Source organism: Schistocerca cancellata, chromosome 3, assembly GCF_023864275.1.
Source record: "Schistocerca cancellata isolate TAMUIC-IGC-003103 chromosome 3, iqSchCanc2.1, whole genome shotgun sequence".
Lineage (NCBI taxonomy): Eukaryota > Metazoa > Arthropoda > Insecta > Orthoptera > Acrididae > Schistocerca > Schistocerca cancellata.
The window spans coordinates 449,411,194-449,483,282 of NC_064628.1; positions in this window are offsets into that span (position 1 = coordinate 449,411,194).

Consider the following 72,089-nt stretch of genomic DNA (forward strand, 5'->3'; position numbering starts at 1 on the left):
GCAACGGAAGAGAGAGGGACCCAGTATCGGAAAATCTAATCAAGGCGTAAACTAATACACACAAACAATACCTTGTTGGAAGAGGTTTGAACGGTAGTCTACTTGATGGTCTCCTTCGAAATACTGAAAAAAAGAACCAAAAACTGGGTCTCCGTCGTAGTTCATCAGAAGAGGGAATACCTTTCAATTAATTGAATCAGGTTGATTAATTCGGCTTCTCTCTCTCTCTCTCTCTCTCTCTCTCTCTCTCTCTCTTTCCCCCTACCTACGTACCTAATTCTTTCTACCTCTTTCGTTTGAATATGTATGCGTGTCTTCTTTATGGAACAGGTAAAATTCTCGTACCGGGGTCGTAAATGCCGGTCCTATCCAAAAGCGGTGTTCCACGAGCCACATAAAATAGTTACGGTCTTGGCGGACGCGGACACTGCGCCAGATCTCCGCTGCAAAAATAAAAGCCCCTCCCACAGCCACACCCAGACATACACACCTTTCTCTCAGTCGGAGCGCCATTGGGAACCGCGTCTGCTACGAGCGCGCAGTTAAACTGAACACCTGCAACGGAGTCAAAGAGTGCTTGGCACGTTTACGATACTTTTTAATAAGTTTGCCCGCGCGCTACGAGTCCGGATTTTAAATCGGCGTTTCCGCCAGACTGCCGCCATCCCACTGCGACTGTTTGTTGCGCAGCGGTATGGTGGCTTCGGGTCGTAACTCAGGACCGTGCCTCGGGCCATCTGCCCCAATTCACTGCCGTAGAGCACCGATTCCAGCTCCGATGACTCTCATCTCATCCTCAATTCTACGTGTGACAGTAAAGTCTGCGGGATAAACGCAGAGCGCTCCGAGTTTGTGTTCAGATAGCGACCAGTCCTGCTGCACAAATGAAGCGAAAAAGTTACGAGGTCCTATTCAGCCTTTGTTGGCCATGTTTCTGCCAATTCTGCACCAAGCTGGAGTTGTGCATCATTGATCAAGCTTCTCTACAAAATAAAAGGAAGCTCCCACTTCGTATTTGTGGCAGATGCAGTTCTGACAAACATCAAAGTGGAAATTCCAAGAGAATTCACTTTGTGACCTATACTTATAAATTGGTTTCCGTCTGTAATTAGCAGTAAGCGATGTTGGCCTCTGTCGACAGAGTTTAGAATGCATGCCTAGGCTGCGGTGGCATTCAGGCACGTTGAGTCGAGTGGTTTGATACCTCTAATGCCTGTAACGCCACCTGAGTTTCCTGAAGTCCCAGTGTCAGTGTCTTCCGATTCGCCCGTTCTGGCCTGTCGAAACACCCGTGACTAAACAGCTAACAGCCGCATAGTCTACAAGGCAGAGGGAAAGTCTGTACAGGTGCGAAATTCTGCGCGGTACTGGCTGCATGGCTGTTAGCTTACGAATTAAAAAACTGGTTTAAGATATTGCCAACCTTTGAACGTACATGTGAGCCAGTATGGAACGCCCGTCTGTTTGGACTGATGCCGATCCTCCTGAAAGGCCCGAACAAGTGCAAAGGGTGGGAAATGTGGAATCGTGTTTAACGGCACTGGGAGTAGCCGACTGCAAAACGTGGTTCGTGTATACACTATGTATACCAAGTGTTACAGTACTGGCGCTTTTAGCAGCGTCCTGAGAATCAACGTCCTCTGGTTTGAAGCTAAGAGGAAAGATGAAACCTCGGGCTCAGGCGATTTTGTGATGATCTTGTATGAGGATTTCTTAACCTTGACTACTGCAGAGCAGGCAACCCCTTCGACAGCAATCAGATTTCACATGTCCGCTTCCAGACACAAGGACACAAGCATAGTGTCTTTCAACTGAAGGGTGTCGAGGGGTTGTCTGTTCGCAGGCACTTATGAATTGGTCAAAGGTACATGGTTGGCAATGAGGGTATTGCCGAACTGGGGGATCTGAGGACACTCTTTTCCGTTTCAGTTACACACTTTTAAATGGTGCACCCCCGCCCCCAACTCCCTCCCTCCCCTTCCTGATTTCAACGTTGTCGTAGTTCTTACCTCCAAAATAGAAGCGTCGAGAGAAGAGGTGTGATGTGGGTGGGTGGGATGTGACGACATTCCCATCGTGTCACATATCCACTATGCCATTGGACAGAATTGTAGGAAAATGTAGTGTCAAATTGACATCATTAACCTCCCTTTAACCTCACGTGGACGTCGTATCGCTGCCCATTTCGTCCCCTGGGACAAGATCTTGCTGTTGAAGCATCGTTGAGCCCGAGGGTGAATCCGCAGGGCTCCACGCTTTTGTACAGATACAGAGGCAAGTCGTACGTACTTTTGAGACAATTTCACAATTCGTCGTTGCAGTGGGAAAAGTGGCGGAGTTTCAAAAATATGTCCCTTTTAATTCTTTCTTTCAGCGTAATTTCTGTTCTATTTGCCCAATTTTATTTTTAAGTACTCCGACTACGTTTTTATAACTTATACTTTTCTATTAAAACTTCTCAGTTTCCTGCCAACCTCGCCAATTTACTGATGAAACTGATTTCCTGATCCCAGATTTTTTCATCAAATTTGTTATGTAGCTTGACCGTTTCATTGTTCAAATTTGTATGTGTGTTGCCTATTGCTGCATTTATCCGCACCATCATTCAGCAGAACATTTCACTGAATGCATCATCTTCACTCTCTAGTTCTGACCTACATGCGTTGCACAGACCTTTCCCTGGCCTCTGAATCATTGTCACTTGGTGATCACTTCATATAATGATCCATTGCGACTGATAAAGTAACTACAGTTACAAGTGGAAACATACCCTGCTGTGTTCACTTAAAGCTGATACGTCATGCTCAGCAAGCTATCTTTACCTCATCTGCCGCATGGAGCAACAGTTGTAGCCGTTCAAATGTGGCGAGTAAAATTGCAAGTGGACTTCGCAGCTCCACGTTTTTTACTGCTGCAGTTCTGCTCCTGCTGAACACGCATTGCAATTCTGTTCTCATGGACATCATACTCCTACTTCTCCGATGTACCTGCAATGTTGCAACGATCCAAGATGCCTCAGAACATGTCCTACAGACCGGTCCCTTCTTCTTGTTAAGTTGTGCCACAAACTCATCTTCTCCCCAATTCTATTCAATACCTTCTCGTTAGTTATGTGATCTACCCATCTTATCTTCAGCATTCTTCTGTAGCAGCACATTTCTAAAGCTTATATTCTCTTCTTGTCCAAACTATTTATCGTCCATGTTTCACTTCCATACATGGCTATACTCCATACAAATACTTTCAGAACCGACTTCCTGACAATTAAATCTATACTCGATGTTTCCTTCAGAAACGCTTTCCTTGCCATTGCCAGTCTACTTTTTATTTCCTGTCTACTTCGACCATCATCAGTTATTTTGCTTCCCAAATAGCAAAACTCCTTCACTACTTTAAGCGTCTCATTTCCTAATCTAATTCCCTCAGCATCACCCGACATAATTTGACCACATTCCATGATCCTCGTTTTACTTTTGTTAATGTTCATCTTATATCCTCCTTTCAAGGCACTGTCCATTCCGTTCAACTGCTCTTCCAAGTCCTTTGCTGTCTGTGACAGAATTACAATGTCATCGGTGAACCTCAAAGTTTTTATTTTTTCTCCATGGACTTTAATACCCACTCCGAATTTTTCTTTCATTTCCTCTACTGCTTGCTCAATATACACCGGGGACAGGCTACAACCCTGTCTCACTCCCTTCCCAACCACTGCTTCCCTTTCATGCCCCTCGACTCTTATAACTGCCATCTGGTATCTGTACAAATTGTAAATAGCCTTTCCCTCCCTGTATTTTACGCCTACCACCTTCAGAATTTGAAAGAGAGTATTCCAGTCAATATTGTCAAAAGCTTTCTCTAAGTCTACAAATGCTAGAAATGTAGGTTTGCCTTTCCTTAATCTAGCTTCTAAGATAAGTCGTAGGGTCAGCATTGCCTCACGTGTTCCAACATATCTGCGGAATCCAAACTGATCTTCGCCGAGGTCGGCTTCTACCAGTTTTTCCATTCGTCTGTAAAGAATACGCGTTAGTATTTTGCAGCTGTGGCTTATTAAACTGATAGTTCGGTAATTTTCACATATGTCAACACCTGCTTTCTTTGGGATTGGAATTATTATATTCTTCTTGAAGTCTGAGGGTATTTCGCCTGTCTCATACATCTTGCTCACCAGATGGTAGAGTTTTGTCAGGACTGGCTCTCTCAAGGCTGTCAGTAGTTCTAATGGAATGTTGTCTACTCCCGGAGCTTTGTTGCGACTCAGGTCTTTCAGTGCTCTGTCAAACTCTTCACGCAGTATCAAATCTCACATTTCATCTTCATCTACATCCTCTTCCATTTCCATAATATTGTCATCAAGTACATCGCCCTTGTGTAGACCCTCTATATACTCTTTCCACCTTTCTGCTTTCCCTTCTTTGCTTAGAACTGGGTTTCCATCAGAGCTCTTGATATTCATACAAGTGGTTCTCTTTTCTCCAAAGGTCTCTTTAATTTTCCTGTAGGCAGTATCTATCTTACCCCTAGTGAGATAAGCCTCTACATCCTTACATTTGTCCTCTAGCCATCCATGCTTAGCCATTTTGCACTTCCTGTCGATATCATTTTTGAGACGTTTGTATTCCTTTTTGCCTGCTTCATTTACTGCATTTTTATATTTTCTCCTTTCATCAATTAAATTCAATATTTCTTCTGTTACCCAAGGATTTTTACTAGCCCTCGTCTTTTTACGTACTTGATCATCTGCTGTCTTGACTACTTCATCCCTCAGAGCTACCCATTCTTCTTCTACTGTATTTCTTTCCCCCATTCCTGTCAATTGTTCCCTTATGCTCTTCCTGAAACTCTGTACAACCTCTGGTTTAGTCGGTTTCTCCAAGTCCCATCTCTTTAAATTCCCACCTTTTTGCAGTTTCTTCAGTTTCAATCTACAGTTCATAACCAATAGATTGTGGTCAGAGTCCACATCTGCACCTGGAAATGTCTTACAATTTAAAACCTGGTTCCTAAATCTCTGTCTTACCATTATATAATCTATCTGGTACCTTCTAGTATCTCCAGGATTCTTTCACGTATACAAACTTCTTTTATGATTCTTGAACCAAGTGTTAGCTATAATTAAGTTATGCTCTGTGCAAAATTCTACCAGACGGCTTCCTCTTTCATTTCCCTCCCCCAATCAATATTCACCCACTGAGTTTCCTTCTCTCCATTTTCCTACTCTCGAATTCCAGTCACCCATGACTATTAAATTTTCGTCTCCCTTGACTACCTGAATAATTTATTTTATCTCATCATACATTTCATCAATTTCTTCATCATCTGCAGAACTAGTTGGCATATAAATTTGTCCTACTGTATTAGGCATGGGCTTCGTGTCTATCTTGGCCACAATAATGCGTTCACTATGCTGTTGGTAGTAGCTTACCCGCACTCCAATTTTTATATTCATTATTAAACCTACTCCTGCATTACCCGTATTAGATTTTGTATTTATAACCCTGTATTCACCTGACCAAAAGGCTTGTTCCTCCTGCCACCGAACTTCACTAATTCCCACTATATCTAACTTCAACCTATCCATTTCCCTTTTTAAATTTTCTAACCTACCTGCCCGATTAAGGGATCTGACATTCCACGCTCCGATCCGTAGAACGCCAGTTTTCTTTCTCCTGATAACGACGTCCTCTTGAGTAGTCCGCGCCCGGAGATCCGAGTGGGGGTCTATTTTACCTCCGGAATATTTTACCCAAGAGGACGCCATCATCATTTCACCATACAGTAAAGGTGCATGCCCTAGGGAAAAATTATGGCTGTAGTATCCCCTTGCTTTCAGCCGTTCGCAGTACCAGCACAGCAAGGCCGTTTTGGTTGGTGTTGCAAGGCCAGATCAGTCAATCATCCAGACTGTTGCCCTTGCAACTACTGAAAAGGCTGCTGCCCCTCTTCACGAACCACACGTTTGTGTGGCCTCACAACCGATACCCCTCCGTTGTGGTTGCACCTACGGTACGGACATCTGTATCGCTGAGGCACGCAAGCCTTCCCACCAACGGCAAGGTCCATGGTTCATGGTTTTAGCTGGTTACATAATGCCCACCTCCTACGTACAAGTATTTGATCAGCCCCTTCCTCTCTTTGCAAGAAAAATATTTCACTCTTTTTCCATCGAAAAATCTTTGTACATCTCATGTTATATACCTTCACTAGTAAATAAATGCCTCCAAATTACGATGTTTCTGGTTCGCTTCTTTTCTGTTAATATTTTAAGGAATGAATGATTCTTGAAAGATACTTACCTCTGGGCAATCGGATTTCTTGTAGCATCTGCTAACCTCACAATAAAAAGCCATGCACGATGACAAGAAGCGTGATACCCCCCCCCCCCCCCCAGGTAGTGCGATAGTCTGTACGAATTGCCTATCGCCCTTACCGTTGCAGGAAGACAAGAGATTTTCCATCCACAGACTAAGTGAATGTCTGTAGTACTAGGTTGTACGTAATCACCGTTAGCATACCTCAAGAAAACCGTCTCAATCACAACTCCACGAAGTCACACAAGCCTTAAAGCTCTTCTTTTGCTAATTTTATTTTCTCCATGAGAATATCCCTTTGCACACACACCACACAGTTGCAAAATTTTTTATCGTCTGGGACAATTATTAGGGGCTGTCTTCTCTGTGTCTACGTATTAATTTTTCTTACACGCATAGCCACAAGTAACGTCTTTCTAATCTATTTTTACAACTAGCAATGCGTATTTCTTCGTTTCTGTGAGCTACAATCTCTCTCACTAACGGCGTCTGTCCCATGTCCATCAAACATGATCCATTTTATATCAAGAGCAGTTAATTTTCAGTTTGAATACAAATTCATTTTTTAGGTAATACGTCGGAACTCGGAAAGATTCTTCTAAAGGTACTGTTTGTAAATGTGGGAGAGGATGGAGCATATCCGAATATAGTCAGACGTCTAGAGGCTTAAGGTGCACACATGTTTAGAACGTCGATGGGTCTTAAGAGCAATATTGAGATGGACGCACAAATGGTACAAGTGGCGCTTGTAATCGGGATGTTTGGACCATACTTTGAGGAGCTGTACTATTGTTGGAAAAGAGACCATCTGTGTCCAATACACACTTGCTGCATTCGTTACTTAAACAGTCTGCTTGAAGAAGACAGGGCTACATGATTACGGACGTTCATAAGCTTTTTGTCATCAATCGTCTGACTGGTTTGATGCAGCGCATCACGAGCTACACACTGTACCAACTTCTTCATCTCGTAGTAGAACTTGCAACCTATACACTCAACTATTTGTTGTATGTAACCCATTCTAAGTCTTTCTGTACAGTTTTTATCCTCTGCAGGTCCCTCTAGTACCATAGACGTTATTCTTATCCCATGACGTCTTAACACAAGTCCTATCATACGGTCCTTTCCTCATTTTAGTACTTCCGACGAGCTCCTTTCCTCGCCAATTACGCGAACCTCCTCGTACCTTACCCAATCAGTACACACAATTTTCAACGTATACCTCAGATACTCGATTCTCTTCTGTTCAGATTTTCCCACAGTCCATGATTAATTACTACACAGTGCTCTGCACCAAATGTAGATTCACAGAATCTTAAACAGACTAATAGACAGTGATGAGGCTCCCAGAACAGCTGGCTAGGTACGAAATACAGTGAAATACAGACTAGAAGAAGGGATGATACAAGTCATAAAAGATTGGTGAATTGCTCAATACTGTTAGGGTAAGTTATAGAGGGTAATACGTGTAGGGAAACTCAGAGATTGAAATACACAGAAATAATTGAGGACGTAGGGAGCAAGTGCTACACTGAGATAAAGAGGTTGGCATGAGAGAAATTCGTAACTGGTCACATTAAATCAGTGAGAAAAATGATGACAAATTAAACCACACTGTCGACAGATTTTAATGCAGTTTTTCAGTACCATCCGTTTCCAACGTTACTGACAATAAAAATTTGTATGTTTCCAGCTTTAAGTAGAATGTGTCATGCAGGCTAACGCCTTCTATGGTTGTGGAAACCAAAGGAATAGAGAGTGGACACCAGTGCTGGCATGTAGCCTGCATTTAATGAAGAGTTAGGACTTTCGGTCGATAGAGATACCGATACAGATACAGATGATGTAATTCCGAAGACCAGAATGACAGTTGTATCTTTGAGTGTAGGTGCTGCTCGACAGAGAAATAAACGATAGAACACGATCCTCAGTATGGATAAAAAAATAGGACTGGTAACTGAATGGTTAATTTTACTTTTTTATTTCCTGGCGTTCTCGCGCTTCTGTTCATTAAAGAGACAAAGCTGCACTTGCAGCACACATACAGAGCGGTCAGAAATAGTCTATAAAGCTTGTAACGGTGTTTCTGGGTATGTTGCGTCGAGAAATAATTATTAAGGAAAAAATCCTATATATTACGTCGCTTCCGAGTTAATTAGCGTTTAAATCAGCCAATCATACCGCTGCGTTCGCAAATTCAAGCGGTCCGTCAGAGGCGGTGTAGCCAAACGTGCTCTTCGTTTCCTAATACTGAACAATAGCGTATACAAAAATTGAACTTGCGGTGATAGTAAGAATCGAACCCACGCCAAAGGTTGAGGAATCTCGTGGGATATCATTTACGCCAAAAGAAGAACTAATAAAACTTGTATCTGTAGTGCTGCTTGAACTTTGCGCGTGCAACGGGGTGATTGGCTAACTTCAATGCTAATTAACACGGAAAAGGCGCAACATATCGAATTTTTTTCTTAACAGTTATTTCTCAGCACGATCTACCTTGCAACACCCTTACAAGCTTTTCAAGTTGTTTCTGACCAACCTGTACAAACATTCAAATACGCATCAACACCTGCGAAGTATTACTAAATTATTACTAAATACTATAGTTTCACCTAATTAAAATTGTTTGCCTAGTTATTGCTTCCAGTGCATTTCATGATTTAACAAAGCGCTAGCTGTAGGGTACCGTGGCACTTATTAACTCAGATTGTTTCTATGTAAACACCTGTTGCCTAGGAAAGCCAAATTATACCAACATATTTTATTCCTGCATAAGAGAAGACAGCCTGTAAACTGTATTTAGGTTCTCGCTAAGTGGATGTGACACTGTTTATTGCGATGACTTTGCTGTCAATGTTTTTCGGCGCCAAAAGATACATTCAACAGGTTTCTCTTACATTTTGTTTGTGTGTGTGTGTGTGTGTGAGTGTGTGTGTGTGTGTATGTATGCCTAAGGGACCAAACTACTGAGGTCATCGGTCCCTAGACACTAACACACATACACACACACACACACACACACACACACACACACACACACACACATGCCGAGGGAGGACTCGAACCTCCGGGGGGAGGGGCCGCGGAGTCCGTGATATGGCGCTTCAAACCGCACGGCCACTCCGCGCGGCTCTCCTACATCTTGACGTACGAAGACGACGAGTAATGCTGCAGTTGCTGCCTTCGGAGATTTTACTGTGATAGTGTGCCGTCTTTCTAGATTTTACGCGTGTATAGACTAAAATGACTGATGATATAAATAGGCTTTTGTGAAAGTTACAAATAAATTGCGGTAAGCATACAGAGGAATAGTTCTGCGGAGGTCTAGCAGGTGTCGGCACGGTAACATCTCGATCATGGGCCTGGCAAACCTCTATAACGGAAAAAATGAGTAAAGTTTTCACCGATGGAATTTGAGAGGTGCCATGCGACATACGTCTGCTGACGAAAAAAATGAGGAAAAGACAGATAAGTAAAACGAAGAAGAAGAATGTTACAGTACTTGATTCCGGTCCTGGGTTCAATCTCTGGCGGAGGCGGGGATTTTCCGTCCTCTCATTACGTTCAAAACGGACTCAGTTCCACTCATCCTGCGGTCAAAATGAATACCGGGGAGTTTTCCGGGGTAAAGGGCTACCAGGACGACGGATTTGTCACCCATCCCATTTTCTAGGCTCACGGCAGCACTCTAACCGCACACAGGCCTATAGTCCAGCCGGTCATGATCTTGCCCCACAAACTTTACTTTTAAACTAAATGAGGGATTACCCTGGTGGGATTAATATATTCAATTTATTGTCGACGATTTTCAGTATTAATGCTCGACATACGAGGGGCGTTCAATAAGTAATGCAACACATTTTTTTTCTGGAAGCAGATAATTTTATTCTGTTATCCAACAGACCATATTATTCCCCACTCTTCTGGCTACAAAATCTTTTTTTCCAGCGTAACTTTCTTTCAATGCGACTGCCTTACGCTATTTTACAGGGAGGGACTGACTGTACGCCTGCAGGGTACCACTCTACTGGTCCACTTCGGGGAAACTTGTTGCTGCACCGATAACCTCCCCATCATCCACGCAGTGCTTCCCGCTGAGTGCACCCTTCATTGAGCCACATAGTCGGATGTCGGAACGTATGAGATCCTGGCTGCACGGAGGATGAGGAAGAGCAGCACAATGAGGTTCTGTGAACTCCTCTCGGGTCCTCAGACTTGTGTGAGATCGTGCATTGTCATGGCGAAGTAGAAGTTAATTTCCATTTTTGTGGCGATGAACACTCTGAAGCAGTTTCTTCAATTTCCTGAGGTTGGTACAACACACCACTGAACAGATCGTTGCGCCATGAGTGAGGACATCAAAGAAAATAACCGCTTCAGGGTCGCAGCTGGGGATGCAGCTTTGAAGTTTTTCTTCATAGAAGAGGTGGTTTGATCCTGCTCCATGAATCGCCGTTTTGTTTCATGTTCGAAGTGCTGAACCCACGTTTCAATGCTTGAGTCGAAATTGTCACGATTAGCCTCATAACACGTAAGGAGTTCCTCACAGATGGTCTTAGCAGGTCTTCTTTTAGGCAGCCAGGAACCTAGCGGGTACACACCTTTGCGCACCCCAACTGGCAGACGTTTGTGTCAGTAAAACCAACAGAGACGTCCAGTTATGCAGCGAGGTGTTTGATTGTGATCTGTTCATTACCAAAAGTTTTTCCGCACGTTACAACATGCCAGGAATCACAGTTGTGTGCGCCCAGCCGACACGCTGGAGGTCGTACAGGTCCGCGTGACCTTACCGGGCTTTTGTTGGCGGCCAGTTCTCCATAGGCATTTGACAAGCGCCTAAGAATATCTAGGATGCTCTTGTTTCCCGCCGAAAGAAACTGAATGACAGTCCACTGTTACTTACGCACCTCGGTTACAGATGACATTCTCAAGGCTTAGCATAGCGCCGCCACATATAAGGACTGCATAGGTCCTGAAGCGGGAATATTCCACCATGTCCCACAAAGAATCTTACACTGTTTCAAACATATTAAACGCCCCTCATGTAACTGTAGGGGCGAGTTCGTTAGGGGCGAGTTCGTTTAAAAAGTAATGACATGTGCTATGCCTTCACAAAATTATTATGAAATAACCAATCATTCCTCAACCTAAGTCAGTAAACAGCCATATTATTCCGTCATTTGCAGCTCAAATATCAGTTCCTCTATGCTTATAAATAGCTTGCAGAATTTCAACAAATTTAATCATTTGTATTACACGTTCTTGACCCGTCTTTATACACCTTCTCCAGTGAGTGCTAGTCCTTGAGTCGTTCAACGCACTTCTTCATACTTATCACGTTCAGAAACACTCATGCCAACCTCATTTTTTTTCCTTCCTTTTACCTTGTTTCAACTACCCGTATCTCTAATTTTATATTAAAAAAACAAAATTAACGTAATTTCTAAAACGTGTATAATTTAATATCCGCAGTTAATAACCTGTCTTAGCCACTAAGTGGCACGCCGTGTGTGAATGACGGAAAATAAAATAAGATAAATATTTTCAGCAGAATGAAGTGGATTATCGGTTATATAGAACGTCTGCTATGTTACGAAGCAGCATCAAGATCTCCGCTACTCCGGTGAACAAAACTGTGTTACTCACCTTGAAATAACCTGGTGGCGTAAAAGCAAAACGCGCGCGCATGAGGCGGTTGCTGCATAAATATGCAAATGTTCCAGGGAACGCCACCGGTTCATACAGGCAGCATCCCGTTCGTGGGTCAACGTGGGTAGGTGTACTCTGTTTGCAGATGATAAAGCTCCTGCATTATTTATAAGGCTTCAGGCTGAGTGCAGTGAGTAACAGGCAGTGCGAGTCGTACACTAGGGACCTCGTTTGTCCTAGACATTCCTCTCAAATGCCGTCACAGTGGCCGAGGCGTAACCGTAAATGATAAACTGACTGCACTTTCAGTTTCATATCGCTGCTTCTATTTTCCTTCCAGGCTAACAATGATACCTCAGTTCTGCTTAATGTTTTTTAGTTTCGTGTAACTTTATATTAATGTTTTCCATCTTCCCTCACAGTTACGTCATCCCACTGACAAGCCGTTGCCGTGCGATTCGGTATCTCCCTGTACTGTCGCAGATAGACATTTACTGGGGCTAGAGAGATCGTGTATCCCCACTAGGTAAGTGATATATAGTATACACACATAAATTGTTTAGATTCGTGAATGAGCGGAATTATAAGGCCACAGTCAGTCGATAGAAAGGTTTCTTTGGTGGGGTGTCGCGTATATGTCAAAATAACTGAATCTGAAACCGCAGTTTCCTCTCAATGTCAATTACTTTATAACATGATATGTGTACTATACCGATTCAGTACTGTTTATACAATGAATTATGCCTGGAACGGATATTTGTCTTTGGTCTGGCGAAAGCTGCAGTGAGGGTATATTCACTTTACTAACATATCACTTTTTGCTTAGCTATTTGTCAGGGATTTGGCGTCGTTGTCCTCTTATAGAGGTGTGATAATTCTTGAAGTTCTATTAGTACGAAGAACATCTACTGAAGTTTGGATTCTCAAAGAATGTCCTGTCGGTAACTAAGAAATAAAATAAACAATAGTAATTGTGAATATTCGTATTTTATCATCCGAAGAACAAAATGCATAATTCATTTACTTCCTATAGATATGAGTTCCTACTACGGATTGTGCTGTTTGCCTCACCACAAACAAGATTGCCTCTATTACTGCAGACATTCCACCAAGTATGTAAAGAAAAATGAGAAAGATAACATTTGAAGAAAAAATTTTCGCGTCATTGTCAAGAACTTTAACAGAGAAAAATTTTCAAAACTTAGTGCATCTAAATTTACAGATTATATTAAAACTAGAAAATTCTTTCTGGACTTTCAAGTTACACATAAAAGGTTATGCATAAAATAATAAATTTTGTGTGTATAGTTCAATACAAACGTAGGAACTGAAGCAACTGACACTCGTCGGTATCGAAGAATATGTTTCAGCCTTAATTACATCATGCACCACACCGACCCCAAAAAATTATGATGTGAATTTAAATTACTTATCAAAGAGATCATGGAAGGACATTAGTCCAGCCCACATGTTATATAACTGTTAAGCAAGAAAGAAAAGAAAAGAAAAGAAAAGAAAAGGTATTGAAGTTCCCAAAGAAGAAAGAAAAGCTATTTAAGTTCGTCTGATGATATAGCAGTTTTCTCAGAAACTGCAAAGGACTTAATGTTAGGTTGATCGGAATGAACAGTATTTAGAAAGGAGTAGCAAGAAGGAATTAAACATCAGTATAACCAGGGTACTGGAGTTTAGTCGAATTAAATCACGTTATTGCGAGGACATTAGATTAAGAAACGAGAAGCCGGAATTGGTAGATGAGTCTTCGTGTTGGGTAGGAAAATTACTGACAATAGTCGTCTTATACAGAGGAAGATCGTGGACGGTCAATAATAGAGACAAGAAGGGAAAATGAAGCTTTGAAATGTGGTGATGAATTCTGGAGATTAGATAGGTAGAGCGGATAGCTAATGAGAGTATGTTGCAAGAAATCGCGAAGAAAATAAATTTACGGCATACCTTAACCGAAAGAAGCGATATATTAGTAGGAAGTATCCCGAAACCAAAAAAGTGGTAGGGTTTTACACATCACTAGGTATTAGGGATGACTACTTCGTAATAGTTGTACGATTGAGAATGTGTTTGGCTTTAGAAAAGTTAAAAACATCAGAGAGGCAATTCTGACATTGAGGTTAATGATCAAGCAAGACTAAAGAATAATCAAGACACGTTCATAGGATCTGACGACCTGGAAAAATCATTCGACGATGTAAAATGGTGCAAGCTGTTCGAAAGTCTGAGGAAAGTAGGGGTAAGCTATAGGGAGAGACGGATAATACACACAATATACAAGAGCCAAGAGAGATAATAAGAGTGGACGACCAATAACGAAGTGCTCGGATTAAAAAGAATGTAAGACAGGGACGTAGTCTTTCACCCCTTCTGTTCAGTCTGTACATCGAGGAAGCAATGATCGAAATAAAGCAAAGGTATACGAGTGGAATTAAAATTCAAGGTGAGAGGATATCAATGATACGATTCCCTGATGACATTGCTGTTCTGAGTGAAAGTGAAGAAGAACTGCATGATGTTCTAAATGGGAAAACTATATACTGAGAGCAGAAAATGAATTGAGAGTTAATCGAAGAAAGACGAAACTAATGAGAAGTAGCACAAATGAGAACAGTGAGAAACGTAATATCAAAATTTATCATCTCGAAGTAGATGAAGTTAACGAATTCTACTTCCTAGACAACGAAACAACCAATGACGGACGGAGCTAGGATGACATCAAAGGCAGACTAGAACTAGCAGAAAGAGCATAATTGGCCAAGAGGAATCTACTAGTATGAGGAAGAAATTTCTGTGCAAGAAAACCGGGACAGAAGAGAATCGAACCATTTGAGATATGATGCTACAGACGAATGTGGAAAAGTAGGTGCACTGATAAGGAAAGGAATGAGGAGGTTTTGCGCAGAATCAGAGCGGGAAGTAAAATGTGGAAAACATTGATAACAAGAAGGGACAGGATGATAGGACATCTATTAAGACGTCGGGCAATGACCTCGATGGTACTAAAGGGAGCTGCAGAGGGCAAAAGCTGTAGAGAAAGACAGGGATAGGAATACATACAGCAAATAACCGAGGACGTAGGTTGCAAGTGGTACTCCGAGATGAAGAGGTTGGCAAAGAAATGGAATTCGTGGCGGGCCACGTCACACCAGTCAGAATAGTGATGATTAAAAGAAAAAGTATGATAGCAGGGGAGAGGGAAAACTCTATTAGGGTACCAATGCTTACATAAAGAACGTTCAAGTGTATCTTGGCGACAATAGTTACGCAAAGACGAAGGAAGAGTTATATGAAAACAGACCACAAAGCATCGACATTTTAGAAAATTGCTTTTCGTCTTCTTTGCCTTGATTGTTCCGTTGTCTAGAGAACGCTTATTGTAGGGCCCCTTATTTCATTGTGTGACGACTATTCATTTGATTCTTTGTGCACAGATGTCCTTTTAGCCGCTATTTTGATCTGCTTATGACTCACACTTATTTTCTCCGTATATTATCTTGTTTTAAACGACTTTGTATCGTATTTGAGGTGGAGATAAGGAATCATCCTTTGATTGACATTATACAGGGTGATTAAACCATTTAAAAACGCTGGTCATGTCTCTCAGTATTGCGCTCGATTACGTGACAGGAAGCTGTACCATATCTGGAAAGAAAGTTCATAGGGAATTAACGAGCCTTGATGTGGTGCACTGGCCAAAATTACAGGGTTCCGGTTTCTCGTAGCCGGCTACGTTCAAATGAGATGGTACTATAGCGGTCTCTATAGTTGTTGGTGAATTGTGTTGGCAGAGGCCAGGGCACGGTATCAGTGGAGCGGAGAGTGGATACCTTCTTGTCACCCCATGTGTTGTGAATAAGGGATCGTTTTTAAAACATTCACTTACTGCTCAGAGAATTCCAAGAATCGTGACGAAGAAGAAACCAAGGCTTCCCAAGACAAATCTGTAGGCGGACAGCGGAAAGTTGCTGCCATCTGCACCGGCAGTCATTAACGCAGCGACTCTGCAGGGAGGCTGACCGCAGTAGCAGGAGGCGGTCAAAAATGCATACGAGAAGCAGCCTGGCTGCCCTTAAAATGGCTTAAGAGGCTCGCAGAATCACGACTTGGACCGAGTGAGACGAACAGTAAGCAGTTTTCCAGCATTCGCGATGGCGGGTGAGTGGCTGCACAGGGCCGGGCTCGAACCGTAGGTACTAGAGCAGGAGGCTGGCAGCAGCTGAGGGAGGCCCGTAGTTGGCATACTGGTTTGCAGGCATTAATTCGGTAGCATTCGACTCGCGAGAAGAATACGACAGGTGCCGTCACCAGATTTCCTAGAAACTTGTTTTGCCAAAGTACTTCACTCTATCCCTTAAGTCACAACAGAGCCTCGACTGAGATGTGAAGCAATCAGATCAAGCGCGCCACAAAGAAACCGCCTTTCTGCTGCGTCATTGCTATTACACATCTGACCCACATCTGACCCCGCTTGGCTTAGCATGTGGTAACCTCATCGATAGCTCTTACTATATCAGCAGGTAGTCCCACACCAGCGTGAACCGACCTGCTTCCACGGCCTTTCGCATTAGTCGTAGATGGTGTTAGAATTTGTCCCAGTCATCTCAAATCAAATAGCTACGACGCAACCGTACTGTGATGTGGGTGCCGTCGCTGCGGACAAAATCTGAGCGTAATGTTGTTGTGCCATGTTCCTCCGCGTTTAATGAACCGGACAAATCTTAATAACCGATCTCACGTTTACTGCTGTGTAACCTTTTGAACGTACAACTACGATTGCCAAAGAAACAAATTCGAGACAGAGTCAAGCTTAGAGTAAAGAGTAAGGTAAGTATTACTGTTGTCGACAGCAAGTGCCCTGACCGAATCGAATAATTTTGTTTCCAAACAAGGCACACAGCACGCTGAAAAAATCTGAAGTGTTGTGAAGATGTTTGGTGTAATACAGATACAAATATAAAGGGGGGTAAGGTATTAATTTAAGAGCATTTAATCTGTCACGAACTACCAAAGACCACGTGTGCCGTATACCAAATTACTAAGGAAATTTCTCTGAACAATCTTCAAAATGCTTTGCGTGAATTAACGCTACTATAATCACAAGGATGCTATCTTCCTTTTAAATTTTTATCCACCAAGCAAATGTAGCATCAACGAAGTTTTAAGAGGTAAGACATTGTTGGGAACACATAACCAATAAATGAGTGAATCTTATCAAATCAGAGGAATGAGAACCGCCGACTTGGCACTATTTGTACGATAAACAGGAACGGTTCTAGCCGTTAGGGAAGATTTGAAAGAATGGAAAAAAATAAAACTATGTCAAAAAATATTGATACTAAGAGAACAAGTAACACTGTTGTTGTTGTTGTTGTGGTTGTCATCAGTTCGGAGACTGGTTTGATGCAGCTCCCAATGCTACTCTCTCCTGTGCAAGCTTCTTCATATCCAAGTAACTACTGCACCCTACATCCTTCTGAATGTGCTTAATGAATTCATCTCTTGTTCTCCCTCCACGATTTTTACTCTCCACGCTGCCCTCCAATACTAGCTCGGTGATCCCTTTATGCCCATCTTCTAGTCAAGTTCTGCGACCAATCTCTCTTCTTCCCAATCATATTCAGTACCTCCTCATTAGTTATGTAATCTACCCATCTCATCTTCAGCACTCTTCTGTAGCACCACATTTATAAAACTTCTATTCTGTTCTTGTCTTAACTATATATCATCCATGTTTAACATCCATACAGGCCTACACTCCATACAAATACTTTTAGAAAAGACTTCCTGACAAATATATACTTGATGTTAATAAATTTCTCTTTTCAGAACCGCTTTTCTTGCCATTGCCAGTCTACATTTTATATCCTCTCTACTTCGTCCGTCATCAGTTATTTTGCTCCCTAAATAGCAAAACTCATCTACTACTTTAAGTGTCTCATTACAGAATCAGATTTCCTCAGCATCATCTGATTCAATTAGCCTACAATCCATTAGCCTCGTTTTGCTTATGTTGATGTTCATCTTACATTATTCTTTGAACACTGTCCATTCCGTACAAATGTTTATCCAGGTCCTTTGCTGTCTCTGACAGAATTAAAATATAATCGGTAAACCTCAACGATTTTATTTCTTCTCCATGCATTTTAATTCCTACTCAAAATTTTTCTTTTGTTTCCTTTACAGCTTACTCAATGTATAGATTGAATAACATCGGGGATAGGAACAAACCCGCGTCACTCCCTTTCCAAACACTGCTTCCCCTTCATGCCCCTCGACTCATATAACTGCCATCTGGTTTCTGTACTAATTGTAAGTAGCCTTTGGGTCCCTGTATTTGAACACTGCCTCCTTCAGAATTTGAAAGAGAATATTCCAGTCAATATCATGAAAAGCTTTCTCTAAGTGTACAAAGGCTAGAAACGTACGTTTGCCTTTCCTTAATCTATCTTCTAAGATAAGTCGTAAGGCCAGTATTGTATCACGTGTTCCAACATTTCTACAGAATGAAATCTGATCTTCCCCATGGTCAGCTTCTACCAGTTTGTCCATTCGTCTGTAAAGAATTTGTGTCAGTACTTAACAGCCGTGACTTATTAAACTGATAGTTCGGTAATTTTTCACATCTGTCAACACCTGCTTTCTTTAGGATTGGAATTATTATATTCTTCTTGAAGTCTGAGGGCATTTCACTTGTCTCATAGATCTTGATCACCAGATGGTAGAGTTTTCTTAGGGCTGGCTCTCCCAAGGCTATCAGTAGTTCTAATGGAATGTTGTCTACTTCTGAAGCCGCGTTTCCACTCAGGTCTGTCAAATTATTCACGCAGTATCATGTCTCCAATTTCATCTCCACCTACGTCCTCTGCCATAATATTGCCCTCGAATACATCGCCCTTGTACAGAACCTCTGTATACTTCTTCCACCTTCCTACTTTCCCTTCTTTGCTTAGAACTGGTTTCCCATCTAAGCTCTTGATATTCATGAAAGTTGTTCTCTTTAATTTACCCTCAGTGATATATGCCTCTTCATCCGTACATTTGTCCTCTAGCCATCTCTGCTTACCCGTTCTACACTTCCCCTGGATCTCATGTTTGAGACGTTTGTGTTACTTTTTGGCTGCTCCATTTACTGCATTTTTATATTTTCTCCCTTCATCAATTAAATTATATATCTCTTCTGTTACCCAAGGATTTCTACTAGCCCTCGACTTTTTACCTACTTGATCCTCTGCTACCTTCACTATTTCATCTCTCAAAGCTACCCATTCCTCTTCGACTGTATTTCCTTCCTCCATTCTTGTCAATTGCTCCTTAATGCTCTCCCTGAAACTCTCTACAACCTCTGGTTCTTTCAGTATATCCAGGTCCCAACTCCTTCAATTCCCACCTTTTATAGTTTCTTCCGTTTTAATCTACAGTTCATAGCCAATAGATTCTGGTCAGAGTCCACATATGCCCCTGTAAATGTCTTAGAATTTAAAAACTGGTTCCTAAATCTCTGTCTTACCATTACACAATCTACCTGAAAACTTCCAGTGTCTCCAGGCCTCTTCCACGTATACAACCTTCTTCATGATTCTTAATCCACATGTTAGCTATGATTAAGTTACGCTTTGTGCAAAATTCTGCCAGGCGACTTCCTCTTTCATTCTTTACCCCAAGTCCATATTCAGCTATTACTTTTCCTTCCCTTCCTTTACCAGTTACCGAATTCCAGCGCCCCATGACTATTAACTTTTTGTCTCCCTTCACTATCTGAATAACTTCTTTTAACTCATCATACATTTCTTCAATCTCCTCGTCATCTGCGGAGCTACCTGGCATATATACTTGTACTACTGTGGTAGACTTGGGCTTCGTGTCTATGTTGGCTACAATAATGCGTTCACTATGCTGTTCATAGTAGCTTACTCGGAGTTCAATGTTTTATTCATTATTTAACCTACTCCTGCATTACCCCTATTTTCTTTTGTAATTATGGCCCTGTATTCATCTGATCAGAAGTCTTGATCCTCCTGCCACCGAACTCCACAAATTCACACTGTATTTAGGAGCGCCAGTTTTGTTTCTCTTGATAAAGACGTCCTCCTGAGTAGTCCGCGCCCGGAGATCCGAATCGGGGACTATTTTACCTCCAGAATACTTTACCCAAGATGGCGCCATTGTCATTTAATCATACAGTAAAGCTCATGCCCTCGGGAAAAATTACAGTTTTAGTTTCCTCTTGCTTTCAACCGTTCGCAGTACCATCACAGCAAGGCCGTTTTCGTTAATGTTACATGGCCAGATCCGTCAATCTTCCAGACTGTTGCCCCTGCAACTACCGAAAAGGCTGCTGCCCCTCTTCAGGAACCATACGTTTGTCTGGCCTCTCAACAGATACCCCTCCGTTGTGGTTGCACCTACGGTACGGCCATCTGTATCGCCGAGGCCATCAAGCCTCTCCACCCACCGCAAGGTTCATGGGGGGTAAAAGTAACAAAAACTGACGTAACGTGCGAGTGATACCCTTAGCAAAAATGTTCTGACCTGGTACTACAGTAACCGTAACTGTCTTTTCTCTGCTACACCTTTCAGTAATATAAACTTCGCACGAAATCCTTTATCATTACTAATCTCAGCGAGTTGGCGGAAAGGTACTTGAAGAGCAAATATCATTTTGTTACATTTGTGTTTCTTTCACTATTGTTACAAGGAGTAATGGCAGACGGTAAAACTCCGAAGGTGCTCGAATGTATAATTTTATCCCCATGATCGTTTCGCGGAGGAAGTAATACGTTCGTCTATGAAATTTCTCTCTCGGAATTTCCAAAGTACACATATTGTGATGCTGAATGCCTTCCTTGTAACATATGTTGCAGGAGTTTGATAAGCACTTCGCGATTCTTGCGTAGGTGTTTATCGAAGCCGTGTGGAAATGTTTCGCTCTGCAGATCTTATTTCTTACAATACTTTCAGCTAGCACGTGGTCCACACTGACAAGCAATGCTCAAGAATAAATTGGAAGACGATTTTATAACCCCCCTCCCCCTGTCGTAGGTGCATTACATTTTCTTAACATTCTTTCAATGACTGTCAGCTGGTGTTCTTCGTGAGTGTGGCGGCCAAATCTTAGCTTCTTTCACTTCATCCTCAATGTTTCGCCGCAGCTCATTTTCATTTGAATTTTATTGTGTTTCTCCATCTTCAAAACCCACAGAACTATTGAGTAGTTTGTAATGTGCATTTGAAGCAGGCTTATTTCAAAGCAACTTGGCAGAAAAACCTCGACTTCCACCTGTTACTTGTCTCGGGAAGAAACTCTTCTGGCAGTTATCTTGAAATTCAGGCGTCCTGTTTGGAACCCAGGCAAAGCACACATTACTAACCTGGCAGTAGTTTTCGTATTTACTTGCTCACTATTTTGCAATACAAAGTTAATTCACATTAGCCTAAAGTTTCTCAGTTTCCTCTTCGGAAAAGTTATTCAGCCTTTCGATGACATCAATTCTGTTGAGACCTTCACTGTAATTGAGACTTGAAAATGTTTTTGATTCCTGAGTGCGTCGTTAATTTTATCCTCATGTGTTGCTCCTTACTTTAGAAAGAAGTCGGTCAAGATAACGTAATTAAATTCTTTCTAGTACCGTTAGCAGGTGTCACAGAATATGTTGCTGGTTACCTTTAGCTACTTGTGTAAGAAAGGAAAATTATTTAAATTGGTAGAGCAAAGGAAGTCTTCCCTGTGTCATAAAAGTGACAACACGATAATGAAAAATTTGTGGTTTTCCCCGGTAGTGCGCGATGGCCGTTGATTAAGTGGTCGCTGCTGTTGCGAAAATTACGAACGGATGTGACGTTGACAGAGGAACCCTACACGTATGCGAGACGTCAGTCGGCTTTAGAGAACAGACCGCAGAGAGACTATTAAGCGAGCAACCAATTGGTGCGCCACACAGCACTGTCGGCCTAAGTGACGGCCCATCCGTCTGGGCGTGGCGGGGGCGGCGGGCCCGCATTACGGACCGCGCGCACCGACGTGCCACTCTGACGCCTGTCGCGCAGCGTTGCCGACATTAAGGGGCGCCAGTCGCGCCGGGACCTGGAGCAAGACGATGGTAACTCAGGGTTGAATTCTGCGCCACACACCTACAAAGTCGATAAATACAAGAAAAAAAAAACAGTTTGGATCGCAAATGGTATTTATTTTTCTAGTAATCTATTTCACTTATCGACGGACCGTCTTCAGACCAGTAGGTATCACCACCACTGGTGAAGAAAATAAAAACAGGCACCTGTTATCAACTGCTGTTTTCTGTTAAGTTATGGTAATATCTCGGTTTTATTCCAGTTATGACATCAAAAATTATTAGAAACATTATTAGGAAGAAGTGAAACTTTGTATTGTTCACTCCGTTTACTGTAGAATATTACGTCTGTGGAAAACTAAAGGATAATATTGTAATAAGAAACAGTTGTGGTTCATTGGTAAATAATAATAACAACAATAATAAAATTTAAATAATGATGATATTGATGATGATGATGATCATGATCACGATAATGTTCTGCTTTGACTGTAAAACGTATTTATTCATAAACATCACTGTTGCAGTATTTGCCATTGTCTTGTCACCAAATGGAGTGGTGCGAAAATTACTCTTCATTATGTGTTAAAACTTTCTAAAAACGTGGTATCTAATGTTAAGGTTGTTGAATCTTCAGCATAAATAAGTTCGGATGACTAGACTGTATTAGTACACCTGAAGCTTCGTAAACTCGATTTTCACAGCTTTCATTTCAACCATTTTTTTTTGTAAATGTCCACCATGACATTGATTTTCTATTATTCCGCTTCTGCTTTCAACCTTGTGGTCATCATCAGGCATAACTTTTTAAATTTTTAAGATGAACACTCTGTCTCTATAATAAATGATTACTTTTTAGAATTATAAAGCTCTGGTATTCGCCACGAAATTTTTTAAAAGATGAGCCAGATGATGTCAAGATTGAAACTGGTGGCAGAACATTAAAAATTAAGTGTCTCGGCAGTTTGTGGCTGAAATTTACTACACAGAAGTAACTGGGGTTGTTGTTGATTAAATGTAAACGTGTCGCATATGTTTTGAAGTTTTCATGTCTACAAAAGCACAATATTTGCATTCTTCCACTCGATAATAGCCGCAAGGTGAACAAATAGCTTTTACAATAGCGCGATCCTGACATGACTTTAAAAGGAAAAAAAAACGAAAAAAAACTAACAGTTGAACCAAACTCGAAAGTTTAAGTTACAGTTATCATGTCAGTGATTATATGGATCGTAATTTTCTGTATGTGGTTCATTTACTCGAGCACTACTCTTGTGGTGATGAGGAGTATATTTCAAGAAATAATGTTCTATTAATATCAGCCTATAAGTGCAACGGATGTGAAGAGTATATTTCATGAAATAATTTTCTATGAATATCAGCATAAAGTGCAACGGAGACAGATTCCAGTGAGAAGGTTCACAGACTACACAGTCCGTCTCACTGGCTGCATGTGTTAGATCTGCTGAAAGGAATACGGTTTCGGAACCACCAAATAAAAGACAAAGGTGCTAATGAGTAGCAGAGAGAGCAGCAACTACTTATTTAGCAAAATGAATTAAAGGATGGGAATGACACATCAGGCAGTATGGACGATGCAAGAAAGTTTTCAGACAGACAAAGAAAGCTTTTCTTCAATGAAATAACTACACACGTGTCAGGTATTAATATGTAACTGAAGAAGAAATTCTTGAAATTGTGCGCTTGGATCATACGACTGTGTGTAGGTCAAACGTTGTTCATCATAAATCCAGAAAAGAAACTGAAAGCATTTTTATATATTACAAATTAAGTTTACAGAAGAAATTCGAATTGGAGTAGTACAACAAAAGTAGGTAAGGTAGTAGTTCTGTGGAAGGCTTCCACTGGATGGACAGATTAGTGAGGCCAAAGTAGCTTGATGTAGCAGAAGAAAGGAAATGTATAGTATTAACCTATAAGGAATAGAATGTGCAGAAACAAGCTCTTGAGGATATTTCATGTGTTGGTTACTTAGGGGTGAAAAGGACACCATCACAACATTCCGAAAATGGATTACATAAATTACCTGTGTGTGACAGTGAAGCTAAGTTTCAAGCTAGCCCGTAAAGGAGGAGGTATTTCAATTCAGTTACCGGGAGTGTCTCCTTTTTCTACCATCATAAGAAATGAAACTGTAACACTATGTAAATAAGTGGAAACTCAAACACGAGTAGTTTCATCGTTACGTCAAGTTAATTTCGGCAATGGTGGCGACAGCAGTATCGGAAAGAAGCTCAGAGTTGGGGAACCATAATCATGCTTAACACAAGGAAGAACCCGGAGACGAGCAGATAAGCGATTTGTCTGTAAATTTTGCAAGGAATGTGTGACGTATCAGTCTCTCGCCTTCTACGTCGGTTAGTGGTGATCCCTATTGGAATCTCTAGCGACACTTGTCCGCTTTCCGGGGAACGGGGACTACTGTCCAGCCTGTAGATAAGGAACTGGATTACATTTAATGCAGGTAAATAGTGCTGGTCTGGCTGAAGGGAAAAATTCGAAGAAATACGAAGAAGTTAATTTAAAAATAGATTTTACCAAACATCAAAGGAGTGAAAGCTATGGTGCCGAGTTGTTTTGACGAAATTACGTGTTATTCACACATATATAGCGAGAATGTGATGTAACATGTAAAGTGAAACTTTAAAAATACAACTTTCAAACGTATCAAGCCATCTTTTATTATTTATTCTTGATACAGGGCCAAAATGTATAACGTGGTAGTAGCACTATTTAACGTTAAATTCTTGTCAACTGTTTTAGAATGTATACATTGTAACTTTTTCCACCTTGTACAAATTCTAGGGATTGATCGATGAGAGGGTACTGAACAAAAATGGTCTAATGAACTTATGTCCGGAAATGCATGGTTTCATTGTTAGAGACCATTTATTCCATCATACGAACTGTAGCATGCAGCCGCAGTTACGGCGCTTGTTGAATTTGGTTTCTATGTGCCTCAACGCGTGCCTGTGCGCGGCGTAGCATGTTCTGTCCCACACGTTCACATCGCCCAGGCTGCATCCGAACAGTGTTTCAAGAAACCATGAATACGCTGCTCTAGTGTCTCTGTATCTGGATTGTGCTGTGCATACATGATACTTTTGAGATGGCCAATAACCAAAAATCGCACGGGTGTAGATCCGGTGAACGAGCACGCCATGCAACTGGGCCGTCTCGTCCGATCCATCGACCACATAAGACACGATTGAGATGCGTCCGGACGTTACGGCGACGTGGAGTGGAGCACCATCATGCAGCAGCCACATAACCCTTCGAACCATCAATGGCACTTCTTCCAACATTGGAGGCAAAGTCATCTACAAGAATCGTCAATAGTTCCGGCATGGTAGGCACTGTGAAGGGAAGATTGGTCCCAAAATAAGGTCGCCAATTATTCCGGCCCACACATTCCGGATCCGCCGATGCTGAAGATTCACTGTTCCCATACCATGGGGATTCTGAATACTATCCCACAAATGATAGTTTCCAACTGGACAATGCTCGCCCACACATGACGTGTGTCTCTACGAATGTGTGATATTGAGCTACTCCCTCGGCCAGCAAGATACCCCCACATCTCTTCGCGACTGAACATCGTTGCTCGGACATCAGTTCTTTCCCAGTGTCAGGTACCAAGGACCAGGTAGAATAGTTATTTGCCAACGAGCTTCAGGTGAAGACACAACTGCTTCATGATACTTTTTCCAGCTAGTGTGCAATATCATGCTGGAAGTAGGGCTCATACTCCCAATATCTTGGTAAGTTTGACTCGATTATGTAATGAATGAAATATTGTCTCATACTGTTTTCGCCGTTTCATTTCCACCTTTCCTTCAGGGCGACTATCTTTTACAGTCACTCAGTATACCATAAACCGGTTTTAGTAGTGATTGTTTGCAGAATTTGTTTTAGGAACCATTTCTCAAGTATATGAATCGTCTAAAGGTAGTGTAAATACAACAGGGCATTGATTACTGGTATAGAAGATAAGTCCATTTTAACCGTGTCTCAAGGGTCAAAGCAAAATTGGAGGTTGTTAATTAGCAGGGGGTGAAGATTTACATATCATCATCATCATTTAAGACTGATTATGCCTTTCAGCGTTCAGTCTGGAGCATAGCCCCCCTTATACAGTTCCTCCATGATCCCCTATTCAGTGCTAACATTGGTGCCTCATCTGATGTTAAACCTATTACTTCAAAATCATTCTTAACCGAATCCAGGTACCTTCTCCTTGGTCTGCCCCGACTTCTCCTACCCTCTACTGCTGAACCCATGAGTCTCTTGGGTAACCTTGCTTCTCCCATGCGTGTAACATGACCCCACCATCTAAGCCTGTTCGCCCTGACTGCTCCATCTATAGAGTTCATTCCCAGTTTTTCTTTGATTTCCTCATTGTGGACACCCTCCTGCCATTGTTCCCATCTAGCTACTTTCATATCCGTAACCTCAACCTTGTTGATAAGATAACCTGAATCCACCCAGCTTTCGCTCCCATACAAATCTAGGTAGATACAATCTGCATCCGCTAAAAAGAGATTCGGAGCAATACGTCGCGTGATTTCTCTTGGGAAAGGCACGACGTTAATATTTTGTGTATTCTGGTCACGTCCGCGAGGTAATGTCGCGCCATGCTCCGGATGATAAGAGACGACAGACAGGAAGGAACTATTGGCAACTCGCAAAAATCTGAAGCAGGCTGTAGGAACGACAGCGGAGTTAGCATGTCCGGAATTACAGAGGCCATACGTTGCATCTCCTCTTTTAAGGAAATTGCTGGTTGTTGTAGCAAAGTAATTGCTGAAAGGTTGTTTAAAAGATAATTTACTTGTTGGCTCTTAGTACAAAGAGAAGAAAGCATGGACAATCAGGTATTTTAGCAGAAGCTGGAGTTTTGTCCAACAAAATACATTGGTTCAATAACTTCACAGAAACTAAGAACTTTTATGTAAAATTTTACAGTGGGAGTGACAATATGCCGCTGTTGAAATGTTGATAGAGACTATATTACGCCTGTATGCAAAGAAAACTGATGTGTTGTAACTATTTGTGTGTGACCAGCTATCAAATAACGATGTCGAGTTTCCGGTGTAACATTTATAAGTGATTTATGTTATGATCTATTTCGGTTGCTCTGAACCATCTTCAGTTCTGAGTAAGTCGGCTAAAGGTGTTATCCATCAACCTCTCTAAGTAATATACACGCTCCGCCGCAAAAATTATACTCTTTTTTTCTACGACGTGTCATGTGCAGAAGTTGAAGGCTACTCTCGCATCGGACGTACTCAGATTCGAAGACTGTTCAGTGGAATCACAGCGGGCCATAACATTAGAAATATACGTGATCCAAGAGAAAAACGAAATTATTTGTACAGTCATTGATTGTGGATTTTCACCAAAAAGAAAAATTAATGCAAAGCTGAAAATTCAAGTGAATGGAACGAAAACGTAACGTCGATTGGCGCGAAATAAACGTAACTCATACACAGAGAAATTGCATGAGTTGGCCAAAGACAGTGCTAACCCACAAGAGTAACTTTGTATTACCGAATGCTCAATGTTGACTGTATTCAAATATAAGAAGATACGTTGTGTGGGTATTGCGTATTAAACTGGGGACCTAGAAATGACGGAGAGGCTTCGTCCCGCCGTAGGCCTCAGTGGTCACAACCCCACAACAGGCCACAGCAGTCTACCTACCTCACCACCGCCCCACACCGAACCCAGGGTTATTGTGTGGTTCGGCCACCAACGGACACCCCCCCCCCTCCCCTACCGGGAACGACTCATACCAGGTGAGTGTAACCCCAAATGTTTGCGTGGTGGAGTAATAATGGTGTACGCGTTTGTGGAGACAGTGTTTGTTCAACAATCGTCGACGTAGTGTAGCAGATAGCGGAATAAGGGGAACCAGCCCGCATTCGCGAAGTAGAAGGAAAACCGCCTTAAAAACCATCCACAGGCTCTCCGACACTAACCTGCCGGGCGGATTCGTGCCCGGGACCGGCACACCTTCCCGCTCGGGAAGTAGCGCGTTCGACTGCGAGGCTAGCCGGGCGCTCTAGAACATACATAATATGAGGAAGCCAACAATTTATGCAGTGCACTTGCTATCTAACGGAACAAATGTAGTTGCTTGTTCAAAATATATAGTTCATTGCAAAATAGAGCAAATAGCGTGTTCCGACTAATCCTTGCAGTTTCTTCCGCCGACCCCATCTGTTTTGGAAAAAAGTGGTATTATGACTTCCAATAGCCTAAAACTGACTACGTTGGCTTTGTGACGGTGCGACCAGTGCAGCCGTCAACACTGATCTTTTCAGGTGGTTAGTTTAGGAGGTTTTCTTACTGTCATCAATGCTGAGCGCACAAGATTGTTACCAGGGGAATTTGTCTTTGTGCCAATGGTTGGAATAATAATGTTGCAAAAATTCTGTATTTGTAAGAGACACGCAGTTTTCGAAGGTACTGCAGGGATTATTGGCAACTGACACACAAAAGCGTGAGCCGTGACAGAACGGCTACAATGTACGACCAGACAAAGAGTGACCGCCCACTCTGAAGAAAATTGTATACTTTTTGGTTTATACGATAATTCTTATTTGGGTTGTAATTTTGAACTATTGCTGCGCCAAACTCAAAATTATACTTAAGATTGAATTTCCCGATACGCAGACCACCACAAAATGTTACTATGTGGGTACTGCTTAAGTGTTAGCGGTGGTGAATAAGGTAAGCGGACCAAAGAATTTATAGCCGTGCAGCTAAAATTCTAACAACTTCCAGATTACTAAAAAGTTATTGGGAAATTACTTGAACTCTACCAACGAACGTTAACGTTTCTTTCATGCGATTCTTTGTAATAAGTTGCGAAAACATCAGTTGGAAACTGGAAAAATTTTGTCCTTTCTCCGTGGCATATTTCGCCTACACATTATAATAACAAACAAAATGCCGCTGGAGCCTGTGTTTACAGTTTGAGGAATTTATGTCTCATTTAGGACTACTTTATTTTGACAGGGATTTAGAGAAATTTGTGGTAAAATTGAACTTACCGTGATAATCCTATTATCTGTAGTAGGCACAACTCAATGTATTACCTTACGGCCTCAAATTATTGTCGAAAGTAATCCGTCTAAGTTTGACTTACTATATTAATTGCACTATCACCGGTGTTAAGGGCGACATCTGTACATATAAGTATTATAGCTACAGTAATCGCACGTAAGGCTGACCTATGGCAGAAGGGCGTGTAAATTGAAAAGCAGATACGCCGCTTGGTGGTACTGGGACGCGAGAAGGGGATGTTTGGTCTTTTTTCTTCATTTTGAATCGCGGGACAAGAGCAACGAAATATTGTATTCATTATTCGTTTGACTGTTAGAATAAGGAAAAACCGACGAAAATGATGACCAAGCACCTTCTTCGTCTCAGAATTCAGGAAGAACAAAATCTATAGTAGGCGTGGAAGAAAAGTATCCGAAAAAAATTTGAAACCTCTTGGTTAGAGCATCTTGATTTTAAGTCTTGGCTGAGGCAAAGGAGAGACAAAATCTTACTGTCAAATCTGTGATTTTGATGTTATGTGGGATGTAGGAATCGCAGAGACACAAGAAAGAGCGCCAAACACTCTAAACAGATGTAAGACTAGAGTCCCATGTGGTGATATTGAATAAAATGTTGTCGGGTTTCTAGCCGCGTGAAGTGATTAAAATTAAGCGAACTTTTGACCAAGCACTATTTTTACTTTTAATGCCAGTGAGCTGCTGGTGGGTCCTCATGAGAATAAACCTGATGTAGCCGCGCGGGGTAGCCGTGCAGTCTCAGGCGTCTTGTCACGATTCGCGCAGCTGACCCCGTCGGAGGTTCGAGTCCTCCCTCGGGCATGGGTGTGTGTGTGCTGTCCTTAGCCTAAGCTACTTTAAGTTAGATTAAGTAGTGCATAAGCCTAGGGACCGATGATCTTAGCAGTTTGGTGCCATAGTCCTTACAACAAATTTCCAAACCTGATGTAAACAAATACATAGGCGATGATTGAGCAGAAGCCGTAGCACACGTACACTGGTGGTGTTACTCCCTTGGAAGTAGGTCCTACTTATTTATTAGATATATTATTACAAAATTACGCGAAATTAAACTTTAAGATATTCAAATCTGTGAAAAGCCATCAACGTTTTTCTCAATCACGCTTTAGCTAAGTAGTTTTTATTTCAAAAATCGTGTACAGTCACCGCCTCTGCACTCTTGTGCTCTGATTGTCGCACTGTTAATACGCAGTATGAAAATGGCTGAGGCTGCTTCCTGTTCCGTAGTGAAACGCATGTGTGGAACACGGTTAAAAATCACAAGAAATATGCAGCTCTTAATGTTCTTCATAAAGTTACTGTTATAATCGGCTTTGAAGTTTTTCAAGAAACTATGTTCGATATAGTTTAGATATATATGAAGAACGCATAGCGGAATCGGCAGCGCAGTAGAATGGTAATTCAGTGCAGTTCACGGTTCGCTGGTTCATGTCGCCTGTGAGTCATTTTTTTCCTTGTTTAGTTAGGTTGCTTAAATTAAGAAAACATAACAATTCAATTTTTAAGGCGAAAATGAAAAACCAAATACTCTTTATTTGGATTATGGCCATTTTTTTATACCACAGATCTATGTAACTGTCGTAGAAACATGAAAATTAATAATTTTCACAGCATCGAGCACACCATACAAATGCTGCATTTTTTTCCATACCATTACAATACTAACTTATGGATTTTCCACACTCTTGTTTGTAATTAAAATGCTATGTCATGTGACAACAATAGCATTTTATGCTTTCCGTCTGGTCACCTAAGAAGCGCGCCATAGTGCTGGAGTTTTACCAAATAATATTTCATTCTCTTGAAAAGTTAAATGACATCGAAGCTATAATGTTTCTTTGCTCGTCTCTTCTTACGTGCGAACTGCAATTACAGATTATTTGGGCCACTGGCTGGCCAGTACTGTCCAAGATTAATGCGCCCGTAAAGCTGTTGTACCGCATTATAGGTCAATCTATGTCCGTGTATCACACCATACAACCTATCCATATGATCATACTTGATTGTACTGGCCACAGCTTAACTTCCACTCCACGTGAAACAAAATCCATTGAAATCCAAGCAAACGCGGAAGAATACATGGCATAATGTTTATATCAGGTTTATTCTCATGACGGGTTGACTATAGATGCCGGCTGTGACGTCACTGGTGCTCGCGGCACCGCCGTATGTGGGGGTTCGATGTACTCTCTTCAACAGCGCGGTCGCTGAAATCCCAAGCCGCGCCGAACTGCTGGCCGCTGACTTTATTAAAGTTTTTATAAGACATACGTAGGACAAACTGTAGGCACTGTAAGATAAAGCAGGAAAGAGCATGGGATGTTTTGTCATCTAAGCTACACAGAGAAATCTGCTTTAGCTCGGCATGATTCATGAAACGGTCACCGGATCAAATTTGACGAAACAAAAATGGTTCAAATGGCTCTGAGCACTATGGGACTTAACATCTATGGTCATCAGTCCCCTAGAACTTAGAACTACTTAAACCTAACCAATCTAAGGACATCACACTACACCCAGTCATCACGAGGCAGAGAAAAATCCCTGACCCCGCCGGGAATCGAACACGGGAACCCGGGCGTGGGAAGCGAGAACGCTACCGCACGACCACGAGCTGTAAACAAAACCGCTGTCGCGGCTCGCACTAGCGACTTCTGGGACTGCGTAACTAAGAAAGCTTTTGAAATAAACATCAAGAATAACATCCTTAATAGAGACGGTGGTCTGCAACTCAGAGCGACGTGGTGTCTACCGATCGCGCTGCTCAAGGTGGAATATCGAATACGGAGTCGACGTACGCCCATAAACCGTATATGGCGATGCCGCGAGCACCAGTGGTCTCACAGCTGATAGGTAATACACATAATGGCGTAGCAACAGTAATCCACTGGCAGTCACACCACTTTACAGTGGCCAAGGAGTGTTTGACCGAAAGCTCCCGTAATTTTAATCACTTGACGCGGCTGGAAATCCGAGAACTTTTTATTCATTCTAAACAGATGGCTGTCATATTAAAATGTAAACATATTAAACCAAAAACCAGACTAATACGGCTAAGGTGTTAGAAATGGAATTAAATATGTGCAATTTCTTAAAAAGCATGATCTGACTGTTTTATTAGTTGATAATTTTCTGACGCTAATGTGAAACTTGCTTACGGAGTCGAAATATCTAGAACATGCGTATCTAGGAAATCAAAAACCAAAAAGTATTTTGCGTCAAGTCACTGGATCGACCTATAAGCAATACGTTACTCATGTCATGTCCGAACAACTGCTTTAATATTTTAATAAATGAAACAATAAGTCTTTCTATGAAACAATAGTTCGTAGTCATTGTCACAGTCTTTAACAGTGTAACGAGAAAGGGCAATACTGTTAGTCTGATCTCTTAACGTGTTGCTTCATACGAAACTGGGAATGCTGCCAACCAATGACTAGTGTTAGGACCCAACTGTGCCATGCTAAATTCATCGCAAAGGTTTAGTAGTGTTGCTTCTGCTACTGATCCTGTAAATTTATAAATTTTTTATTAGTCAAAAACATTTTATATGTCATATTACGTCCAATAATACACAGTTCTTTATTACAAAAATGGCTCTCAGCACTATGGGACTTAACTTCTTAGGTCATCAGTCCCCTGTAACTTAGAACTACTTAAACCTAACTAACCTAAGGACATCACATACATCCATGCCCTAGGCAGGATTCGAACCTGCGACCGTAGCGGTGGCGCGGTTCCAGACTGTAGCGCCTAGAACAGCTCGGCCACTCCAGCCGGCTCTTTATTACAATTATACACCTTATATGAGGGGTTTTCATGATTTTACGATATTTTATGGAACAATTTCGAAATAAATTACGTACGTAGGTAAATTTACTACTCTCTGTTCAAGGAAAGGTGTAGTCCTTTACTAGTGTCGGGAATTATCTGCTGCTCTGTTGTCAGAAGCGTACTGATGTAAATTCAAAAGAAAGTAGCAGATTGGTGCAAGGTTAAGTTTCTGGATGCGCACCTGGCAGACCCCCCCCCCCCCACGAGGTAATTCACATTTAAGTTTCTCATTGTTTCTGCAAATCACTCAAGTCGAATTTTGGGGTGGTTCCTTCTTTAGGACACGGGTAATTTATTTCATATTTACACTCTACGAGCTTGAGAGCCGGCTGTAATGACCTAGTCGTTGATGGGACATTTCCTTAAACTTCCTTATCTCTTTCAGGCTATACTTAGAGAATTGTGTATGATGTGCTAGCAACCAGCAAGTGAGTTATGAGAAAAAATTACGAAGAATAAACAACGTATGAAAATGTACGAATTAAACTAAATTTAGGTATTCGTGATTTCTGTTGCCTCTTTAGCCAACGACGAAATACTCTCGTTCCTTGCAGACTCATAATGCCCCGCACATACGTATCCACTTTAATGACGTGGACAGCAGGGAAGCAGTTGAACTAGTAGTTAAAGGAATATTATTGGAGTAGTGTATTTCATCGTACTGGAGTTCGAAACTAGTTCAAGACCACAATTCTCACAGACGTACTACGTACCATCAAAGCCGTAATGACCCGCGGAGCCAAAACAAATAATACTACACGGTTAAATTCAAGGTTTTACGAATGAAATGAGAAATGTCCGTCAATAGCCGGAGCTTGGCTAATGACCTACCGGCCGACGTAACGAGAAAATTTTTTATAGCTTCCAAACTGCCGTTATGGCATAACTACGTTTAATATGTAGCTCGCAGTATCTTACAACAAGTGTAATGGGTTTAGAAATTCTTAGACATCGTTTATATTTATAATATATCAACAGAATATTTATAATATATCAGCAGAAAATGGTATAACAGGTGTAGGATTCGTTATGAATAGGAAGGTAGGGCAGAGGGTGTGTTACTGTGAACAGTTCAGTGACTGGGTTGTTCTAATCAGAATCGACAGCAGACCAACACCGACAACGATAGTTTAGTTATACATGCCGACGTCGCAAGCTGAAGATGAACAGATAGAGAAAGTGTATGAGGATATTGAAAGGATAATGCAGTATGTAAAGGGGGACGAAAATCTAATAGTCATGGGCGACTTGAATGCAGTTGTAGTGGGAGGAGTAGAAGAAATGATTACAGGAGAATATGGGCTTGGGACAAGGAATGAAAGAGGAGAAAGACTAATTGGTTCTGTAACTAGTTTCAGTTAGCAATAGCGAATACCCTGTTCAAGAATCACAAGAGGAGAAGGTATACTTGGAAAAGGCCGGGAGATACGGGAAGATTTCAATTAGATTGCATCATGGTCAGACAGAGATTCCGAAATCAGATACTGGATTGTAAGGCGTACCCAGGAGCAGATATAGACTCAGATCACAATATAGTAGTGATGAAGAGTAGGCTGAAGTTCAAGACATTAGTCAGGAAGAATCAATACGCAAAGAAGTGGGATACGGAAGTACTAAGGAATGACGAGATACGTTTGAAGTTCTCTAACGATATAGATACAGCAATAAGGAATAGCGCAGTAGGCAGTACAGTTGAAGAGGAATGGACATCTCTAAAAAGGGCCATCACAGAAGTTGGGAAGGAAAACATAGATACAAGAAAGGTAGCTGCGAAGAAACCATGGGTAACAGAAGAAATACTTCAGTTGATTGATGAAAGGAGGAAGTACAAACGTGTTCCGGGAAAATCAGGAATACAGAAATACAAGTCGCTGAGGAATGAAATAAATAGGAAGTGCAGGGAAGCTAAGACGAAATGGCTGCAGGAAAAATGTGAAGACATCGAAAAAGATATGATTGTTGGAAGGACAGACTCAGCATACAGGAAAGTCAAAACACCTTTGGTGACATTAAAAGCAACGGTGGTAACATTAAGAGTACAACGGGAAGTCAACTGTTAAATGCAGAGGAGAGAGCAGATAGGTGGAAAGAATACATTGAAAGCCTCTATGAGGGTCAAGATTTGTCTGATGTGATAGAAGAAGAAACAGGAGTCGATTTAGAAGAGATAGGGGATCCAGTATTAGAATCGGAATTTAAAAGAGCTTTGGAGGACTTACGGTCAAATAAGGCAGAAGGCATAGATAACATTCCATCAGAATTTCTAAAATCATTGGGGGAAGTGGCAACAAAACGACTATTCACGTTGGTGTGCAGAATATATGAGTCCGGCGATATACCATCTGACTTCCGGAAAAGCATCATCCACACAATTCCGAAGACGGCAAGAGCTGAAAAGTGCGAGAATTATCGCACAATCAGCTTAACAGCTCATGCATCGAAGCTGCTTACAAGAATAATATACAGAAGAATGGAAAAGAAAATTGAGAATGCGCTAGGTGACGATCAGTTTGGCTTTAGGAAAAGTAAAGGGACGAGAGAGGCAATTCTGACGTTACGGCTAATAATGGAAGCAAGGCTAAAGAAAAATCAAGACACTTCCATAGGATTTGTCGACCTGGAAAAAGCGTTCGACAATATAAAATGGTACAAGCTGTTTGAGATTCTGAAAAAAGTAGGGGTAAGCTATAGGGAGAGACGGTTCATATTCAATATGTACAACAATCAAGAGGGAATAATAAGAGTGGACGATCAAGAACGAAGTGCTCGTATTAAGAAAGGTGTAAAACAAGGCTGTAGCCTTTCGCCCCTACTCTTCAATCTGTACATCGAGAAAGCAATGATGCAAATAAAAGAAAGGTTCACGAGTGGAATTAAAATACAAGGTGAAAGGATATCAATGATACGATTCGCTGATGACATTGCTATCCTGAGTGAAAATGAAGAAGAATTAAATGATCTGCTGAACGGAATGAACAGTCTAATGAGTACACAGTATGGTTTGAGAGTAAATCGGAGAAAGACGAAGGTAATGAGAAGTAGTAGAAATGAGAACAGCGAGAAACTTAACATTAGGATTGATGGTCACGAAGTCAATGAAGTTAAGGAATTCTGCTACGTAGGCAGTAAAACAACCAATGACGGACGGAGCAAGGAGGACATGAAAAGCAGACTCGCTATGGCAAAAAAGGCATTTCTGGCCAAGAGAAGTCTACTAATAACAAATACCGGCCTTAATTTGAGGAATAAATTTCTGAGGATGTACGTCTGGAGTACAGCATTGTATGGTAGTGAAACATGGACTGTGGGAAAACCGGAACAGAAGAGAATCGAAGCATTTGAGATGTGGTGCTATAGACGAATGTTGAAAATTAGGTGGACTGATGAGGTAAGGAATGAGGAGCTTCTACGCAGAATCGGAGAGGAAAGGAATATGTGGAAAACACTGATAAGGAGAAGGGACAGGACATCTGCTAAGACATGAGGGAATGACTTCCATGGTACTAGAGGGAGCTGTAGAGGGCAAAAACTGTAGAGGAAAACAGAGATTGGAATACCTCAAGCAAATAATTGAGGACGTAGGTTGCAAGTGCTACTCTGAGATGAAGAGGTTAGCACAGGAAAGGAATTTGTGGCGGGCCGCATCAAACCAGTCAGTAGACTGATGACAAAAAAAAAATCAGTGTTACTTCGATTTTTCTAGCTGGAAGTTAGTCGTGTTACACATTTTTGGTAGCACCTCCTACTCCTTAATGTCAGTGCGATTACTTCGATTGTTCCAAAGAGTAGATTTTGGTATGGCTTTTTTACGGTGAGATAATATTAGTTTACGTACGAATAAATTAAATAATAAGCATAATTTCATTTTGAGAAAACTATGAATTCACGATTAAGCCCACTACATGAAATAAGTGTTCCGCATGTACTGAAGTATAGGAATACGCTGTGAAACAATCTGTTTCATTCTTTGTAAAAATTCTCCTTATTGGTCTCTTATCTGGAATTAATTTACCACGCTGAACATTTATCTATATAAGGCTGCAAATCTGTACTTGATGATGACAGATCAATTGTGTGCAGCCCCCAAGTTTCAGTTAATTTCCTTATTTTTCCTTTCCACTATTAGGTGCATACAAGCTGATTAGAAGTATCCGAACACTTGTTACTATACATTGATACGTGTTGTGTCTATCCTTCATCCTTATGGCAGCTTGATCTCCGCTGGGAACACTTTTAGTGAGGTGTCTCAGTGTCTATAATGGAACGGAAGCGCATTATACCAAGAGCCAAAATCAGAGAGGGTAGAGACCTCGGACACTGTTTTTCTATTGAGTTCAAATCGGGTGTCTGGGAAGGCCAGTCCATTTCAGGAATGTTATTGAATACGAACCATTGCGTTACAGATGCTGTTTTATCACAGGTTACATTGTCGTGCTGTTACAATCATCGTCTCCAAACTCTAATATAAACAATACACGATGCTATAAAATGTGTTCAAATCCTTCGATATTAGGGGGCCACACCGTAACCACAAAAGACACCGCCACACCAAAACAAGACCACCATCTGCGCACTTCACAGTCGGCACTACACTCAGTGTCGGTTAACGTTCTCTTAGTATTTGGCAAAACCCATGCCCTTCCATTGGACTGCCACAGGATATAGCGCGATTCATCACTCCAAGTCATCTCGTTTCCAGTCTTGTGATGTTCAGTGGCCTCACTCTTGACATCATCTCAAGAATCGCTTGGAAGGAGATCCTTCTGAAGAAGATAATTTTATCATTATCGAAACCTAGTCAAGGGTTCTAACAAACCTGTGGTATTCAGCTGGTTGGCTAATTTGTTCAGCCTTTCCAGGACTATCGTTTTACAGTTTCTGTTTACAGCCGTGTTAAAGATGTCCTGTTTATGGACGTAAGATAACTCATGTAAAGCCTCAAACCTTTTCATCCATTTGAAGTAATACATTCCTTGTTTCACTGTCAATGTACAGTAATTAAACATTAGTGCCGCGGAAGAATCCACAGGCATCTTACCCTGCGGGATGGACGTTCCCTGGAAAGTTTTCAGCGATCTGCGCTAGGCACACCCATTACTAAGGAAGATGCTCTCCCCTACTCTCGCTTGGTGACATGTGACAGACAAAAGGAACACAGTGACAACTTTCTCTTTACTGCTCTGAATCTAATGCCTGAAAGGCATTGTGAATAGAAACACATACGACACTGGTGTGATATTCTACAATATTATGGATTTATTTCACAAACCGGTCTTCGGCTGTTACGCCATGGTCTGGTAAAGAGAATGGTGCAGTGAAGTTTTTGTAAGCTCAAGGATTTTAAACTAGTGAATCTACAGAATATCTCTTTTCCAAAACATGAACATTCTTAATGTTAGATATAGAAATCAAAGAAGAATGGAAGAGCATTTAACAGTTGAATTACATAACGAATTACAACAACTGTTCTTCGAAAAAAAAAATAATTGAACAATGTGCTTGTTTCTCATATTCCAAGGGAGAGGCTGAACAAAATAATCTTCTCTTTCACAGAACCTTAATTACAAACAGATAAGATATTTTAGTGAGACTAAGCAGGTAGGTGAACCAACTGTGATTATAAAAAGTGATTTTTAACAAGACAAGAGAAGTTATAATAACTGAAATGAAGAAAATGGGGCATAAGAATAAGAGGAGTAATTTACAACATTGCCTGGTTGGAGTTTGAGTGGTATCTGCTGTTAGAAGTGGCGAGTAAGGGAATTGTGGTCATTCAGTATTACACTTGAGCAGATGGATATATTTGTCTAATAGTTTCAATTATTTTGAGGTATTTTTATCTGTTCTTTTCAAAGATGTAATGTAACACTGTACCTCATGCTGCAATTCGTAGCCATGGCCTTCTTTAAGCAGGAGATCTACAAAAGTAGGGACTCCTTTCCCAAATTTCCAATTTCTACGGTGTTCTTTCAAACGGGTGCATATTGCCATGTCAGACTTACCTATATAATCTGAAACAATTACATGTAATGTTCCACTGATTTCCAACAAGCTAGAGTGCTGGGCAAAAAATGTCCAACAGTGTTGTGCACATAAAATCTTTGGATACAGAGATACTCTGTAGATGCACTATTATAAAATCATTGGTTATACAAAAATTTCGCTGCACCACTGATCTTTTTACCTGAAAATGGCGCAACTGCCGAAACCCAGTTAGTGAAATAAATAATAAATGCTGTAGAATATAACACAAGTAGTGTGTGTGTTTTCTTTGATAGCGTATAAAATATTCTACCGAGAACAGTACAGTCAATCAATGCAATGAAAAGCACTAGTTGAAAATTACTGAAACTCCCCTAAAGTCATTCGGCTGTCCAGGAAAGCAGTGTTCATAAGCGTTTGGCTACCTGCTGTCGGTACTGGGGAGGTAATTCAGTTCGACAGACCGCATTAGGTTCGCCCCATTTGGAGTTAATTCGCGATCACCTGGCAGAGACAGCGCGTGCCACGGCGAGCAGGGGGCGCTTTCCCCTGCGGCACCTTCAATGCCCGCCCGGAGCTGGCCGCAGCACCGCCCTGTGTTTGCCGCTTGCTCCCGTGATGACGGCGCCGACAAAGCCGTCCAATATTGACGGCCACCTAGCCGTATGCGGTCCAACATGGGCGCGTTTGCGTAGCGCCGTCATTTGGCTTCTGTCGCGACAGGATCTGCAGCTGCTGCTGCAGTCCAGCTTAAAGCCGGACAGCCGCCACTCTGCACCGTGTACACGCAGTTGCGCCCTTGCCTTGTGTGTTCATAGTAACGTACCAGGGAATGTGAAACGTCATCCACACGGGAAACGAGGAAATATCTCCGCTTGAGTGCTGCAAGTCTAAATATAATTGTTGCTGCATCATAAAAGAATGTAGGTACACGAGAAATGTTATTGGCAATGTTCATTCTACTTTTGACGCTTGAGACGCAGAGGGAAGGAGGGAAGATTATTGTTTAACGTACCATCGACATCGAAGTCATAAGAGATGAAGCCCTTTTCAAATGAAACATAAAGGCATTTGAATCGGGCTGATTTATGAGAATGACGGAAAATCTTAGTCTGGGTGTCCAGACACGAATTTTAACCATCGCCCTCCCGAATGCGGGTCACGTGTGCTAGCCATTGCACCACCTCGCCCAATTTGAAACGCCGAGACATCCACCGTACCTTGTGATAAACTATTGGATCCTTGTACCATATAAAGGTCGATCAGAAAGCTCTCATTTGAGGGCGTTGCTGCAGCGTATATCCAACATAGTGCTACTTCGATGAGGGTGTATAAGCTTCGACATGTAGACAAGATATTAATTTGGTATTCATGTCTTTCGGACGTGTGTGCGATAAGTGAGGAAATGTTGTATTATGGTGACGTCACTACCAAATGCGTCCAACCAGGACCATAGTGAAGTTACACCTTTGTTGGCTGCCGAAGGACAAGCACCTGTAGACGTCCATCAGAGAATGATTTGTTTGGGGCAGGGTGCCCACAGAAAACCACCATTGTGGAATGGTGCCGGTCGCGCTTCGTCAAAAGACGCTGGTCGATTGGGGATGTCAGCCTCATCCACTATGGGGCAAGTTGGAGGGGGTCTAGCACCCATAATATAGTCCTCATTTCCCCCCATAATTTTTTCACGCCTTACGTCCCTTAAAAAAAATACCCTGCCTCGTCAACAATTCTTGTCAGATGAGGGTGTGTGAGGGTGTGCAGCAGGCAGTTACGAATTCTTTACGCAGCAGCATGATGTTGTACCAAATGGGAATTTTCAACCTTGGAAGACTCCCTCATCGATCACAGCAATTTAACCTGGTTGGCTTACAGATCCTCGACAATACAGCATTCGAACGGAAACTTTTTGATCGCTCCTTGTTGAAGTCTTCTGCGTGCAAATGGAGCCGACATGTGTCAGTCGTCTACAGCTTTCCATCACTGTAGAGGTGCTGTCCAGTGGATAGGAATTTCTTTTATTATCGCAAAAGATGGAGATCATAGACAGCAAGTCAGCTCCAAGCCGAATTCATTCAGTACAGTTGTTGCACATAACTGGGAGAGCATTGGCATGCGTGCTCATAATCCACACGTCTGGTTCCTATTGGCCCATAGTACTCTCTGTAACGGCTCAACATGACGGCCAGAGTTCACAGCCTCACATCTGGGCAGGAAGTCAATGAGTGGAATGTCTCTCGTGCCCTAGAACACCGAGCACGCCTGTTTCTGCACTGACACAGTCTGAACATTGTCTTGGCCAGCGATCCATTGCGACACCAATGCGAATGCTGCTTTGTTTTCCCGAATAAAGGCAGAAACCCACCATTTTCTTCACCCGAGGTGATCCTGCTAAGGAACTCGTGGCTGTGATCATGGTACTGCTGCCGCTTCTAAGCGATTCATTCAGCACTCACGTGACACACTCATTTTTAAACTGTATGTGCTTGATGATAATTTCAGACAACAAGGATCTTAACATCGCCGGAAAATGTCTGCTGAGCAGCACAACTATTTAGCGACAGTTCTCCATATCACATTTCCGTTCCAGTTCCACGAGATGTCACTGATGAGGCACTATTGGTCACTGCTCTCTGTCACTGTGTGGACACTTCGACGGCCCTCGGAAAATTGTCTACACCAACGACGTACCGTCAGTTTCCTCACAAGCTTCGTTCCGTGTTCCTGATATAGCTGACAACAATCGGGACTCGTCCAGGTGACATATGAGTGTTCCACCATAGCTCTCTCACGAATGCGCTATGTATCCGACTTAATACGTTTACTTTAAGAAAAAAAAAAGGAAAACTTGATGTCTGGATGAACCTACTAGAAGTGAAGCAAACAGTTCTGGTTAACACTAACAGGAGGAATTATTTTTGTTTGGGACTTTTGAATAAATGTTATGACGGATTTGTGACCGCGTAGTATGTAATAAAACTTTCCGGAAGTGATTAAAGGTACCCTTCATCGCAATGGTGGCGAAGGTTACCTGCATTGTCTACCGGAACACTGCTGTTTTCACGCATTTGAATACCGTTACACACCTTGAAACATTTTATTGAGATGAGATCGAGCAGTGGAAGCCTACGCTCTACGGATGTAGAGAGTGAACTCGAACTCGACTGACAAAATTTGTAGCTCTTTCAGCTATGTTCCCTATTTTGTTACAAGGAACTGACTGTCTCCGGCAGCTCGCTACAGTTTAATTCGGGTTGTTTGGTGAATTACCTAGGTTTGTATGGCACTGCGTTCACTACAGTGAGAAAGCCCGTTAAATACAATCACCGAAAAGTAAAACACACAAAACGGAGACATGCAACATATCCCAGACAGATGCAATATTTCTGTAGTGCTAGGACAACCGCTCATACGTGACAACAGCTCATGTGTGTGTGGTTGCGGCGCTCCTCTAGAGAACCCATACTCGAGGTGCATATCGACCAACTCTTTATCACTATTTGTACTAACACCGTTAAAGCAAAAGAACCAAGAGAAAACCTAGCAGTACTAAATTAAAGACTGAGGTCGAAGAGTGAGGTGTGTGTGTGTGTTGTCAGATGAAAGTTCGGTGAGTGAACTGAACAAGACTGTTTCCAATAGGGAGAGACGGAGAAGTACTGTCGTGCACTATTGTGCATACGCTTTCATTGCAATACAGATACGAAGATAGTGAATGTAAGAAGTAAAACTGAATGAAGTTCCTCTATGACCAATCAGCGGACACCACATGGCCCTTATTACCAATATACTAGGAATACATTGTTCAATAACCACGGAAATGTTGTCGTTGGTGTTCGGAATTTGCTTTGTGTGAGGGAAGGTATAAGATCTGTGAGGAAGTATTCCAATTTACAGTATTCTTTATTGCTGTGTGTAGTATTAAATTGACAGTCACGTCATTTTCGATACCGGTTTTTCTTGTACATGCAAACATCTCAATATAGGGTGTCGTCCAAGTGACACCGTGTCTTTATTTGACCTTCCCTTTCATTTCCCTCTTGCGAAGCGAAGTAGGGTAAATAAATGTATTCCACTGGTTGTATGATATTAATTCAATTGTCTCTACACAGTATCTACCATGTTATGTAAGCGCATAGTTTTGCTCCGCTGATGGTGGATACTAATTCTGTAAGCTGTGTATAAAAGCTATTTATCAAATTATTCTCACCTCTCATTCTTACCAGAGTGGACTAGTAGCTGAGATAGAGGAGATCCAACGAAGTTCCCTAGCGAGATCGTTTGGCTAGGGCAAAAGTGTTACTGAAGTTCGCAACAAACTCATGTAGCTGACTGTAAAAGGGTGATGTCATTGGTCACGGAGGAGTTTATTGTTGAAGTTCCGACATAGTACCCTGAAAGAAGAAATGGGCAACAGTTTACTTGCTCCTGTTACAAGTTGCCCAGATAGTGTGTTTTCCTCTCTGGGTTACAAAATAATAGGTGAAAGGAATATTTCTTTTGGATAGGTAAGCGTAAGAAACGTTACTCCTTGTGTGAAATTATGAAAACAGTTTTCTCAGTAATGTTTCACAGAAAATACTTTGTAATGTTCTGAAAAGTTATATTTATTTGGCCACGATCAGTGTTCCCTCTTCTTAGACCATCGGCAGCTGACACCTGAATGTTACAAACACAGATAAAATGACAAGCGGCGTACTGAAAATGGTTCAAATGACTCTGAGCACTATAGGACTTAACAGCTGAGGTCATCAGTCCCCTGGAACTTACAACTACTTAAACCGAACTAACCTAAGGACATCACACACATCCATGCCCGAGGCAGGACTCGAACCTGCCACCGTAGCGGTCGCGCGGTTCCAGTCTGAAGCGCCTAGAACTGCTCGGCCATTCCGACCGGCAGCGGCATACTCATATATTATTTATACACTAGATACAAAACAATAATAAACAATAAAGGTGTTGAATATTAATAGAATTTGTTTTATTTAAAAAAGATTGAAAATATTCCAAACAAAAAAATTAGGAGGCGTTCTTTTCCTAATAGCTGCGAAACTCATCATTACAAGGGCTCCTTCTATAGCTGTGTCCAAGACTTTATATGTCTGGAATTAATTTTTGACTTATAAAGCTTCTTTATACCCAATGTTTTAAGTAGTGTGATTGGAGACATGAGGAAAGTGCTTGTCTGCTTCAGAAATATGGCAGAGACTCATATACAGCTCTGATATGTAGGAGAGAACTAACTTTAAGCCATTATCAATGAAAACTGTTGAGGAGTAAGGTGATTCATGACACTCTCGATAAGAGCTACGTTGCACTTCGCTTTCAGAAGGGATATCCAGAAAGTGAGTTAAAGCCTGATTGTCTTGAGCCACAGCATGTCGCCTCACGCAATCGATTGGATTCTCGAGACTGCATAGTCCTCAGTCTTTTAACCATTCTGGTGGAATTAGAAATACTCGATCGTTCTATGAATCTTTATTTGCAAAGAAAACGAAACCAAAATGTAAAGATTAGGCATCCAGTTCACAAAAGAGTGTTGACAACTTTGTTTTCCCTAGCAAAGAGTGTAAATAAGACCTATAGAAAGGAACAAAGCAATGTCGTTTAGATTTTAAAGCACAAAGCTGTCAGTAAAACTTTGTATCTCAGCCAAGCAAACTTAGTTTGTATTCATAAACATAAAATTGCGGCACTTAATTCTGTCACTGACGTAAATTTCCGAAATTACATCTGTCATTGAGTTAAAAACCTCAATAGCCCCGTGTATTCGTTCTTTAATAGAATGCGTAACTAACAGTGTAATCTGTTCGTTATTTGGTGTGTTACACCATGACGATTACACATCAGAAGTACGAACCTGATCAGATAATTTTAGATGTATTAATTTCTATGCATTTTAATTCCGTGATCCGATTTTGGTGAAATAAAGCCTGTACGTTGACCAAAGCTACGCTCAAGTTACTCGTGGAAACTCCATGAAAATTCGTATAGTACTTTAAGAGATCGAGTGTTTTCAAGCAGAGAGACAGACACGACGGTTTTCAGCTGTCTTTCCTTATTCTCGTAGCATAGCGTTCTATTCTCATCACACATCTGTCTTCTGTGTAGAGATGATGCATGTAGTATGTACGTACACATTAGCTTTCTGCATAATTACTGTAAAACAATGTTCTTGCCCCTCCTAAATTTTCTGGTTTTTCCGGGTTTTTGGCGCTAGTTTTCGCTTTATCCTGGTTTATGGGAAGCAGTTTACAGTATAATCAAGTATAAATGTGAATTCATATATAGGGTGATCAAAAAGTCAGTATAAATTTTAAAACTTAGTAAACCATGGAATGATGTAGATAGAGAGGTAAAAATTGACAGACATCCTTGGAATGACATGGGGTTTCATTACGACAAAAAAAACAAAGTTCACAAAATGTCCGACAGATGGCGCGTGAAATATCTCTGACGCGCGTCGTTTGGTGATGATCGTGTGCTCAGCCGCCACTTTCGTCATCCTTGGCCTCCCAGGTCCCCAGACCTCAGTCCGTGCGATTATTGGCTTTGGGGTTACCTGAAGTCGCAAGTGTGTCGTGATCGACCGACATCTCTGGGGATGCTGAAAGACAACATCCGACGCAAATGCCTCACCATAACTCCGGGCATGCTTTACAGTGCTGTTCACAACATTATTCGTCGACTACAGCAATTGTTGAGGAATGATGTTGGACATATTGAGCATTTCCAATAAAGAACATCATCTTTGCTTTGTCTTACTTTGTTCTGCTAATTATTGCTGTTCTGATCATATGAAGCGCCATCTGTCGGACAATTTTTGAACTTTTGTATTTTTTTGGTTCTAATAAAACCCCATGTCATTCCAAGCATGTGTGTCAATTTGTACCTCTCCATCTGAATTATTCCGTGATTTATTCAGTTTTCAAATTTATACTGACTTTTTTATCACCCGGTATATAGGCATAAATTTCATGAAATGAACATCAGACAAAATTTTTTCACATTTACCACAAGTCATTCACCACCGACTCGACAGTTAGAATTTGTGGACTTGTTTATCATGTTACTGATCAAAATGTATATATAATATCATGATTAGATACTTTAATAATAACTTTAAAATTTAACAGATTATGAAATCATTGTTCTGCAGATACAGGTGAACATTTTATTTAGATATTTCAGTCTGAACCTTCAGAAAGGTGAAACGATATGACAATAAAATCTCACGTATGCAAAGAACAGAACACCGTCTTTAAACTACAGGGAAAGAAAAGAAGAAAAGCTTAATGTTAACTGTTTTAGGTTCTTTTCTCGCACGTAGGTGCGGACTCTTTTTTGCTGAACGTGATGGAGCTACAGGTTCTCAACAGCAACTGGCGCGAGACTCATGTAATATGCATAGCGAGCTCTGCTTCACGCCATTCTATGAATTAACAGGAGAACGAGTTGTTCGCACAGTGCCCTCTATGTAAAGGTCTGGTACATCTGCAACCACAGCGAAATAGAGGTTTAAATTGACTGGGATATTGGAGGTACCTTCTACATCTATGTTACTTTCTGCTCGCTGCAGCGTCTAAAAACTCCCAGAACGACGATTCATATTTCTGCCTAGCTGAGTGGGTAATAGTCAGACACTGTTTGCAGTGTAGCAGTAAATACACTAAACATTTTATAAATGTCAGTATTTTTCGCCTGATTGTTACTCAAGGTGTTTACTCACTAATGTGATTCTGAACTCTTATGACGTTCTCAGGTGAAAGCTGTAACAATATGAACTGCTTAATACTGGTTCATAGTAGGCAAGAAAGAGCAATAACTTTTTTTATAAACAACTTAGTTTCTATTAAATATTTTTAGAGCACAATGCTCTCTTAAATATTGAACTGGTAATAAGCAGTTTTTGTGCTTCAGTCAATAATAGTTTCTTTTAAGGGGACGCTGTTTGGGGACACTGTTTACGTCACTTGCATGATAAGAGTCTTTTATAGAATAGAACACGGTACTTCACACAGAAAAAAGTCACCTTGAAAGCTGAAACAGTTACGTGCTTTGATGAAATCAAAAATATCACATATTTTATCCATGTCTGTTTTTCTATATTTTATGAAATTCTGCTTTATGTTATTATTGTCTCTGCCATTGATTCGTTCGTATGAAGACTGGTAATGTCAGACGATACAAATCTCCCATTCTTCGGAATCATAGCGCATTTTATTTAATGACCCACATTATAGCTTTGAACCACGAACCGTTAATTTGATTTCAGTACCCTGAAGAGCCAAACAAACTGGTACACCTGCCTAATGTCGTGTAGGACCCACGCGAGCACGCAGAAGTGCCGCAACACGATGCGGTATGGACTCGATTAATGTCTGAAGTAGTACTGGAGGGAACTGACACCATCAGCCCTGCAGGGATGTCCATAAATCCGTAACAGTGTTGGGGGTGGGGGTGGGGGGGGGGAGATCTCTTCTGAACAGCACGTTGCAGGGCATCCCAGATATGCTCAATAATGTTCAAGTGTGGGAAGTTTTGTGGCCAGCGGAAGTGTTTAAACTGAGAAGAGCGTTCCTGGAGCCACTCTGTAGCAATTCTGGACTTATGGGGTGTCGTATTGTCTTGATGGAACTGCCCAAATCTTTCGGAATGCACAACGGACGTGAATGGATGCAGGTGATCAGACAGGATGCTTTTCTGTCGTATCTAGACGTATCAGTGGTCCCATATCACTCCAACAGCGCACGCGCCACACCATTACAGAGCCTCCACCATCTTGGACAGTCTTCTGCTGACATGCAGGGTCCATGGATTCATGAGGCTGTCTCCATATCCGTACACCTCCATTCACTCGATACAATTTAAAACGAGACTGGTCCAACCAGGCAACATGTATCTACTCATCAACAGTCCATTGTCGGTGTTGAAGCAAAACCTTGTGTCGTGCAGCCATCAAGGGTAAATGAGTGGGCCTTTGGCTACGAAAGCCCTATTGATGATGTATCGTTAAATGGTTAGAACGCTGACATTCGTTGATGACCCAGCATTGAAATCTGCTGCAGTTTGCGGAAGTGTTGCACTTCTGTCACGTTAACCGATTCTCTTCAGTCGTCGTTGGTCACGTTCTTGCAGGATCTTTTTCCGGCTGCAGCGATGTTGGATACTTAGTGTTTTACCGTATCCCTGATATTCACGGTATACTCGTGAAATGGTCGTACGGGATAATTCCCACTTCATCGCTGCCTTCGAGACGCTGTATCCCATCGCTCCTGCGCCGACTATAACACCACGTTCAAACTCACTTAATCTTGATAACCTGCCATCATAACTGCAGTAACCGATGTAACAACTACACCAGACACATATTGCCTTATACTGGCGTTGCCGACCGCAGCGCCATACTCTGCCTATTTACATATTTGAATGCGCATGCCTATACCAGTTTCTGTGGCGCTTCACTGTATATTCCTCCTTAACGAGTACTTTCAGTTTCGTACTTACTTTATACTTAATATTTGAAATGTCACAGGAGTACAACTTATACAATTGGACGAAATCGTGTTCGTGAACAATCACATTTAGGTATAAATGATAGTGAATTTAAACCCTCAGCTGCCGACAGGTTTTGTTGATATACCTCGATGGGGACAGCTGGAGATCCCGAGTTCCAGTCACGGTCGGGGCACACATTTTCAGCAGTCACCATCGAGGTATATCAACAACACCTGTCTGAAGCTGAGGGTTTCAGTTCACTATCATTTATTCTACAGAAGCTGCATGGTCATCAATGGTATCTGTTCTTTCGAGAACAGTTAGTATCTTCATATACACATTCAGGTACAGTGCAGACGTAAAATATAATTTATAATGTACTGCAGGACTGTGAACGCTATAACAGAAGTCCGATATTTGCAGTGCCTTTGTTACTGACGAGAACAGTGGAATGTTCCTTCTACCACGCACGCATGTCCGAAGGACCATTGCATCGTTCTTCTTAAAAACACAACTTTCTAAATGTCCGCCCTTATACCGGAATTTCGTAATGTGCGTATGGATACACGTTGTGACACAGTAACTACGACATATAGAAGTCTAGGTCTGGGATGAGTCGTCTACGGATAGTCAAAGCGGTTAAGGCGACCGATCACGTTAAGCGGTAAATCCGGGTTTAATGCCGAGTGCAGCATAAATTTTCATTGTCCTCATTCCCTCATACATATGGTGCTTGTTCGTATTCAGGCTAGAAACATTTTTCATGTATTTCGTAACGCCTCTGTAGTCGCCGCAGTGCACTCGTTGTTCTCAACATTGCAGGCACGATAATATCGTATTTATCTGCCCATACCGTGCAGTGACGTTCAATTAAAATGTCCTCCCCTGTACGGGAATGGCGTAATGTACATACGAGTACAGGTAGCTGCGAAGGAAACGACGTATGGAAGTTTGGAACCAGCCATGCTTGGATAGCCATCAGTCGGCTCTCAGCCGTGTTGCGAAGCGGACGTGCACGGGGCTGTGATCGTTCCGTGAGCAGGCCTTCGTTTTCTCGCACGAGTAGTATTATAGTGACAAAAAATCGTCTCGACAGACGACGGCGCTTTCGTGCAGAAAGGTCACGATAAAACTGCCCAACAAGCATGATCTAAGGCATACGAAGTAGAGAGTTTTCTGCTTGAAGTAATTCACGTTCATTCACAGCAACTCCTCAGATTACATCTCTCGATCATCTACAGCATGATTTACCGGACATTTGTCAATGAAGCACCGAACTGCTAGTTTACCGTTTCACCGATGGATATCGAATCTATGGCTCGGACGGCAATGTGGGCGTAGCGACTGTTGGCCACGCTGTACAAAATGTTCGAACTATAAGAATCCTGCAGCTGCAGTTTGGCATTCTGGTCACGATCGTTGTGGACGGGCGACTGCCTTGCGAGGAGGTATTGAATTGGCACACGTTCGAGACGTATCCTGTCCTGAATGGAGAGCATCACGAGTAAGGTGAACTACAGAATCCATCCCGCCGTTCGTGACCATTGATAGCTGTCGAGCGATAGTCAATTGTGACTGTCAACCGCAGACTTGTTCGGTGTACGGACATGAGGAGCGTGTTCGTTCTGAATGCCTGCAGAGAAGCCTCGCCCCGATACCTCGTTCTGACACAACGCCAGCATCGCAACCGACGATGATGCCAATTGCGTACGTTGAGGCAGCGAGGAATGTGACGAATGTGGACGTTGTTCCCGTCCAGTTACCGACCCCCGCTGGCCTGATTTCCATCCCCACGTGCCACGACCCTCGCCGTCTGCGATTCTTCCGTGTTAGGAACGCCTGAATGTCGATAGAGGGTCGAACGCGGTAAGGCGGGAGGTCCGTACTGTTCGTCGCGATCCACAGGGCGCCGACACGTGTTCCCAAAAGTAGAATTCGCCAAGACGCCGAAAGAGGAGGAGGCTGTCCGCAGGAAACGCTCCGCATGACGGTGACGTGTTGCAGAAAGTTGAGGACAATCCCTTTACGGCCCGGGCTGTGGGCCCCGCTCACTGCTGGAAACGACCACCAAAGGACAAAGACAGCTCCTCGGCGGTTATGTGGCTAAGACACAAGATGAAAGCCATCCGTCGCCTAACGTGCCGAAACTCCTTTTTGGTGATTGGGCGTCTGAGGTGGAGATGGAAAGAATGATGTCAGACTCGAGCGACTACCAGCAGATCGCCCGAGAGACATGCTGTCTCTGCTGATCACTGACATGCTTGTTGCTGGTGACAGGGACGGTCAGTCAGGCCACGGGGAGCTTAGCGGCCCAAACAACTACGGGATACATCAACGTATTATCAAGTGACCCACTGACTCAGGTGTATCGGATAGGTACAGTCAATAACAACGGCACTAGTTCCACATTCAAAACCCAGCTGTCAAACGTCATGATTTGGGCAGCTTACATTGAATACTGCTTCTTTAAGAGGTCTGAGGTCTGGCCTGATCTGCACCTGTATGTAGCAACTACCGAAAGTGGTGTTGGTACCGTCATACTAATATGGGATGACATAGAGGCAATGGATAATCGATATTTGCCATCAGCGCAAGACGTTGTGCTCACCGTTGGTGCGGTCCGCCGTGTAAATTATATGCACAATGGGGAAGCGCAGAAAGCAACCAGTCTATTACCGTGCCGACGCGATTCTGTTCTTTCAGCACTCAGCGGTGTGCTTGGGTCTTTAACAGCGTCGCAAAGTCATAAAATCCCTCACCATCCCCCTTCACGCGATTTTCAGGGACCTGTCATTGCACGATAAATGGAAAACAATGCGGATATGTGTACTTCACCAGTCACTCAGACAGCAGGTTGGACAGATTTCAACTTTCCCGAGATCTTCGAGCAGTGCATTGACCGATCATCAGGCCTTCATCTACAGCGTGACTCTGTCACGTCTGTATAGGAGCTGTAATAGAGGACCATGGACTCTGCGGGAAGAGGCTTGTCGTCTAACTGACACAAATGTGAACGACGACGTCATAGCTACGATTTAACGACATTGTGCTGGACACTGTGCCACAGCAGCTTGTCATTGCTCGCTCATGATGTATAGGCAAGACAGTTTACTTGGGCAACAGTTGACCTCTGAGTCTGAATAGACTAGACACGGCCTGCACCTCAACAGGTATGGGAAGGGGAGGTTGGCAAAGCTTATAGGTGACAGCATAGGTGGGGTTGGTGGGATCACTCATGGAAAAATTTCTGCAGTAGTGGGTGTTAGAGCTGCACCTTTTTCAGACTGAAGTCAGCTGATAGGTATTCCTGCTTAAGGGAAGTCTCTCTAACAAGGGAATCACTTTTGACAAAGCTTAGGTATCCGAGTAATGAGGGAATTAGTATATTTCATCAAAATATACAAGGTATTAGAGATAAAGTTAGTGAACTGCTTATACACTCCTGGAAATTGAAATAAGAACACCGTGAATTCATTGTCCCAGGAAGGGGAAACTTTATTGACACATTCCTGGGGTCAGATACATCACATGATCACACTGACAGAACCACAGGCACATAGACACAGGCAACAGAGCATGCACAATGTCGGCACTAGTACAGTGTATATCCACCTTTCGCAGCAATGCAGGCTGCTATTCTCCCATGGAGACGATCGTAGAGATGCTGGATGTAGTCCTGTGGAACGCCTTGCCATGCCATTTCCACCTGGCGCCTCAGTTGGACCAGCGTTCGTGCTGGACGTGCAGACCGCGTGAGACGACGCTTCATCCAGTCCCAAACATGCTCAATGGGGGACAGATCCGGAGATCTTGCTGGCCAGGGTAGTTGACTTACACCTTCTAGAGCACGTTGGGTGGCACGGGATACATGCGGACGTGCATTGTCCTGTTGGAACAGCAAGTTCCCTTGCCGGTCTAGGAATGGTAGAAGGATGGGTTCGATGACGGTTTGGATGTACCGTGCACTATTCAGTGTCCCCTCGACGATCACCAGTGGTGTACGGCCAGTGTAGGAGATCGCTCCCCACACCATGATGCCGGGTGTTGGCCCTGTGTGCCTCGGTCGTATGCAGTCCTGATTGTGGCGCTCACCTGCACGGCGCCAAACACGCATACGACCTTCATTGGCACCAAGGCAGAAGCGACTCTCATCGCTGAAGACGACACGTCTCCATTCGTCCCTCCATTCACGCCTGTCGCGACACCACTGGAGGCGGGCTGCACGATGTTGAGGCGTGAGCGGAAGACGGCCTAACGGCGTGCGGGACCGTAGCCCAGCTTCATGGAGACGGTTGCGAATGGTCCTCGCCGATACCCCAGGAGCAACAGTGTCCCTAATTTGCTGGGAAGTGGCGGTGCGGTCCCCTACGGCACTGCGTAGGATCCTACGGTCTTGGCGTGCATCCGTGCGTCGCTGCGGTCCGGTCCCAGGTCGACGGGCACGTGCACCTTCCGCCGACCACTGGCGACAACATCGATGTACTGTGGAGACCTCACGCCCCCACGTGTTGAGCAATTCGGCGGTACGTCCACTCGGCCTCCCGCATGCCCACTATACGCCCTCGCTCAAAGTCCGTCAACTGCACATACGGTTCACGTCCACGCTGTCGCGGCATGCTACCAGTGTTAAAGACTGCGATGGAGCTCCGTATGCCACGGCAAACTGGCTGACACTGACGGCGGCGGTGCACAAATGCTGCGCAGCTAGCGCCATTCGACGGCCAACACCGCGGTTCCTGGTGTGTCCGCTGTGCCGTGCGTGTGATCATTGCTTGTACAGCCCTCTCGCAGTGTCCGGAGCAAGTATGGTTGGTCTGACACACCGGTGTCAATGTGTTCTTTTTTCCATTTCCAGGAGTGTATTTTCTTTAATGTCGTTTGTTGTTAGCAATATTAACCTATTCCCAAGAGTTAGCAGCTTTCACTCAGTTAATACTAGACAGAAATCTAATCTGCATGTAGAATGCACTTCCTTGACTCTTGTGCAGATAGGAGTGCAGTATTCTGCTGCATCCATATTCAATAAGCTACCACAAGAACTCAAAAATCTTAGCAATAGCCCAAACTCTTTTAAGTCTAAACTGAAGAGTTTCCTCATGGCTCACTCCTTCTATTCTGTCGAGGAGCTCCTGGAAGAGCTAAAAAATTAAGCAATTCCATTACATTGTTTATTTTCTTCATTTAAACTTACGACTTGTCACCTGAATATGTTTTTTTTTATATTTCATTTAACCTGATTTCTAATATCGTGTCATAATATCATGTATTGACTCGTTCCATGACCATGGAGACTTCTCCTTAATTTGGTCCCACGGAACAATAAATAAATAAATAAATAAAAATATACGGTCTTGAGGGAACTAACTTCGCAATCATCTTTGACGTAATGCCAAACGGTCGTCCACTAAACATAGGAGCGGCTCCTGCAGATCATGGCTGTTAGATACCATCTCAGATGAACATATTTCTCTTCATCACGTCGTCAGAGCATGGAGATATCGTAAGAGATGACTCATCATGGCAGTTATTGCGGAGGACGGACAACGTGCATATACACAAACTGCTATCCCCCGTGACGTAATGGATTACAGCTCTATCTACCTGGCTGGTCAACGACCTGACAATGACGTTGAGGATGTCCTGCACGATCTGTCCACTTCAGGAAGGGAACCCAAAGACATCACATTCTTGGAGGCCGTCACACTGTAAAAAATTTGCTTTGCCCTGTCACCCTGTCATGGGGCACGAGAAACAAGTCTCTCCAGAGATTGAGGGGTTTCGATTTGACTCGGACGAAGTTTGGCGACAGATGCGCTTGAAACTCCTGGATCTGGATTATCCCTCCCCCCCCCCCCACGCCCTGGCACCACGTCCGCCGAAGTTTTGGAGAGTATGGTAATCCCTAAACCAAAACTGGATGGAGGCTGTAGACTCCAAGACTTCCCCCTGCTGACGTTAGTGAATTCGGATTATAAGCTATTCACACAAATATGCTTCGCGCTTGCCTCCTCGCTATACTCAGGGATGCCATACGCGCCAGTAAAACATTTCTGGGAGATGGCAGTAATACAGACACGACATTCATGTGCTCCTGATTACAAGGATTGACATTCGCACAAGCGTAATTTCAGATTAGTCAGGGATATATCTCCATTCTTGAGAGCAATGCACGGCCATAATCTGTTCAATATGGAGTGTATATGGCCTTCCACAATCATTCGCCCGCCGGCCGGAGTGGCCGAGCGGTACTAGGCGCTACAGTCTGGAACCGCGCGACCGCTACGGTCGCAGGTTCGAATCCTGCCTCGGGCATGGATGTGTGTGATGTCCTTAGGTTAGTTAGGTTTAAGTAGTTCTAAGTTCTAGGGGACTGATGACCTCAGAAGTTAAGTCCCATGGTCCTCAGAGCCATTTGAACCATTTGAATTATTCGCCCCATTCCCGTTCGTGTTTTGCAGAAGAAGTAAAAGATTATCAATGCACATGAACACAGGAATAAACGTTTGCTATGTCATGAAGTGTTTATCCTACTATTAAATATGCCGCAAATGTGAAGAGGAATGACACATTAATGTTTGGAAGTGGTGTTGCCTCAAAAGAACGGAAAATCTATCCAAGCGACAAGAGCGTTGGAAAGGCTTGTTGTTGTAACTACACCGTGGTTGCTTTTCAGCTATTGAGTGATTAAGGCATCATTTTTCTGTGGTTAAATAGCTGTATCGTGGAATGTATTTCTCTTAAAAAAGAAAAAAAAACGGACTAAGGCCCATGCTAGTGCAAACCACATTCGATGGAACTTTGCACTGCATTCAACGACTTTATTTAATGAGTAAACGGATGTAAATATCGTAGAGACTCTGAAGATTTGGCAGCTTTCTGTGTCCGATTGAGGTTGTTAAACAGGTACTGAGATAGTTGAGACAGCTGCCATCTGTTAATAGGCAGCTAGACAATATTCTGGAAAACATTCTCCATGTGGCGTATCTGAGGATGGAGTTAGTTCCAGAAACAATCGAGGAGGAGGGTTTGAAAATCGTATTTGAAAAATCACCTTCTACCGTAGTTATCTGATTGCAGGCATAGTGTGGATCCTTCCATCCCTTCCGTCTCTCCCATCGCATACAATTATGGGGACAAAACAATCGAAAATAGTGCACTGAAAAGACGTGGTGCTATCTTCTTTGTGAGTTATGATCACTAATGTCCTTTGTGACGCATACAGCATCGTGACTAATGACTATTTGGAAAAGGAGAAGAGAGAGGATGTTATAATGCAAAGTTGGGTGGCCGTTCTTATAGCGTAGATCAGGACTTTCCAAACTTCTTCTGACGGTGACACCCCTCTAACACATACAATTTCATGAGACACACTTCCACTGATATTGAAAGAGATTCTATTTAACAAATTATATCTTACAGAAATATTAATTTTCATATCTCATTTCCGAGTGAATTATATTTACATTAAATACCTTTTCAAAAAACTTTTCAATACTGTTATGGATTCAACAACCTACGTGTGTTTCACAAGCGTTACCAATGTGTCTTACAGTATCTCCGATGAAGGACCAATTTACACCCATTTCCTCATCTTTCTCAAACTTCCACGTTCAACTGGTTATAGTGGGCACAATAGAAAATATATTTTCACACCACTATTTTGAAGAAAACTGCAGCAAAATGATAAATGCACTTTTACTTAGATGGAGGTAATCTTACTACCTAGAAGTCCAGAAGTTACATAAATCTTATTCTTCGATCTTAAGTTTTACAGCGCGGCTATTTTTCACGTCTGTCAGGTCCACCTCTTCAACAAGTTGTGGTTTACAAGTACTGGAAAGTGCCAAAAGGACTTCCCGTTTAGTCAGACTGGTTTGTATTCTAAGTTGGGAAATATCCATACAACCACTCGGAAGCGGTTGGGAATTGAAAGGGTGAGTGGTTAGGGTGCTGAGCCAATAAAAGCATTTAAAGTCTTAACAACAATTTTATTATTATTATTATTATTATTATTATTTATTTTATGGCCTTCATTGGACCACTGTAGTCAAAAATACAAAGTTCTAAACAAGTTGTTACAAATGGATACAATTTGGTTCGACAATAACTTAATATACGAGGGTTGCCCAGTAAATAATGCCCCATATTTTTTTTCTCCGAAATAAAAAATATTAGAAATGTGACACTTTAGGTGCGAGTTATTTGAAGTTTCCCGCGTGTGTACGCAAAGTTTCAATTTCCTCCGACAGAGAGCGGTGGTGTAAAAATGTTCTAAAATGGCGTCTGCAGGTGACATCCGTCATAAACAACGTGCAGTGATTGAATTTCTCGTAGCAGAGGAAGAAACCGTGGGCAATATTCATAAACGCTTGTGCAAAGTCTACGGAACATCTGCAGTCGATAGGAGTACTGTTGGTCGCTGGGCACAGAGGGTGAAAGCATCAGAGGGCGGTGCTGCGGAGCTACGAGATTTGCCGCGGTCGGGAAGGCCTCCCACGGCTGTCACGCCTGACATGTTGCAGCGGGCTGATGTTCTCATTCGACGGGATCGACGCATTACGACTCGACAATTGGCACTGGAGTTGTCAGTAAGCAAAGGAAGTGTGGATGTGATTATCAATCAGCTTGGATACTCAAAAGTGTGTGCAAGATGGGTTCCTCGGTGTCTTACTGTCGATCACAAATCCCAAAGAAAAGACATTTCTTTCGATTTGTTGCGACGCTTTCACGTTGACGGGGAGGCCTTTTTGTCACGGATTGTGACAGGTGATGAAACTTGGGTGCATCATTTTGAGCCCGAAACAAAAAGACAATCGATGGAATGGCGTCATGCTTATTCTCCACAGAAGAAAAAATTCAAAACAGTTCCTTCAGCCGGAAAAGTCACGATGACTGTGTTTTGGGATTGCGAGGGCGTAATTCTCATTGATGTGATGCCAAAAGGCAGTACCATAAATTCAGAGGCTTATGTCAAAACATTAGACAAACTTAAGCAGCGCTTCCGGCGCCTTGGGCGTCATGTTAACCCACAGGATGTTTTGATTCAGCATGATAACGCTCGTCCTCACACAAGTTTGAGGACTTGTGAACACATCGCGAAACTGGGTTGGATAGTGTTACCCCATCCACCCTACAGCCCCGATTTGGCTCCTTCAGACTTTCACTTGTTTGGGCCAATGAAGAATTTCATTCGTGGAAGACGTTTTGCCGATGACGAAGAAGTGATTCACGAAGTGACAGCCTGGCTCCGTAGGCAGAGTACAGATTTTTACCGGCAGGGAATACACGCTCTTGTGTCTCGCTGGAAAAAGGCCGTCGAACTTGAAGGAGATTATGTGGAAAAATAAAGCAAGTAGACAAAACATCAGTCTTTCACATATGTAAATTTGATTGTTGTGGAATAAATACTTCTGGAGAAAAAAAATATGGGGCATTATTTACTGGGCAACCCTCGTATTTAGGTAATGTAATTATTAGAGGCTATTCTTATATGAAAGGTGTTTTGCTCTTCTGTCTGCCCAATATTTCTTCATTCTTTCAGATATTTTCTTTCTTTCTTCATCTGAGACAACTCTTCCTGTACTCCTTTTATTGATTTTCATTTGTAGTCTGGTTTGCGGGTCTTGCAGTATTCTGGTTTTCTCTGTCTTGTTTTTTAGGTCATCTACTGTAATTTGAAGTTCTTTTATATCTTCCTTAATTTCTGTGATCCATTTAATGTCGCTCTTGCTATTCCACAATTTTTGTATTATTTTTTTACTAATTCTGTTTTCTGGAGTTCTCATCAGATGTCCAAAGAATGAGATGCGTTTCTTCCTGATTGTGCTCATGACTGGTTCTATTTTCTTATATACTGTTTCATTTGATGCTATTCTCCAGTGTCCATTTATTTTATACTGTTTATTTATACATGTCCTAATTATTCTTCTTTCTATTTTTAGTATTCTGTCAATTTCTGCTGTATTAGTTGTTTTGAAGATAGTTTCAGCTGCATACGTTATTTCTGGTTGTGTAACTGTTTTATAGTGTTTTAATTTTGCATCTATAGATAGGCTTTTTTTGTTGTATGTAGTTTTGGTAATGTAATTTGCATAGCTCAGTTTTTTTATTCTATTTTGCCATGATGGCTTCTCATTTAGATTGTATGTTATTATTTCGCCTAAATACTCAAATTTATCAACAATTTTGATTTCCTGTTCCCCTATTGTAATTTTGTTTGCAAGTGGTGGATAAGTTAGATGCAATCTCCGTTTTTTCAAATGATATTCTAAGGCCAACTTTCTCTGCTATTTCTTGTAGTGATTTCACTTGTTGCCTGGCTTCTTGAACGGTGTTGGCTAGGAGAGCAAGATCATCAGCGAATCCCAAGCAGTTTAAGCTAATATCATCTTTTGCACTTCCAATTCTTATCCTCTTTGGATTGTCCTTGTACCATTCTCTCATTATGTATTCCAGTGCACAGTTGAAAAGTAATGGTGACAGGCAGTCACCTTGTCTTAAGCCTGTTTTTATGAGGAATGGTTCCGAAATTTCTCCTCTGAACTTCACTTTTGATTTGGTGTTGGTTAGAGTGAGTTGTATTATTTTAATTAATTTTGGATGGAGTCCTAGATTTCTTAAAATTTTTAATACTGAAGGTCTGTGGAGACAGTCATGTGCCTTCTTAAAATCTACAAATGTTATTGCCAGAGGTTTGTTCCGTTTCTTGTAGTATGCCATAATCAATTTTAAACTAATTATCTGCTCTGCACAGCTTCTCCATGGTCTGAAACCTCCCTGATATTCCCCTAACTCCTGTTCTAATTGCTCCTTGATTCTTTCATATAGGATCTTGGATAGAATTTTGTATGTGCAATCTAGGAGAGAGATTCCTCTGTAGTTGTCTGGGTTGCTCTTATCTTCCTTTTTGTGTAGTGGGTGGATGATAGCTGTGGTCCAATGTTCGGGAAATTGTTCTGTTACCCAAATTTTTGTTAGAGCCATGTGTAAGGAGGTTTGACTGTGTCACTTGCATATTTCCACATTTCAACAAAAACCTGATCTTCTCCACATGACTTATAATTTTTTTGTTCTTTAAGAATTTCTTCTACTTCTTGGAAAGTTGGAGGGTCTAGTTTGTTAGGTTTGGTTTTTATTGGGGTATTTATGTTGATTTGTAAGGGTTCTTTGGGTTCCTCGCAATTCAGAAGTTTGTAAAATGCTTTTGCCATGATTTCTGCATTTTCCTTGTTACTGTGTGTCATTAATCTTTCAGTATTAGTGTAGGGGCCTCATATTGTTGTAGTTGTTTCCCAAAGATTTTGTAGTAGTTCCTGGAGTTGGTTTTATGATAATTACCTTCTATAGACTTTATAATATCTTTATGAAATCCTCTCTTGATTCTTCTAATATTTTGAGTGAATTTTTTTCTTTCATTTTTTAGGTTGATGGCATTTTCTTCAGTTTTATGAGTTTGAAACTTTAATCATGCTTGGTGTCTATCTTCATGGAGTTTGTCACATTCTGATGTCCACCATGCATGTTTCCTTCGTGGTTTCAAGGGAGCTAGATTCTCTGCTTCTTTTTAAGATTAGGCACTAGTTGTTCTAGATCATCTGTTAATTTGATGGTTTGTGTTATTTGTTGGTACTTATTATTTTTAACTAGCTGATGTGGGTCAAACCTCCTTTTTATTTTATTAGTTTTTCCGGTCCTCTTCTTTAACAGTGTGAATTTGATTTTAATTTTAACCATATAATGGTCTGAGCCTGTGTCTACTCCTCTCAGTACTTTAACATTGTGGATCTCCTTATGAAAATTTTTGTCCATACAGACATGGTCTAGCTGCCACTCGCCCTTCCTCCAGTCTGGATGTTTCCATGTTTTAAGTTTACTTGGCTTCCTCTTAAAGTATGTTGATTTATATATAAGGTTGTGTTCTCTGCAGAGTTCTACAAGTCTTTGACCGTTTTTGTTTGTAAATTTATGTGGACTCCATTTTCCAATTATATCTTTATATTTCCTTTCTTTTCCCAACTGAGCATTGAAATCTCCCAATAAGATTTTTACATTCTTTTTATTTACTGTGTTCACAGTTTGTTCTAGAAGGTCCCAAAATTTATCTACCTCTTCCTTTGTTTTTGTTAGACAATTTTTTTCATTTGTTGGAGCATGAGCATTTATTATTGTATAGGTTTTATTCATTGTTTTAAAGCTTAGAGTCGCAATTCTTGGTGCTACTGCTTGGAAATCCGTTACTGAATCTATTATTTTTATGTCTACTAAAAACCCTGTTCCAAACTGGGGACATTGTTTCGTTGCCCTCGGTCCTGGTTTCCCATTATAAATTCTGTATCCTTGTGATTCGAACGGGTCCTCTGTGGTGTTTCTCATTTCTTGGATCCCTGTTATTAAAATTTTTTGTTTATTTAGTTCATCTGTGAGCTCCTTGAGTTTTCCGGTCTGAAGTAGTGAGTTTATGTTGTGTGTTGCTATATAATTTATTTGCTCATGTTTAATCTTCTTTTTGTGTTTTAGTGTGCATTTGGATGGTTGAAAACGCTCCGATTCGTTGCTATCTTCTAGTTGACTACCCACCGAATCCGATGTAGCCTTTTCCTGCATTTTTGAGCAGGACGGTGGAAATTTTTTCCTAAAAGACCTTTCCATTTTTGACTGTCGAAGGTTGTCAACCTTAGTTGGAGCAAGCTCCGATTTACAACTCCGGTTGTTAACCGCAGAGGGTGTGTTTGGTCCGCGAGAGCTATTTTATTTCACTCAAGTCCGCCAGTAAACCGGTGAGGTCTTCACTATCCGCCACCTGGGACGCGCCACGTAGGAGTATCACCTCTCCTCCTACTATGACAGCATAGTAGGTTCGTGGTTTATTAACATTAGGACCCACAAAACAATCAAAATGCCTTACAAGGCAGAATATATAAATATTACAATTCTCTACTGAGAAGATTATTTGGATGACAGTGGGTTACTGTCCCTTTAGCACTACAGACAAATACAACTTTAATAGCACTTGAACGCCTCAATACAGTATTAAAAAATAAAAAATAAAAAAAACATGGAATTGAAAATTTTTTAAAAAGTGATGAAGGCACTGAATAAACAATATCAAAAATATTTATTGTCAACGGCTGATTGTAAATTTACAGCAAGTGGGTTACCTCAGAATTGTACTTAACATGCACAGAACTAACAATTAACCCCACTGAAAGGCCAGAAACAATAAACAGACAATCCTTAAATTAACTTTTGTTCACTGGGGCAACGAAGGAGACAGAACAATATAAAACAACAGAAAATAATGAAAATATCACAAATTGTAAGGCTCACCCAAAATTTGGCTTAAACAATCAAAAATTACAATAGAAGCACACAAATTTAACTAGCTGGTCGTCTGCTTCAATACAAGGATACAGATGTCTTTACTAGCCAGTGCTTTCGTAAATTAAATAGTTTATGAAGGTGCCTCTTTATTTTGAATTATTTGTCAGTTGAGGTGCCTGATAGGAGCACATAGAATTATGCAGCGAGGCCCACTTCCAGGCTGCCTTACCACGTATATACAATATCAATACCAATAACATTGAAATTTTGTACAACATATGAAATTATAAATTTCCTAGAAGTCTCTTCATGTTTGCTTATCTACATGGAGAGTACTAGTTAACACTCAAGTTTTGGTTTCGTTCTTTCGTCTGTGTGATGAATTTGTTTACGGAGTTTGTCTTTAGAGGGGCGCCATGTGTGCATATGTCTGTATGTTTCTTCTACGACAAATCCATTGTCTCCACGTAGCCATTTATTACTTTAGAAATGCCTTTCAGTTTGGTGTTTAAATGTCTTCCTTTGAATCAGAGATAAATAAAATGCCGCGTGGCTTGGGCCTCCAGTCGGCTACATCGTCCGCCTGGTGAAAGTCTTTCGAGTTGACGCCACTTCGGCACTTCGGTGACTTGCTTGTCGATGGGGATGAAATGATGATGATGATGATAAGGACAACACAACACCCAGTCCCTGAACGGAGAAAATCTCAACCCAACCGGGAATCGAACCCGGGCCGTTAGGTATGACATTCCGTCGCGCTGACCCCTCAGCTACCAGGGGCGGACGAAACAGCGATAATGTTCAACTATGTTTTCTTCATCAATGATACCAATAAAAGAAACTTGTTAAGCTAGGCTAATTAAAGCAGTAGATTCATCCAGTTTATTTATAAGCATTAAATTTGTTTCACCGACTCGAGTTTTAACAGAAAGTTGCATGTTTTCAGGCATATCCTGAACACGTCTTCTAACTGTATTATTAGCCAACGGAATTTTTCACGTCACGTTCATATTCAGTGCCAGACACTTTTTTTCGCTATAGGCCAGAAAGTTGGAATGGTGGCTTGCTATGCAACTACACGAGGGAACGTATTTTTTGCATTAATCTGCGGTACCGGATAACTAGGTTCTTGAGCCTTACCAGTGGTCTTAAGTTTATTAGTAAATAAAAAGCCTGCTGATTTTTCTCTTAGAATGTCTTTGAAATAGTCAAAATTCTTTCCTTGTGTACTTTTACGCATTGTCTAAAAAAAAAAAAATACTGAGATGCAATATATTTAGTACCGTACTTTCATTAGAAAGTATTTCTCCACATACTATACATTCCGGCCCGGCGTAGAACATAACTCCAGGTAACAGAACACTATTTTTAAATATTGCTTGTTTATAGAGCCTCATTTTTGTATTCCCGCTACTGCATGAAGGCGCGAAACAGACAGATGTTTGAGACGCACTGTTTGATTGGCATAATGTACCTACTTTTACATTTTACATTTCTTTACATTCTATGCATTGCTCATTGAACATGTTTTCTTTTGAATATTTTAGATGGGCGTAAATTTTGACTTGTTAAAAAGTGTTTCGTACAAACAATGTAACATTTTTTTTAGAAAACATAATGGTGTAACTAAGGTGGATTGCCATCTGACATAGGTCGAACCTAAGCCAAGCACCAATGTGTTCCCTTTCACACACTGCTCTATCACGCCTATTTATAACTTTTGGCACTTCCATGACGATAGTCATCGCATGTAAATCTCAAAATTCATACTATGTACTTTCATACACGAGATTAACGTAGTGCAAGAATTATACCAAAACAGTGGCATATATAAATTTTAATGATCTGATTGTAATGCTAGCTGCATCGGCCAAACAAGAAGAAACATTTTACAAAGAACAAACAGAATTAAAAGGAAAGAACATACGAAATAAATCCTCCTTCACATCTCAACTAATGTAAGAGAATCACGCAGATTATGATATGAAAAACAACCTTTAGTACTTCATATAATGAATAAAGGTTATTTATGGACCTTTTTGAAAAAATGAAAATTTATGCCCACTTAAAAAGACAAAAGCAAACAAACTCGTTGAGCAATGCGCACATAAAATAAGCACATCAGCCGCCCTATTACTGATAATTCCTTAAAGTTTCTCCGCAAATCTCGTAACTATCTGGGTATTAACCAGATGTTAATACACTGAAGAGCCAAAGAAACTGGTAAAGCTGCCTCATATAGTGTAGAGCCCCAGCGAGCACACAGAAGAGCCGCAACACGACTGGCATGGACTCGACTAATATCTGAAGTACTGCTGGAGGGAACTGACACCACGAATGCTGCAGGGCGGTAAATAAATCTGTAAGAGTACGAGGGGCTGGAGATCTCTTCTCAACAGCACGTCCGTCGGAATGCACAGCGGACATAAATGGATACAGATGATCACACAGGATGCTTACGTTCGTGTCACTCTTCGGAGTCGTATCTAGACTATCAGGGTTTCCATACCATTGCAGCACCTCATGCCCAACACCATTACAGAGCCTCCAACAGCTTGTACTGTCCCCTGCTGACATGCGGGTCCATGGATTGATGACGCTATCTCCATTGCCGTAAACGTCTATCGACCCTATACCATTTGAAACGAGAATCGTCCGATCAGGCAACATGTTTCCAGTCATCAACAGCCCAGTGTCGGTGTTGACGGGACCAGGCGAGGGGTAAAGCTTTGTGTCGTTCATTCATCAATTGTACACAAGTGGGCTTTCTGCTCCGAAAGCCCATACCAATGATGTTTCGTTGAATGTCTTACTCACTGACATTCGTTGATGGCCCAGCATTGAAATATGCAGCAATTTGCGGAAGGGCTGCACTCCTGTCGCGTTCAACGATTCTCTTTAGTCGTTGTTGATCCTGTTCTTGCAGGATCTTTTCCCGGCGGCAGCGATGTCGGAGATATGGTGTTTTACCGGATTCCTGATGCGGTACACTCGTGAAATGGTCGTACGGGAAAAATCTCCACTTCATTGCTACCTCGAAGATGCCGTGTCCCATCGTTCGTGCGCCGAATATAACACCACGTTCAGACTCACTTAAAACTTGATAACATGCCATTGTAGCAGAAGTCCAACAACTGCGCCAGACAATTGTCTTATAGGCCGGCCGGAGTGGCCGAGCGGTTAAAGGCGCTACAGTCTGGAACCGCACGACCGCTACGGTCGCAGGTTCGAATCCTGCCTCGGGCATGTATGTGTGTGATGTCCTTAGGTTAGTTAGGTTTAAGTAGTTCTAAGTTCTAGGGGACTTATGACCACAGCAGTTGAGTCCCATAGTGCTCAGAGCCAATTGTCTTATATACTCATTGCTGACGGTAGCACTGTACTCTGGCTGTTTACATATATCTGTATTTGTATACGCATGCCTGTACCAGTTTCTTTGGCGCTTCAGTGTAAATCTGCTGTGTAAACAACCTACTACACACCCAAGCTATACTAACGGACAGTCTCAAATCCACTATGTACTAATAACCTCTGAAATTCTCTGTAGTTCAACTTTCGCACAATAAGAACGTAAATCTTCACTGACTTGGATGCCCCCATGCATTTCAACTATGTGCACCTTCATTAAAAAGCTATTTTTTGCCTATAATTTATACATAATGTAAATTAGAATATGATATCAAAACATAAATATCTTTAAACCCAAAGAATAATTACGATGTAATGATTATATAGTCTTGAGAAAACATTATCACTAAATTATTAGACAAGCAACATTTCAATAAAACCAGACTAATTTTTGTAACTATTGGATATTACTTCGCCGCTGTACGTCTTTGGTCTGCCTGTACACAAACGTATGTAAGCTTTTCCTTCCATCTTCAATCAAGCAGCTTCAGATCCACTTGAGAACGGCTTAACAAAAAGGCTGAAACCGGTAGTTGACACAACAAACTTCCGCAGTGCAGCGTGGGGTGGCTTTTTCATTAATTATTATGATTATTGCTTTCTTTAGTGCGGTTCGGTGGCTCCGTAATGAAGACTACAGATTAAAAGGTCTTAGAGTCATATAATCACTGCTGGAGCTTTTAACTGTCATTGATCACTTCTTTCACTGCTGGGAAAGTCGATATTTCAAAAAATGTCAATTTTCATCATAGTTTGGAGTCCACGCAAACTTTAGGACTCCTGTAATTGGCTAGTCAAGTCAGTTCAAAGTTTGGAGCATGGAAAAAGCGCACAACTACCAGTAGATCTATGCGTAATAAAGCACAATGATTGTAACCTAAACTTTGGCCAGATGACAGATTTACTTTTTAAGAAACAATATATTCTTTTGTTATGAGAGTAATGTCAGTACGCACCATCAACACGTCGTAGACGAATGGCTCGCCCTATTGGCGGCGCAGTGGTGGTGTAGCGCCCTTTCCCCCCGCCCTCTCTCTCCCCCCTCCCCCCCCCCCCTCACGGCTCCTTGACAGTGACCTCTAGGACGGCCTCTTAATGCAATCACACTTGGCGAGGTGCGCTTGACGTTCTTCACCACCTGCAGGGACCAGAACCCACTCCCCCTTCGCCCCTTTTCTCCTCCCCCACGGGAACGCGCTGCCTCTTTGGTGGCCCGTCACGTCCTTAATGAAATTTCCCCTTTCTCCCTCCCTCCACCCGACCTTCCCATCAGTGTTCTGTGCGCACAAGTCACCGGCCAGCCCGAGAAGGCGTGGAGCTGCAAACCACTCAAATCGCTGCAGTAATTATTCTGCTGCCCAGCGCCCCTTGTTTATAGCTCTTTCTCCAGGCAGTAGCCATTCGCTGAGAGGAACGCGATTCATTAAAGACGAATTGTAGTACAGTAGATGAGTAAAAGAAATGAATGCTTTATTATGCGATGTAACAACTTTTTGCTGGCACTGAAACGACAGCAGTGTCCACAATGTTGTCCACAGTAACTGCACATCCAAATCTGCTAAGAGAGGTGGCCCCTCCGGCTAAGGCTCTTCCATATTTAGAGATTCCTATTTGCTGTGAATATTGACTTCGCCTTTGTCAATTGATGTAAGATGCATTTATAGGACAGCTGATATTCCAAACCGTGCACAACACCAAAGGTAAAGACTCAGAAATGAAAGAAGTAATGATCTAATCGGAGAGGGGTATTCATTTGCAGTCAAATTATTTTACGTGGTTTTCCACTATCTTCTCATTGTTAATGCATGAACACATTCTTTATATTTTTTCTGCTTGTAGACGTGTGGCGTACAAGCCTTCTCACCCATTCCATACCCTGTCATATATAGGGTTGTTCGTTGATAATGATTGAGTCAAATAACGAAATAAGCATCAAACGAAAAAACTACAAAGAACGGAACTCGTCTAGCTTGAAGGGGGAAACGAGATGGCGCTATAGTTGGCCCGCTAGATGGCGCTGCCATAGGCCAAACGGATATCAACTGCGTGTTTTAAATAGGAACCTTCATTTTTTATTACATATTCGGCTAGTACGTAAAGACACATGAATGGTTTAGTTGTACCACTTTTTTCGCTTTGTGATAGATGACGTTGTAATAGTCACAAACGTATAAGTACGTGGTATCACGTAACATTTCGCCAGTGCAGATGGTATTTGCTTCGTGATACATTAGTCGTGTTAAAATGGACCGTTTGCCAATTGCGGGAAAGGTCGATATCGTGTTGATGGATGGCTATTGTGATCAAAATGCCCAACGGGCGTGTGTGGACCACCCAGTATATCAGCACTTTGGGGCCTCATATGAGACGGGATAGGAGATGAGATTGTGCAATACAAGGTGAAGTACAAGAACATTTGTTAATCACAATGTAAATTTTTTAAGCAAGAAAGAATGACTCACATCAATGCGTCTTCATAGAACATCTCTCTGTGCATCATCATATGTTTACACAGATGAAGGGGAAATACAGTTCAACAATCCATGCATTATAAGACAAAACCGTTCCGTTCCGATCCCAGAATACACAATTATGCAGGTATAACCAATAATACAGTAATAAACACAATGGAAAACAACCCAGTAGTCAAAGGTGGAGGGGAAGATTTCATAAAGGGAGCGAAGAAACTCAATTCACTTGCATACAGACACATGCAGAAACCCTTTATTTACATCTAAAATTTTCTAATGTACATACGATCAGAGAGAGAGAGAGAGAGAGAGAGAGACAGAGACAGAGACAGAGAGAGAGAGAGAGAGAGAGAGAGCAGGTGGAGGTGTTAGGGGCACTCGTCGGTCCTTGCAGGACTTAACGCGAAGCAACGTGGAGCCTGTATCTCTGGTGACCCATACTCAACGCAGTGAAAGAGCCGGAAGGCGATCTCGTTCGTAGTGGAGGTTGGGTGGTGGGAGTGTGTTCTGGCGGACTGCCAACCACGTAACTGTGGTGTAAAAGATTGACTACTGCCCCTGTCAGTGAGCGGATCTCACTAGTATCTGCACTTCTCATCTACGAAGAAGGATTGGTAATATGATACCACAGCCCTACGAAGTCAGGGAATAGTGTGGTAACTAGGAAATTCTCCCATTCCCGCGTCAACTCACACATATTTACAGGGTAAAGAAGTGGGAATCAAATGGGCTCTGCAGATTTGAATAAACAATACCGCTGTTTCCTTTCCCAAAGTCTATGTATAAAATGCGACAGAGTGAAATGGTAAAAGTACTTGTTAACCACCAGCATGCCAGGACACCAGATGTGCGTAAGGCTCATGTAACTGATTCAACTGAACGTTTCAGCCGTATGTTAAGTATTCAGTATTGGCGTGTCACAAACCCGTTACAAAATATTTGTTACCTGGCTAATGACACAGTCATTAAACACAAATAATTTTTGCTAAGCTCATGATCATGCCATTTTAAAATAATTATATACCAATATGTATTTTACTCTTTTACATAGTGCTGAAAAGTCACCATAGTGGTAGTAACATGAATGATAAAACCTGAAGCTACAGGTGTTCAACTCGTTGTTATCTTCTGAAATTGTATCCATACTAATAACGAAGGTGTAAAACTGTCATATCTCTCTGTTTGAGATATAATCTCCAAAACAACTAGTAGACAAACTCTCTTGGGATTTTCACAGGAAATTTGAACGTAGATTGGGGTAATATACAAACTTTATTTTATCAAAATGACAAAAGAGAAAAAGGTATATATATTTCAAGTTTAATTTAAAATCGTGTGATCAACTTAGTTGTTCAGATGTTTACCTCAGTGGCACAAGCACCACGCCATAGTACAGCGTATAAGCAATAGGCAGCGCTGTTAATTTTGTAGTACATAAAAGAATCAATAGATTGCGTTGTTTAATTAGCTCAGTGACAGATGTATTTTCTGATATTTACATCAGTGACAGAATTAAGCTCTGAAACTTTATCCAGTCGAGCCTTTACACGGTTTTGGCACCCTAGGCCTTGAGTCACACAAAATTAATTTCGAAAACGGTGTCCCGATTATTCTGTTGTGAAATGTAAGCCCAGCGAAATTGCAGAATGGATCGAGGCTTAAAGTTACTGCTCTCCACTGGAACATGATTCAAGCGGGAATTTAAACGGGAAGCGACGCGGACTGCCTAGTTTTTATACCCAGAATCCTGCTTAACCCGAACAATTCACAATTTCGCTTTAAATCTGTACAATTCCCGGTGAGTTTCTGTTATGCCATGACCGTAAACAAAGCACAAGGCCAGATGATGCGTATTACAGTCATGGAATTCAGTGTCAGCTGCTTTTCGCAAGGCCAGCTTCACGTGGCTCTCTACTGTCTTAGTTAACTAAACAAGCTCTTCGTCATGACCCAATCATATTAATTCAAACGTTGTATACAAAAACGTTTCAGAAGTCCAATAAATTCCTTCGGTACGAAATATCGGGCAAAGGTGTAAATACGATGGTGAGTTGAAATATACCTCCCAAATTTTTATGTGAAAATCCTTATAGTTTTTCAATATAACAAACGTTATCTTTACTCTTTATGTCTACGTACTAGCTGACCCGGCGAACTTCGTACCGCCTAACAGTCAATGAATGTCGTGTTACCTTTTAGCTGAACTAGTTTAGGCTTTGATGAACGTAATACAATGATACAAAATAATATTAATATAGATAGAAGTATAAAAGTATTTTATTTTGATGAATGATGATGAATACATACAGAATGAGAATAAAAATTTAAAAAATAATAATAATTAAGTATTTCGAACACATGTCAGAAAAAATCATTGAAAACTATGTTGTGCAGGTTGGGATACACTCTGATTAATTCATTAATCGGATTTTCATTCAAGCACCTTGTGGTAAACGACATTCTTTGTTTTTTGGTCAGGCGCAAGAACAAGTAATGCGGATGGTTTGCCGACACGTGAGCATGCCACGTACAATTGACCATGAGTAAAACACGCATTTTCTAGATTGAGGCCACAAATAGTCAAGGATTGGCCCTGTGATTTGTTGATCGTCATGGCGAAGGCAAGGCGAATCGGGAATTGAATTCGTTGAAACTCAAAGGGCATATCTGTTGGGATCATCGGAATCCTTGGAATAAGAACTTCCTCATCTTTAAATTTTCCTTTAAGTATCGACGCGTGAATCACATTGCTCATCAGTTTTCTTATCACCAAACGCGTTCCATTGCACAGTTTTGGTTGGTTTAAATTTCTAAGTATGATGACTACCGAGCCAACCTTCAGTTGTAAATTGTGCGGTGGTAAACTAGGCACATCCAAGGAGTTCAAAAATTCAGTTGGATAATTAGTGGCTTCTACTTCGTTTGTTACACAGTCGATAGATTTGAATGAATACAGAGTACCTACGATTTGATTTTGAATTATAAAATTGAGGTCATCTACATCTTTATTTTTAGCCGCCAAAATTGCTCGCTCACTTAACCATTTAGTATTTTTGTGGTTAGCAATGATATCCGGAAATACTTTGTTGATAAGCTCGTCTTTTGATGAGACGAAATTGCAAAAATTTGGAGGAAATTAAATCAAACCGCTCGATTCGTCAATAGGAATACGGCCATTACCGATAGTCAGCAATTGCTTCGAGAAATCATCAGCAGATAGATCGTTCAACAATGCAACTCTCATATTTACAGACAGTTGAAGTTTGTTTACATATCGCCACAGATTTGGTGCTTTGAGGCAAGCGTTATTTCGTCGGCAGCAGTAGATCTTGGAATTACTGGTAGTGTTTGTCGGAAATCGCCAGATCATAAAATCATAGAACCACCAAAACATCTCGAGTCATTGCGCAGATCTTTTAATGTTCGGTCTAGTGCTTCCAATGCGCTTTTGTGCGCCATTGTGCATTCGTCCCATATGATGATTTTTGATGCTACTAAAACTTTGGCCATTGCGGAGTGTTTCGAAATGTTACATGTCGGTTGTTCAGTAGTTTGAAGGTTTAATGGCAATTTTAACGCTGAGTGAGCCGTACGGCATCCGTCTAACAATGTGGCCGCTATTCCAGAAGAAGCAATTGCTACCGCAATTTCGAATCTCGCACGTACAGTGGCCAAAATCAATGACATGAGGAATGTCTTCCCAGTTCCACCGGGGGCATCCAAAAAAAAATAAACCACCATTTCCATCATCAATTGCATTAATCAGTGTATCATAGACTTCCTTCTGCTTAGGATTCAACAGTGGTACATTCGTTTGAACTAATTGGATTAGTTCATGTGGATCAAATTCACGTTCACGTTCCAATTCTCTATTAAATGCGTCATTCATTCCGCGATCTGGCGCTGGCATTCCTAACCTAACTAACAAACTGCCGCACATGAGGTAACACATATGTTCGATCAAGAGCAAAGCCTGGTTATGCATCTCCTCATTCGCCTCAAGATCGGGATTTCTTGAGATGACACGAATTCGATATAAAATGTCTTCTGACATGTTATCTTTGTATTTGTTCCACAGGTCACGTGGGTTCGATGGGAAGCATGTCGAAATGATGATAGCAAATAATGTGCGTATCTGACTTGGAGATGCAGAAATAATTGCTTCAGCGATTGTCGTGTCCCAATGAGTATCGTTTTTAAGCAAATTCAGCTCTTGACATGCTGCACGAAATGTGGGGCACACTATACCATTAACAGTTCGTAGTAATTCAAATGATGTTGGCCCTCGAACACGTACCAGCAACAACCGCAAATAGAAACATTCATCATTCTTCGGATGAACTGTGTAAATACGACCAAGAGCATCAGCAGAACGCATATCTGGATGACCAGAAACTGCATCGCCTTGCTTCCGACGTTGAAATT